The sequence below is a fragment of the Mus caroli genome, unplaced genomic scaffold, assembly GCF_978045245.1.
Source record: "Mus caroli unplaced genomic scaffold, Mus_caroli_1 scaffold_18, whole genome shotgun sequence".
Lineage (NCBI taxonomy): Eukaryota > Metazoa > Chordata > Mammalia > Rodentia > Muridae > Mus > Mus caroli.
This window is the reverse complement of record NW_028227273.1, coordinates 9,159,997-9,230,882: the sequence shown is the minus strand read 5'-3', so window position 1 is coordinate 9,230,882 and position 70,886 is coordinate 9,159,997. Positions and strand designations below refer to the sequence as shown.

The following is a 70,886-nucleotide window of genomic DNA, read 5'->3' as shown; positions in this document are numbered from 1 at the left end:
CACAGGAAGGAGAAAAGAAAGGACTTACTCCCAAAAGGTATTCTCCGGGTGGAAAGTCTCCACATGGTTAGTACAGCATGGTACATACTTGCACACACACAGACACATTCTCTCTCTCTCTCTCTCTCTCTCTCTCTCACACACACACACACACACACACACACACATTCACATACACTCACACACACACTTACATACACATTCACACATACTCACACATACTCACACACATTCACACACACACTTACACACATTCACATGCACATACACACTCACACACACACACACACTCTCACATACACACTTACACACATTCATAGCACATTCACACATATACTCACACACACACACACTCACACACACATACATATTCACACACATTCACACACACAGATTCACACACATACACAATACACATTCACACACACTCATACACACACTCTCTCTCTCACACACGCATACACGCACACACACACACACACACTGTCACAATAAATGAAACTTGACAGTGAAGTCCTGTCCTACCTTCTCAGCCTCCTGGACTCCAGGCTGAGAGCTCAGGCTCTAGGACCTACTGTCAAGTTTGACTTTGAACTGTGGCTTAGACACACATGGTTTGTGCACACAATTCCCAATCCCCATCCCCAGACACACCCGCCTCTCCTTCTGGAAGCCTGGTCCCCAGAGTGAGGGCACTGAGATAGTGGGAACTTTAAGAGGTGGGAGGGGCTAGAGGAAGATAACTAGGTCAGTTGGGTCCTGCGAGCACCTTCCTCAGAGGGGATACTGTAAGTCTCCCAAACGTGGGTTTGTATAAATGGAGCAAGCCTGGCCTGCTCTCTCTTGCCTCCTTGCTCACCCACCCCTTCTATAGCAGCTGTGTCCTTTTCACTCCTCTGACATGTGGCACAGCAGGAAACCTGGTCCAGCAGCCTGCAAACCAAGGCCCAACCAACCCTCTTCTCTTTCTAGGGTACCTGGAACAGGGGTTCTTGTTATAATAAAGTAAACAGATACCTTACTGCTTACTAGCTTCCTACCTGGGTCAAATCACTTAGCTGTTTTTTCCCCCGGTTTTCTTTTATTTCATGTATTTATCCATATGCATACATTACATACAGAGCATGCTTCCCTGGTCCGTTTGCTTTCTTTATGGTTACACTTTTTTTAAACCAGCAGCAGCACCACACCTCCAGAAAGGGCGCAAATATTAAGGTGAGATCCTGATGTCCCGTGCCACAAGCATTTAACTGGTCATCACTTGCAGATCCACTCAAGTGTTACTGTTGCCCCGTAGGCAGAGCAACCCCCACTAGTTATGCTAATTCAGGTGTTTCCCACTTCTGATATTGGTATTTGATAACCACCGCGTCTGCTCAGCACTCTGTGCCCTGTGTCTGGGACTCAGAGGTTTCCAGTGACCAGGTCTTAAGTAAATGTATAACCCCCTAGACTCATCCGCATAGAAGGAACAGTGCTGGCTTCTGGACATACCCATACCTACATACAAGATTCCTCTCTAATGTATGGCTGTGCCAACACTGATGCAAGATTAAGAGGTGATGTTGACAGAAAAAAGAGAAGGGGGAATAGCTTGGGCAAGCAAGAGGAAAAACCAAGGACACAGAGAACAGATGTGTGGTAGAGAGACAGATGGCTGAGGGTGTAACTCAGTTGGTAGAGCATTTGCCTACCATGAACAAGGTCCTGGGTTTGATCCCCAGCACCACATAAACTGGCAATGCTGGGACACACCTCTCATCCCAGCTCTTGAGAAGAGGAAGCCAGAAGATCAAAAGTTCAAGTCATCCCTAAATACACTCAGAGTTCAAGCTACACGAGACAATGTCAATAAAATCAGATGAAATATGGGGATTCTAAAAACTGAGATCAGTCAGGGGAGGACTGGAGAGTTAGCTGGGCTGGCCAAGCTCTTGCTTTGCAAGCACGAGAAGCTGAGGTCAAACTCCAGAGCCCACACAATGATATTGGCTGTAGTGGCATGCCCTACCCATGCACTGTGAAGCTGGAGGCAGGAGGAACCACAGGGCTCACTGGACAGCCAGTCTTCTGAGTTGGAGAATTCTAAGATAATGAGAGACCCTGGACCAACGGATGGCATTTCTGAGAAGGATACCTGACACAGTTCTCTGGCCTCTATGCTCTACCTGTATACACATGGGCATGAGTACAACACACCTGGACACTTGTGAAAGCGTGTGTGCATACACACATGCACACACACATATACATACATACACTTTTAAAGAATTAGTTGAGGAAGAGGTGGTAAAATCCAGGACATGGGCCTGGATGGAGGGGAGCATCTGTCTTAGGCTGCCTGGAAATTCCCTTAGTCCTAGATGAGGTATCGGCAGAGGAATCTGCTTCTCCAGGAGCTACCATCTGAACTGGGACTGCCGGGACACGGACACTACCTCCCTACTTCCCCCACTAACCTTGAGCAAGCCACTAACCTCAGTTTTCTCACCTATAAATCTGTGATTTGAGAAGCAAGAGAGAAAAAGGACCTTGCATAAAATCACTGTATTATTGGGATAAACAATGAAAGAAGTTAAGTTTGGGGCACACAGTAAATGGTCACTGACTCGTGGCGGCAATAATTGTTACTGGGAATTGCCAGACAGGCTCCTGGATGGGTCTCTTACCCATTCTCTGAGTGCTACAGGTATGCACTGAGCAAGCTTGTTGTCCACAGGAGTCTGGTCCTCTTAACACAGACAACCCCAACAGAAAAGGCCCCAGAGTTCCCCTGTCAAGGTTTGTGTGGCTCTAAACCCACTCTGTGGTGACATTGGGCTTTCTCACTGCTCAGCTAAGGGCTCCCTCTTTGAAGAAGGGGAAGTGAGAAGGCCACATACTGTCAGTCACCCAGGACACCAATGTGAAGGGCAGAGATGCTGGGGGTGAGAGATCTAGATTCATTCCTGTGTTCCTGCGATCACTCACGAAAACACTAAAGAGACTTGAAAAGAATCCTCACACACACACACACACACACACACACACACACACACTCACACATACACTCACACACACACCATGTCCCAGGTTCTTATCATTTCAATGAAGGAACCTGGGCCTGGGGCCATTGTCAAGGAACTTGGGGATCCCAAAAAAAGCTTTGAAAAAGAAAAGGTTTATTCCAGTACCCAGGGCGCTCATTCTTGTGATGGGTTCTCTAAAAGATGGTAAACTTACAAGCTATAATAGAAAATTGTTTGCAGAGCCCTCCACCCACAGAGAGAAGGGCCTGCCCCAGCAGACAAGCAACATTCACAAGAGGCAGGTGGGTGGAGAGAGAACCACATAGGCGGGGGTGTGGGGGGGTGTTGGGGACAGGGTGGCCGGATGGTCTGCAAACGGTGAGATTGGATTGACCCTTTCCCTCTCCCTGAACTTCCTCCTCCAGGGACTGGACAGGAAGACAGGATCCTGAAATACCCTGAGACTGGGGTTTCTGTCCCTCTTCAGTCCAAACAAGGAAGCCAGGAAGTGCTGCTAGGGTATGGCTTAGTTCAAAGGGTTCAAGTGCAAGAACAGAGTGGGTTCAGCTGGAGGGGGAGTCTGGGCCTTCAGAGGCCTGAGAGCCTATCCCTGGACCATGAGGTCCCCCAGAAGCCTTCACTATGACAAGGCCTTTACTGCCCCTTCCCTGCTGTCTTAGAACGAGACGAGTTTGGTTGACTCGGGTGTCAATCAAATCAGAAAAAGCAGAACCAAGGAAGGATTCAGAAGAGTGGGCGGGAATCTATTTGTTCATCCAGGAGCTCTCAATTAGCCTTGCCTCCCTGCCATCAATGGTGAGAAGCTCATGACTGGGTGGATGGTAACAAGAACACTGACCTGGTCTATGCTCACGCGACCAGAAAAACACTGCTCCAAAATGTGAAGACAAGGAATTAGAGGAACCTGAGATTTACACCACACCAAAGCCCTCCTCAGCACTGTGATGGCACACACCTCTAATGCAAGCACATGGCCAGGTAGAGCCCGGTAGATCTTTATGAGTCTGAGACCAGCCTGGTCTACACAGTAAGCTCCAAGCCAGCCAAAACAACTATGCAGAGACCCTATTTAATGAAGCTAATAATATTGAGCATCAGCAAGATTCCTTCAGGCTTCCTCCCAAGTCAGTACTGTCCCCTTCCCCAGGGTGACTTCTGTCACTCAGGACTCATGTTCCCATCAGGAGCACACCTTGGATGTTCTGTGGCGTCTGCCTCAGTGCCTCAGCAAGTCTCCCAGAGTTCTTGCGGTTGGTTCCTTTGCGCTCCGGAACGACTGTGGCAGATCTCTTTCCTTGCTCAGCTCCGGGTGGACACTAAAATCAGTTTGGCTTTGGAAGCTTTCTGAATAAAGTCACATGCCTCTCCTTGGTCATGTCACACACACACACACACACACACACACACACACATACACACACTCAATCTGAATTTTACCAGGTTGAAATATATCTTTGGGGAATAATCAAAAGGTCTAGGCCTGGAATTAATGCGGTAATCAACAGAATAAATAGACTTCCCTTCCTCTAGGGAGATGTGAAACAGAAAAAAAACAAAACAACAAAAAACCCAAACACACAAATCCTAGGACATGCTCACTTCGACGCCTCCTCCTTCCCCAGTCAGAATGTGTTCTCATACTGTTCTGTTCCTGTCCTTTGAATGATATTATGTGTTACTCATTGAGAAGTGTGCGCTCTTTGCAAAGTATAATGTTCTGTCTAAATGCAGGGTGATGGCGGCGGCGTCCTTATCGTGATTATTTCTGCAGGGGAAGAGGAGGAGGGGCGGGAGGAGCTGAAGTTCCTTCTCCAGCCCCATCCCTCCTGCGGTGTCTGCTAACTGATCTGTGGGGCGCCTCGGTTAGGTGTCGATAGTCAAGTCGTCGGACCAGAGTATTGTCTGAAGACATCAGGAATAACGCAGGCAGAATGATTCAAAAAGAAATCAATCGTCCTAAAAATAGCAAAGAGAAGCTCCCAGAATACCGCCGCCTTCGTGAGGGAGAGAGGGCTGGCTGGTGAACAGCTCGGGAGAAGTTGGGTGTCTTTAAATGTCTATGTAGAAAGGTGCGTGATCAGCTTAGAGGAGGGACACGCAAGCTGGATAGGCATCCTCGTTCTGGCCTTTCAGCACCCCTGGGCAAGGCTCACACTCTGCTAGCACCAACTGCTAGAATCTTGCAGGGAAGGCAGAAAAAAACATGGGAAGGATACCAATCTGATATAATAAGATTCATCCAGGAACCAGGCATGATAGCACCCACTTGGAATCCTAGCACCGCGGGCAATCAGATGTCTGTGAGTTCAAATCCAGCGTGATCTACATAAGGAGTTCCAGGTCAGCTAGGGATATGGAGTGAGATTCTGCCTCAAAAAGAGGTGAAGGAGGAGAAAAGGAAGACCATCCAGGAGCTGGGCATGGCAGTGCACTCCTAGTATGGTAGTGCATGCCTAGCATCCCAGCACTTGGAGAGCATGGTCCCGAGACGCAGACCGGTCTGGGCTGCAGAGTGAGACCATGTCTCCTATAAGTAAGAAAATGTGTACATACCTACCAATCAAACCAGCTGACAACTAAGACATGCTACTTTGCGGCTCTCTCTGAGTATAGCTCTTCAGAACTCTGTCCCAGCTCACTGCCACTCAGAGTGGCTGCTCCCTGCAGGGCTGCTATAGCTGTCCCAAAGGCAGAGTGTGCTGTAGAGGCTCTCAGTTGCTGCCTGTACCAGGGCCACACTAGCAGACTCCCTACCCATTCCCTGCAGAATCTGAGGTTATTTTTTACTCAGGGTGACACAGTTATACTGGCTATAATCACATAAGATTTTCTCTACTCTTACTCTTAGAGATGTCAATGTTGCCTGCTTTGCTAAAGTAGCCCGCCAGAACTGGCATGGGTAACCCAATGAGCAAGCAGGATTTAAACTTTTTTTTTTTTGGGGGTTGGTTTGCTTTTTTGAGACAGGGTTTCTCTGTGTAACAACTCTGGCTGGCTTTAAAGTCACAGAGACCCACTTACCTCGGCCTCCCAAGTGCTGAGATTAAAGGTGTAGACCCCACTGCCTGGCTATGATTTATTTTTATTGGTAAGAAGCAGGATATGTGGCTACCTAGTGGGTGAGGTTATGTGTGTGTGTGTGTGTGTGTGTGTGTATGCTCGTGTGCACGCATGCACTCTCAAGTTGTATGTCCACACTGGGACATACATGCTTGTTTGCATGCAGGTAGGACAACCTCTGGTCATTGCTCAGGTGCCTTCCACTGTTCTGGCCATGCTGCGAGTTCCAGGTTGTGTAAGAAACTCAAAAGTACAAGATGAAGAACAATTGGTGAAGATCTCTACACACACACACACACACACACTGTCTCAGACACACATAGACACACACATATAGACACACACAGACACACAAACACACACACAGACACACACATAGACACACAAACAAACACACAAAGGCATACACAAAGAGAGACATACAGACACACACATACACAAACACTTGCACTTGCACAAGTATACACACACCTCCACATACACAGCATGCACACACACATGCACGTGCCCACAAGAATACATGTACACACATGCATACATAGTGGGCACACATGCACGTACATGCACATGCATAGAAGTCCACACATGCACACATTTGCAAACACACACACATGTGCTCAAGCACACACACACAGCATGCAGCACTGTAGAAGCAACACAACTTCTCACAAAGACACAGAATCAGGTGAGTTAAAGAAGTTATTTGCCCAGCAGCCTAGCTTTCCCATTTTGCTCTGTGTGGAAGAAGATAACAGATCTGTTCTAGGGCCAGCCATTGCATCAGGGAGGTCCAGGTGGGCAGGTGGGTAGCCTGCTATACTGCCTCTGCCAAGAGGCATGGCAGCATTGGTCCTAGAAAGCCCCTGGGGTTTGCCAGGGACTCTGGAGCTGGAGCAACAGAACATCCAGCATGGCTAACGAGGTGACAGCAAGGAGGGAGGAGTCCTTGTCAACAGTTCCCCAGGTGACTCCTCATCCTCAGACAGGGGTAGCCACAAGCGTGGCCTTGCTGTTGCCAGCAGGAGTCACACTGTCCAACACCTGCATTTTGCAAGCAGCATGGGTGACAGTTCACAGGGTTGGCCCCTGTACCAGCAGGGACAAGCAAATTCAGAAGGATGTACCTGCAGAGCACGTCACTGGGCTAAAAGCACACAAAACTTCCACGCCACCATCCTTGCTAATGTTTTCAGACCAGGCGTCTGACTCAGGGGTGGCTCACGAAGGGATTTGATAGGAAGATGTGACACCTCGTTTTAAATTCCTTCTCGGCATCTCTGAAGTTGACGGAGTGTCGGGAAGGGAGGCTGATGAAGTCCGCTGTCCCCTCCGAGCGGACTAATCAGACGTGAAGTCTTGGCGAGAGATAACCAGGGTATAGGAGAGTCAAAATGACATCACATCAATTCCGTTTCAGATCCTGTCCACACTGGTGCCTATCATTGCTCCAGGTGGCTAGCACCCCTCGACACACAAGAGGTATTTTCAAACCAGGATGTCTGCCCCCCTTGACCCTGGGGCTGTCACTCTGGGGTGTGCTGAGAGCATTGTCATTGTGTGTAAGCCACACATGTTAAGGGGAGATCCCTCCAAAGGTGAAGCTGCTTTGTATTGCTCTCCTCCCAGGATTTTTAACAGCAGGTTCTTACCATGAGCAACAAAGACAGGGTCAGAGCTGTCCCACAAACACAGGACAGTGGTGGCTCTCCTCAGAAGCAAGTGGCTGGCATGCAACCCTTACCCACTGGTTTGCAGAGATAATTGAGTTTGTATAGTTAAAGGACAGGTGAAAGAAACAAATGACAACCCAGGTTTGGGGGACTATTATGAATGCCCATCGGTTTAATGATGGCTCCATCTTTAGCTGACATGAGTTCTTTCCTCTTGGAATTAAAATAACCAAGCAACTTGAAATGGACGAGTAATGAATTTTTCATGTTCTGCGGCCTGCCTCGCCTCCTGGCTCGGGACATGGCTACCGCCACACTCTGAGCTCGCCTCAATCGCTAGTCAACATGACATGCAAGAGTCATCTGGGGGACACAGATAACTCAGGGCAGCCGGGCCACGTAAATGAGATGCATAGTGTCTGGATGGAGCTGAAGATAAAAGTTCTCTAAACTTCTTGTTTAATTTATAACAATGGATTTCCCTCCTGTGCTTAAGATTTCAAAATAGTAATCATATGCTGAAGAGGACATGTCCCCACTCCAGGTACTAATATCAATATGTAAGAGAAAACCATTAACTAGACGTACCTCTCAGCAGCTCCTATTATATGTCAACAAGCTAACTGAGGTGATAAAACAAACTGTTAGTGGAAATTTAATTACTAGCCATTGAGATTTGGGCAAGAGCTGGGAATTCTAGACTCATTACTCTGGCACCGGAGGCGGCTGGAAGCAGTCATCCGCCTGGAACGAACATTTTTAATAGGTGTTTTCCTTCTCTGGGAACCATCGGCTCACTAAAGGCCACTCGGAAACTTTTCAAAATGGGTCCTTCCACGATCGCAGGGGTAGCACGCAATGCAGGCTAGAAAGACAAGAAAAGCCATGAAACCACCCAACGAAAGCCTCTCCAGGTAGACACCTAGGGCTGGTTGTGGGGCCTTTGAGGTCATTTCAGGACATGATTTCTGTGTGTTTAATTGTGTCAGGCTCCTGGCTGACGGCCACTTCTCCAGCTGTCGTGATCTCTCATTTATACTACGATACAAAACAGAGCACTGCCCTCTGTAAAACTGGCAGAGCTTGCTCCCTTACTCCAGATCTCTGGTCTAGGCCAGTCTTGATGCCCAACCCTAGGTACCCTGAGAGCCCTCTCAGCAGGCACTGTAGGCTCCCTCTCTTCCCTCAAATGCCAGTCATTCCTCCTCAGCGTGTGTGCAGGCATAGCATCCAATGAATGACCGGGTATAGGATGGATGCCAGCAGCACTCAACTCTCATCTGGGAGCTGCCATCCTCCAAGGTCTAGATAAAAGTGGTATCAAACCATACCAGTTCTACCCAGCTCAAAGCGCTCTACGGAGTATCTGACGAGTATTACTGGGCTCACCATCCCCAGGCTGTGTCAGCCTCAGGGGATTGGTGACATTTTGTATCTGTTTTCAGCATTGGCATGAAATTCAGCCACCCTCTCAGTTTTTCAAAGAAAAGTTATTCCTATGCAGTAGTGTGTGTGTGTGTGTGTGTGTGTGTGTGCACGCACATGTGTGGTATGTAATGGATATGTGTGTTCGCTGTGTTGTGTGTAAGTCAAAGAACAAACTCAGATATTGAATCTTGTTTTTCGCCTCATTTGAGACAGGGTCTTTTCTTATGGTTGTTTGCCGTTATGGAAGCCAGGCGAGCATGAACACTTGGGCTCATCCAGCCCCTCCCTCCCATCTCACTGCAAATCCCTGAGATTACATTCATGTGCTACAATGCCAGCTTTTATGTGGGTCCTTGAGATTCAAACTTGGGCCCTCGAGCTCCTTCGGGAAGAGCTTGCTTTACCCGCTGAACCATGTCCCCAGCTCTCATGTGCAGTCATTTTAAATGGGTAGACAGTTATGAAATCTGAGGGCTGTGAAGTGAAATGTGTCCACCGAGGGGACGCCTGGGCCAGCCAGCCCTGCCCTGCTCCGTTCTTTCCTCCCTGGTTCAGAGTGTAGGGTGCTCTCAGCTCCTCTCCTCCAACTGTGCTGAAGCCCTGCACCGACTCTCTGGGGGAGAAAACACTGGCAGATCTTCCCTGTTTGGCCAAGAGAGAGGGTTTTCCAGGGCATGTCCAGCTCCAGTGTTAAACTGAGGTGGTGAAATGGGCGGTGAGTCACCTGAGGGAGACTTTTCTCCACTATAGAGGAGCTAGTGTCGCCTCCTTAGCAGGGGCTTGCTTCCCCCTCACACATCTAGAAGGTTCCTTCTGGATCATTGTTCTCAAGGCAGGCTGTCCCTGAGATGCTACTGCAGCCATTTTAGGCATCTCCATGGCCAGTTAACTGACTTGGAAGCTATAGGGTAGGACTTGGGCAACGGAGCTCATAAGCTTCCCACTTAGCGCAGGCGTCAGGCAGAGAGCTAGATGACCATTGCAGAAGAGCAAGGGTTACAAGAAATCCACCAGCAGCCGTTCAGCAGCCGGGCTGTCTTAGAACCTCCAACTGAACCTACATTTTAGTGAGATGAATAATGTCAAAGCTTGTATGCATGCGCCAGTGCGCTTGTGCGTGCGTGTGCGTACGCGTGCGTGCGTGAGTGTGTGTGTGCGTGCGTGTGTGCATGTGTGTGTGTGTGTGTGTGCGCGTGTGTGTGGTGTGTTTTCTTGTTTTGAAGCAGGACCTCACATAGCCCAGGCTGGCACCAAGTTCCCCACGCAGCCAAGGGTGAGGTTTTATATTTGATTCTCCTGCTTTTGTAATCCCTGCACTGGGCATACCAGCACAGCCCACCATACCTGGCTTGTGTGGTACTGGGAGTAAACACAATGTTCCGTGCGTACGAGGCAAGCGCTCTCCCAACTGGACTCTAGCCACATGCCTAGACTCTGCTGTCTATCGGAATCTGATGGCTGGGTTTTTCCAGCCTTGTTAAAATCCCAAACGTACTTTTGTTGTTCCTGTTCTCCTTAAAGGGGACAGAAGTGGGGAGCGGGGGTGGGGAGGGGTTGGGGAGAAGAGGATTTTAATTTTCTTGGCAGCTGGTTAGAGCTAACTGACATCTTAACAGCCCAAATACAAAGGATGCACAATCCCAAGGCCCTGCCACGGGGCACTCTGAGAAGGAGAGGTGGCTGCACCAAACTGATGCCCTAGAGGAGCTTGGTCAGCTCATAGAGCTCTCTGACCTGGTCGCCCAACTGCAAAGCCTCTGCCGCAGCTAAACAAATAGCTTAACCAAGCCCTTCCTGGCCAGAATGTCTGGTCTATCTGCTCTCTTTGGGAAAGCCCAGAGATCCTAGGATGTGGGAACCTGATTTCACCTTTAAAGCAGAGCTGGGTCTAACTTCATACCTGTCTCTGATGGAGGCTTCTGCCATAGTTGCGGGAACAGGAGTTTCTAATCAAATCGTGTGAGTCTGCATAGAGACTGCAAGCTGTTTACAGACTCAGTCCTTTCCTCCCCCGATGCGTTAGGTGTTCCGAGTGACCCACCCACATGGACACGAAGAATGTGGAGCAGAGGTCCAAGGGCAGAAAGCTTCATCGGATACATATCAATTCCATAGAGACTTACTATACTCTTCTTACATAGGCCTATACGGGTGAGAAATGGTTTGAGCCTCTAAGGGATGTGCAGTGTAACGGGTGTCCAGAAAGAGCTATTGAAGGACTCTGTACAGTGGAGAGTGCTATATATAAAACTGAGACCCAATGGCTGAAGACATGGATCAGAGGTTAGAGCACCAGCTAGTCTTTAGAAGACCAGAGCTAGGTTCCCAGCACCCCCACATCAGGACACAACTGTCTGCAACTCTGTTCCAGGGAATCCCACCCCTCTTCTGACTTCCCGGGGTACCTGGCACTCAGGTGGCCATATATGCAGTCATACATGCAGACTACATACATGCAGTCATACATGCAGACTACATACATGCAGTCATACATACAGACTACATACATGCAGTCAAACATGCAGACTACATACATGCAGCCATACATACAGACTACATGCATGCAGCCATACATGCAGACTACATACATGCAGTCATACATACAGACTACATACATGCAGTCAAACATGCAGACTACATACATGCAGTCAAACGTGCAGACTACATACATGCAGTCATACATGCAGACTACATACATGCAGTCAAACATGCAGACTACATACATGCAGTCATACATACAGACTACATACATGCAGTCAAACATGCAGACTACATACATGCAGTCATACATACAGACTACATACATGCAGTCAAACGTGCAGACTACATACATGCAGTCATACATGCAGACTACATACATGCAGTCATACATACAGACTACATACATGCAGTCAAACATGCAGACTACATACATGCAGTCAAACGTGCAGACTACATACATGCAGTCATACATGCAGACTACATACCCAGACACATTATATAAACTTTTGTTTAAGCCGAGTGCTCGTAATATAATCGAGATGAGTTTTATGAAGATGACATCCTGTGGCAGCTAGGCCATTTGAACTTAACCCAGGTGACTGGATTAAAGCAGCTGGCCCATGACTATTGTGGTAACACCACCCGTAACAGGAACTGAGCCTGGGGAGATGGCTGTGTAAGCAAGTAAGGAGCTTGGGGTGCAAGCCTGAAGCCCTGGGTCTAGATCCCCATATAAACCTCGATAGGAGCACAGGAGATCTGCCATCCAGTACTCCTACAGTGGGTGGACACATACACAGGAGAGTCATTGCCAGTTCACGGGCTGGCTAGCCTGGCACACACAGATGAGCATCAAAGAGGAAGGCGAAGGCCAGTGCCTGAGGTGGTCCTCTGACTTCCTTCCCCATGTGCGCCATGATGTGTGCACACCCCTGCACTTATAACATACAAGCTTCTTTTTTTTAAATGGGAAACATTGTTTACTGTTTCTAAAAGGTCTGCTACCGTTAAATTGTGGGGCCCACCTTTTCTTCTAATACTTGGGAGGCAGAGGCAGACAAATCCCTGGGAGTCTGGAGACCGGGTCTTGAAAATTAATTAATTAGCTAGTTAACTAGTTAATTATGCAACCGATGTGTTGCTCACATAGTCAGGTGGCCTGCCTTTCCCATATCACAGGTATTCGTGGGGCGTGCCATTGAAAGTTTCCACATCAATGACCGGCACAATTGTGTCCATTTCAGGTCACTTCTGGACCAAGGAATAAAGGAAACATAGAAGTCCAGAAAGCAAGCCCCAGAAGGGTACAGTGATGTCCCAGGCTGGCATTTCCAGGCCTCACAAGAGGGCATCCTTTCCCTCGCTTTTCTTTTTCAGTCCCCAGAGACGAGAATCATGAATTAGACGCTGCTCTACCTTCCCTTACTCCTCCTCCTGCCTGGTCTTGGCCTTCAAGCAGCCTTTGGCTCTTCTGTCTCAGCTCATCAGTCACCTGCTCAGGAAGCCTGTCTAGGTTCTCGCACCTTCTCCCTGCTCCTCTCTGTCCAAGCTTTCTGAGTTATGGCCTCCATGGGGCAACCTCCTGTCTGATGTCCTCATCTTATTTCCTTGTGTACTGTCCTCTACATAAGTAGAACTTCTAGAAAAACATGGCTGCACCGCATTCACGACTCTGCTTGCTATGCTTAAAATAGCAACAGGCACATGGTAGGTGCTCAAAATAGTGACAGGCACATAGTAGGTGCTCGAAATAGTGACAGGAACATAGTAGGTGCTTAAAATAGTGACAGGCACATAGTTAGTAGGTGCTTAAAATAGTGACAGGCACATAGTAGGTGCTCATCTAAAACCAAGCTAACTAATGAACAAAGCTACCCTCTCTGATACATGGAGGAAGGAAACGACAGTAAGAGAGTTTCGAAGAGGAAAGGAGTGTGAATTCTAGTGCTCACACCGAGGCTCCAGGCCTCAGTTTCTCCTCTGTGAACTCAGAGATCTACACTCACAAAAGGACCTGAGGAGAAAGATGCCGAGGGACAAGGGAGAAATGTGGCGAGGTACTTTGACAAGTGACAATGTGAGTTAAGTGGGGGATGTTATTATCTTCAGCCATCTGCTTGACTCTAATCTTCTCCCTCGGTGAGAGGACCTATTGATTGTAGCTTGCTGGAGGGAGCTCTCACTGTCTAATTACTGCCCAGCTCAGCCTGTCACCGTGTCCTCTACAGTCAGCACGCCCTGACACTGACCCCTGATGCCACAGGCCTCTGCATGCAGCCAACCCAGCCCTCTCCACTCAGCACAGAGGGGCAGATCTCCTGGGATCCGAGAGGGCGTTCTCCTTTTGGCAGTGAGCTAAGTCCCTGCTAGGTAGATTGACTGGGTAGGAAAAGCCAGAGCTCACGTGCTTGCTGAAGCAGACAAAGGCCCAGGAAATGCCACCAACTCCGGAGCCAGGGCCTGCAGCAAGCAGAGGTTTGTCCTGTGAAGATACAGTAATTGGGCATCCTGAACCCTGGCACCTAATAGAATATTTCAAACCTCTTCTGGCCTGGATATAAGGAATGAGAACAAACAATTTCTTGTACTGGGCAACAATCATAATTACTAGCTTAGGGGCACGATTGATTTATGTTCAAATGTTGAAATGGTAGAGAGGAACTACAGCCACTTTCCACAATCCTTGGACTACACAGATATGCACATCCCTCACAGAGCCAGCCCTGGCTATTACGTTTAAAGTAGTTCCAACGGTATCTAGGCTTTAGATGTGTGTGTGTGTGTGTGTGTGTGTGTGTGTGTGTGTGTGTGTATGTGTGCACATACACACATGCGCACTTGTATGAAAGACAGAGACAGAGAGTTCTAAGCATGTATACATGGAAAGTCAAGAGGCCACCTTGTGGGTGTTGATTCTCAGGCTACTCTTTGTTTGAACCCAGGTCTCTCTTTGGCCTGGAACTTGGCAGGCTAGGCTAGTGGGCCAGTGGCCTTCCAGGGATTCACTGGTCTCCACCTATCACCTCCCCATTGTTGGGTGACAAGCTTGGTCCCCAGTGTTCTGCTTTTATGTGGGCTCTGATAATCCCAACTCATGTTCTCAGCTTTCCAAGGCAATCACATTACCCATTGTCTTAGTCAGGGTTTCTTTTGCCATGAAGAGACACCATGCCCACAGCATCTCTATAAGGGACAGCATTTAACTGGGGCTGGCTTACAGTTTCAGAGGTTCAGTCCATTAAAATCATGGCAGGAAGCTCATGTCGGGGAGCATGGCAGCATGCAGGCCCACATGGTGCTGGAGAAGGAGCTGAGAGTTCTACATCTGGATCTGCAGGCAGCAGAAGGAGACTGTGTGCCAACACAGTGACACATATCCTTCAACTAGGCCACACCTCCTCCAACTAGGCCACATCTACAAGTGCCACACCCTATGCTCAAGCATTCAAACACAATGTCTACAGGGTCCATACCTATTCAAACCACCACACGTGGGGTCCTCTCTGACCCGAACACCAATTAGGGCTGGAGATTTGGCCATGGGAAGCAGGACACTTGTCCGGTACTAGTGAGTCCCTGGGGTTGATCCAAGTATTGGGGGGGGGGGGGAAACAGTTCTCCTAAAGAATTAAAATAAATAAATAAATAAATAAATAAATAAATAAATAAACTCTGTCAGCAAAGTAAATAAATAAATAAATAAATAAATAAATAAATAACTAGGATTTAAATTAAGAAAATGAGGATATGCTAGAGAATGGGTATCAGGTGAATATCTGTGGTTTTTGTCTTGACCCCTCAGGAAATAAACAAATCAGGTGAAACTCAGACTCAGCTGCTGCCACACAGAAGGGCCTGGTATGGTCCTGTTGGATGACTGAATGAATACTGACCAGGGCTAACACGTAGCCTGAAGGTAGCTTTGCGCATTCCTCTTTACCATCAGACGCAGACTCACAGAGCGCTCTAATATTGTTAGAGTGCTTTATGTTTTCACTTAAAAGATTCTTGCTATGTAATATTGTCACATGAAGTGGGTGATTTGATGACTGGGGAGTCCGGGTTTCATAGACATGGGTTGTCTGCCCAGGAGAGTAGACTTGTGGAAAGGTAGTGAGGGAGTTGATGACAGTTCTGGTTTTTGTTTTTGTTTTGTTTTGTTTTGTTTTGTTTTGTTTTGTTTTGTTTTGTTTTGTTTTTAGAGAGTGTCTTCCTTATGTTGCCAATAGGCTGGATTTAAAACAGACTAAAACTAATCTTCATGTCTCAAGTAGTTTTACAAGCATTATCAGACTCCCTCCCTCTCTCCCTCCCTCCCTCTGTCTCTCTCAGTCTCTCACTGTCTCTGTCTCTGTGAGGGGTTGGGTTGGGGCTTTGGGGCAATGAAGTGGGTGTCATTTTTTGTTTGAGACTGGATCTCATATAACCCTAATGGTTCTCATGATGCAACCCAGAACTAACTTTGTAGCACAGCCTCACTTTGAACTTCTGGCCCTTCTGCTTCACCCCTAAAGCACTGAAAAGAGTAGGTTCGGCCACGTACCCAGCATCAGGCCCAGCTCTGAGAGAGCACTGTTAAATGTACTGATGAGTTAGAAAGAAACTGAGGAATGTTCCAAATCAAACATCTAGGGGAAGGGAAATAACGGGAGAGTCGACATTGGCTCTGGCCTTGGGAGCATTTGCCAAACCAGATAAACTTGTCTTCCCCCAAGCGTATCATTTTTATAAGAGATATATATCTTACATAAAAGAGTTTAACTAGGGTTGCCCTCCTCCCAGAAGCCAAATAAAAATAAAAACCCCAGTGACAGGTGTGGGACAATCCCCTCAATTTTATGGCCAGGGATGACCTGGAGACCCCCAGAACAATACAGGCTGTTGATCTTGGCTCTCCACCAGCACATGATGGTCAGATCTCATTTCTGAAAATACTGCACACTTCAGTCATGGGACACAGAGAGACTGAGTTGGTGCTGACCAGGAAGCATCCTCCTTGATGACTGACTAGGTTTTTTAGTTCTAGAAAGTTTGATGTGAGCTCTTGGCTGGGTGGGGACCCAGGGGGGTGAAGACACCAACACTCTTATCCAGCTGTAAATCTTGCAAATGACAATGACCAGCATGGCAAGGTACATACAATAACCGTACGGGGTAAATTATTTGTTCCGGTTGGGTCTAAGGCTCTCTCCACAGGAGGACATATATGACCAAAGCTATAAATACCATGGAGAAGCTCTGGTTGTGGAACACATAGGGCCTAGGAACTCATCGACTACTACTGATCTACCAAATGGATACAGTACCACGCTGCTCTCCGAATCCATGTCTGCATCTCTGTGGCCATAGATTAGTGGTTGACACAGAAGCTCACCACCTGCCAAAGGGCAGAAGTCGGTGTCGCTGGTCTGTCCACCCTCAAAGACGACATGCAGATCTGCCCTTCCTCCCCAAAGCTCAGCGGCCATGGCAGAAAAGGGGACAGGAAAGTTATGATAGCCAAAGGTCAGAGACAGCCCGAGTGAAATAGCATTTCCTTTCTCTTGGGGTGGGGGCAGGGGGATGGTGTTCTGAGACAGGGTCTCTCTGTGTAGCCCTAGCTATCATGGAACTCACTCTGTAGACCAGGCTGGCCTTGAACTCAGAGATCCGCCTGCCTCTGCCTCCCCAAGTGCTGGGATTAAAGGCCTAATGGCCACTTCTTCCTGGTGTGAAGTAGCATTTTCTGCTCTCTGTTCTTACTGTGATGATTTCCCAGTATTAGATAAATAAGCCAGGGGGCTGGGATGTATATCCATGGTAGAGTGTTTGTATAGCGTGGGAAAGACCTGGCTTCAATCTCCAGCACTGGAGATTAAAGGGGGGGGGGGGAGAAAAGAAGGAGGGAGGGAGGGAGGGTAAGAGGGAGGGAGAAGCCACAGAGATCTAGATTCTTCATCTCTCTGAACCTCTCTCTGAGGTTTAACATTACAGTGGCCGTGTTCACTCTCATGTGTGTATGACCTGCTATTTTAGGACATGATACTTTATTTTATTTTATTTTATTTTATTTTATTTTACTTTATTTTATATTTTTAGGGATTGGATAGGAGTGTGTTTTGAGACAGGGTGTCACATAGGCCAGACTAAACTCCCCACACAATTAAGAATGGATAGCATCAACTCTTGACTCCATGCTTACATCTCCTAAATGTTGGAATCCCAGGCAGGTGACACCTTATGCCTGGCTCAGTCCACAGGGGAGTGCCTGTGTGTAGGATGCTTGGGGAAAGCCAAGAAGCTGAAGAACAACCTCAGGTGTTGTTCCTCAAGTACCTGCTGCTTTGTTGTTGTTGTTGTTGTTGTTGTTGTTGTTGTTGTTGTTGTTTTCAACAGTAGACTCTTACTGCCCTGAAATACTTCCCCAGAGCTGGAATTACAGGCAGGTGCCACATGACCGGATGTTGTTATTGTTTCTTTGTTTTTTGAGACTAGGTTTCTCTGTGTAGCTCTGGCTATCCTGTAACTAGTTCTGTAGACCAGGCTGGCCTTGAACTCACATATCAGCCTGCCTCTGCCTCCTGAGTGCTGGAATTAAGTTTGTGCCACTACCTACACCAGAGAGAAACTTCTATTTTTTTATACTTGGCCCCACAACAAATGAACATTCTCAGAGAGTAAAGTAAAATTCCAAGACTTCTATTCGAATAAAGGTCAACAATTTAAAGCTAAGCATCTGACTTAAGAAGGTAACAAGGGGCATGGGCAGGAGCTGGGGCTGGGGCTGGGGCTGGGGCTGGGGCTGGGGCTGGGGCTGGGGCTGGGGCTGGGGCTGGGGCTGGAGAGATGGCTCTGTGGTTAAGAGCACTGACTGCTCTTCCAGAGGACCTGAGTTCAATTCCCAACAACCACATGGTGGCTCACAACTACCTGTAGTGTGATCCCATGCCCTCTCCTGGTGTGCATGATAGAGCACAAGACAGAGCAAGAGAAGGCTTGGGTTACCATTCCCACCTGCCTCTGGATGGGAACCAGACTCCTGACATGATTTACCAAGTCAACAGGGACTCTCCATTCCTCCCAGACCACTGTCTGGGGACTTCAGTCTAGATGGTAATAGGCTATGCAGTGCTTAAAACAAAGTTCTTGTACTTCCTTGGACCTTCCATTCTTGACCTACCTGATGGTGTGAGCTGGGAACGTGCTTTGCTGGGAAGGGCTGGTGAGATAAGGGATGGAATGCTGATTGGCTACCCTTCTTTGAGGACCTAGCCGAAAGCCTGCACTGTGCACTAGCGTCCTACAAACATTGCTGTCACTGCCGCTAGCCCAGAGCCAGCCATCACGGATGAGTGAACTTAAAGAGACCTACTTGAGTGTGATCTGAGATCATTGTCATCTCCAGGTATCTAAGCTACCTAGTAATGTTTTTCTTGAGTGTTAATCTATTTCTTTTCCTCAGTTACTCTGTACCCTTAAGGGTTTTGATTGGAGGTATGATTCTTTTATTTTATTCATTTTTAATTAAATTTTCATTTTACTTTATATCCTGATGGCAACTTCCCCTCTCTCCTTGAGGTATGATTCTTCACTCTGGCTTCCGTTAGAATCACCTGGGAAAAACTGAAATACCCTGTTGAGTGGGTCTTGCTGAAGTTGATGGGGTCAGGATGTCCAGTGTGAGGTCTTGGCTGCAGCACGTCCCCAGGCTCCCCAAGAGACCTTGATGCACAGTGAGGCTCTTGAACTCTGAGCCTCTCCTGGGTCTGCAAGTCTGTGTTCCCCGGATCTGAAAGACTGCACCATGGCTTCAGGATGCAGCGCCCGGAGTGTAGCACAGTGACCTTGGTCAGAGTCCTGTGACGGTCATTACCCAAGACTGCTCCAGTCACTACAAAATGCCCTGTGGTATCTGAGGCAGGATGTGAGTCTACAAAAGCTTTCTGGTATTTTAAGGGGAAAACTAGACTAAAATTAGTAAGCCCATGTATCAGACACTGAGATGCATAATTCTAATCCCCAGGATGTATTATTTTCAGTAAGCTTAGATTTTTTTTCAAAACCTACTTTCATAAGGATTCTTAAACTCTTCAACCTCCTTTCTAGATCACCTGCCAGAGGTAGAGGAGAAGAAAGGTTAATAGGAAGCGGAGGGCGTAGACCTGTTTAGAAGTAGTTCTTTGGGGTGATTCCTATCTCCATTGTCAGGATATCAGCAGTCGCCGTGCCTTGATCCAAAAGAAACCTTGAGGCTCTGCTGAATCAGCAGCAGTTCACGGATGCTGCAAGAAGCAGCGGGAGGACCACAAGATGTGTTTCTCTCTAGAAAGTCAGGAAAAACAGAGGTCAGTGAAGATCAGTGAAGACCAGTGGAGACCAGTGAAGATCAGTGGAGACCAGTGAAGACCAGTGGAGACCAGTGAACACCAGTGAACATCAGTGAACACCAGTGAACACCAGAGAAGACCAGTGAAGACCAGTGAAGACCAGTGAAGACCAGTGAAGACCAGTGAAGACCAGTGGAGACCAGTGGAGACTAGTGAAGACCAATGGAGATCAGTGAAGACCAATGAACATCAGTGAACACCAGTGAACATCAGTGAATACCAGTGAACATCAGTGAACACCAGTGAACACCAGCGAAGACCAGTGAAGTGTTGCAAGGCGAACCAATGCAAGAGCGTCCTCTCAGCCTCTGTGGGCTTGTGTTTATATTCTTTCTAAACATCACATGTCCTCACAAGCATCACCTCCAGCAAAACATCACTGCCCTTTCATCAGGCAAAGTCCAGAAAAACGCCACGTGAGTGTTCTCAGCAAAACGTTCCCTCGCATGTCTGGTTCTGCAAACATCCTCTCATAAGGCAGCTTCCAGAAAAACATCACATGACACAACGGAGTCTCAAAAAAAAAAAAAAAAACACACACAGAAATTTCTGTTTTGTTTTGTTTCCATTTTTATTTTATTTTTAACTTTTTTCAAGATTTTTTTTATGTGCATTAGTGTTTTTGCCTGCGTGTATGTCTGTGTGAGGGTGGCAGACCCTCTGGAACTGGGGTTACAGACAGTTGTGAGGTGCCATGTGAGTGCTGGGAAATAAATCTGGGTCCTCTGGAAGAGCAGCCAGTGAACTCGACCTCTGAGCCATCTCTCCAGCCCTTATTTCTATTTTTAAAAAGAAATGACAAGCCTGGGAGTGTAGTTCAGTGGTAGGACTCTGGCGCAGCATGCACAAAGCCCTGGTTAAATGCTCAGCATTACAAAAAGAGAAAAGGAATAACTATCAGAGAAGGGTAAACAGCCTGGCAAAAGCGGCAGCTAGTGAGTTGTGGGGTAGAGGCTCAGTCTCAAGATGTGCATCCATCACAGCCGCTCAAGATGTGCATCCATCACAGCCGCTTGGCCCAATGACGGCCGGGTCTCCCAGAAGGAAAAGATAAAGTTACCCAAGGCAATCCCAGGGCTGGATCACAGGCTGTGAGGCTCCCCGGAGAAGACCTCCGTCTGTTGGGAACTGACTGATGGCTTGCTAAGCTGGGGGCCCCCTGTGCGGGGAGACAGTGCTCTTGACTAACACACGTCAGGCTGCCAGCCTCAGTTGGTATTTTACAGTCCACTAATTAGGCCATTTTAACTAATTTGTTTGCATTTTGTATGAGCAAGTTGGGCTTTTGGATTGACTAATGTAATTGCAGCTGGTTTCTGCCAAATACAAATTACTCAGTCTAGTGTGGGCTAGAGAGAAAAGCAAATATTTAATAGACATCAATACCCGTGTAGTTTTTTTAGTGGCACCATTCCCCCCATGAAAGTTGAAATAATTTCTTCGCCATCTGATTGAACTTTCATGTCAGAGAATTATTTTTTAATCATTTTTTAAAAAAATAATGAGGCAAAGGCTTTAGTGTCTCTGTTGGGGTTGATCTGATCCATTTACCCCTAAGCTTGGGGACCTCACAGGACTCTTCCGTTTTCCAGGCCAGCTCCTCACCATCTATTTCTGCTTCAGCTCTTACAGTGATCACCAGGCAATCTGCACCAAGATGGTCACTTCTAGCAAGAACCTGAGGGAAGGCCACCTGGTACGGCAGCTCTCAATGCGTATTCCTGGACCTGGAACTTCAGCCATGTCTGAGGATTTGTTAGAAAGATGGCACCTTTGGGTTTCCTGAATCAGGAACTGTGGGTTGTCACCAGCAGGGTTTGTTTTTCCTAACAAGCCTTGCAGAGGATTTCCATTCATGGTAAAACTGGAGAAGCCACTGATGTGCCGCAATCATCCCATTTTACAGATGTGCGGAATGAGGGCCGGAAGGAGTTTATCCTTCAGGTCAAAGCATTCATATGTGTGAGTTCAGCATGTTTGCTGCCTCCTGGTGAGCTCACCAATCAATGGTGACTGAGTGTATGTTGGGATGAATGGATGTCTTGGAATTCTACTTTACTCTCTGAGAATATTCTTCTGTTGTGGAGACAGGTATAAAAACCCCTGGACAGGGGTTTCTGTCCAGCAGTGGTGGTACATGCCTTTAATCCCAGCACTGGGGAGGCAGAGGCAGGCAAATCTCTGTGAGTTCAAACTCTGGCCAGTCTGGTTTACAGAGCTAGTTACAGAACAGCCAGGGCTACACAGAGAAACCCTGTCTCTAAAAAAACCTAGATAGATAGATGGATAGATAGATAGATAGATAGATAGATAGATAGATAGATAGATAGATAGATAGATAGATATAAGAGAAACACTGTCTCTAAAAACCTAGATAGATAGATAGATAGATAGATAGATAGATAGATAGATAGATAGATAGATACATACATACATACATACATACATGGATGGATATAGGGGTTTCTGACTTGTGAGTAAGAACAGAATTGGGACTCAACTACCCTCAGTGCTAATGCCTGGTCCTCCCTTTCATGTTCCTAGTCCAGTTGCTTGACCAAGTCCCAACCCCACAAAGTATTTTTTCAGTTGCTCTCGGGTCCTCACACTGTCTGAGGTCAAGCTCATATTTGACCAGCAACCTTAGGTCAGGGAGGAGATGGGAAGAAGGAGGCTAAACTCTGATTTATGAGTAAAAGAGAAATTTGAGGAAAAATTGCTAGAAAGGTGGGTGTGGTGGTTTGAATAGGCTTGGCATTTTAGGAGGTGTGGCCTTGTGGGAGGAAGTGTGTCACTGTGGGGGTGGACTTTGAGACCCTCCTAGCTGCCTGTGAGACAGTGTTCTCCTAGCGGCCTTCAGATCAAGGTGTAGAACTCTCAGCTCCTCCCGTGGCATGGACACTGCCATGTTCCTACCTTAATGATAATGGACTTAAACCTGTAAGTCAGCCCCAATGACTTGTTTTCCTTTAGAAGCGTTGCCTTGGTCACGGTGTCTGTTCACAGCAGTAAAACCCTAACTAAGACTGTGGGTCAGCATGTGGGTTTGGGTGGGAAGCTGGTTGCACTGCAAATCCATGGAACCCTGCTGCCTAGACCTGAACCCTGTCGCCTTGGGTTCCTCCCTACAGTCTTGCTCACCATGATGACAATGGAAAGAGCAAGTGGCACCCACAGTTTTCAAACAAACAAGAGGCCCTCTCCAGAGATGTTCTCAGGTGTCAAATTCTGCTGAATTCTTCTATGAACTAGGCAATCACAAGTACCAACAACTCCTGTGGCTCAGCCACTGGGGAGTTTATGTTCCTCCAACCCCAGGTTCATGGCTTCATGGCACAGCTGTCTAAGTGCCTTCCTACCTGTCTGCCTGCTACAGAACCCACAGCCAGCCTTCCAGTGTTAAGCACAGTCTCCTGGGCTGCCTTGGGCCCTGCCTCCTTAGTTATCACCATACTCCGAGACCTGCCCCATTAAACTCACGTGAGAGGGACCACTTGTGCCTTGCAGAGGGTTGAAGCTGAAGACTTCATACAGTAGTGTTGGCTCATAATTCATGATTTGCGGTAGATTAAACCACAAGTACCCACTGCGGGGGAGGGGCACCTCCGTTCCTGACCCCAAGTCTTCTTTTTTAAATAAATTTATTTTATCTGCTCTGTCTGCATGTATGTGTGTGCACTGTATGTGTGCCTGGTACTCCTGGAGGTCAGGGGATCCCATGGGATTAACGCTGTCAGGTGGATGCTGAGAATTGAACCTGGGTCCTTTGGGAGGGAAGTCAGTACTTCTAACTGCTGAGCCACCTCTCCAGCCCATCTCAGACCTTCTTAGGGCAACTGCTCCTTTTGCTAAGTACGCCCTGGTGGGTTTCTTGTATTTTTAATCTCATTTTAAAAATTCTCTTCTGAGGTGTAGGAATTTGTATGTGCTATACCAGTACCCCGAGCTACATCCCCATCCTCAGATTTTAATGATAGTCTCACCACAGAGCTCAGGCTGGCCTTAAACTCACGATGCCATCCTGTGTCTGCCTCCTCGCCCACGGAGAGTCTGGCTTCTAATGATGCCGTTGGCCTGGTTTTTCTTCCTTGCAAACTACGAGCTTGGTACCACAGAGGATGTCTAATGATTTCCGTAAAACAATTAAACCTAGAATTTTCTGAATGCTAACCCTTTGCCAACCCCTGCTGGATGCTACTGATTGCCTGCGTGCATGTTCGGTACCGCCCAGACCCACCCACACTTGCGGATTTTTACACAAACAAGTTAGGCCTGTGTACATCAGTGCTTTTAAGATGCTTCCCAGGGCTTCTCCATGGAGATCTGCGCAAGCTTCCAGCCAGCCCAGCAGACAGTTCTTACCTCCTGTGTTCTGGAGTTAGAGTTCTAATGCAAAGGCCCATGTTACTAATAAATGATTGCCGCTCTCTCCAATGAGGAGCAAGGCAGAGTCCTAGGAGCAGACAATGGCAGCGGTGTCCCTGTTCCTGCGGACTTACAGGATAGCCCAGGGAAGTGGAAGCATGTTAGTAGGCTGTGCTTCAAAGGGCGAAAAGATCTGTGCAGACAGTGTGACATCAGAGCAACAGGGAGTGACTCCAGGCGCCGAGTTAGACAGGCTTCTGGCCGGAAGTTCAGAGGAAGATGCCCTTGATGAGCCAGCTATGGAGATGAGAGGTGAGGAACGAGCATCCAAGACAGACCGACCTGCTCAGAGGCCGTAAGGCAGGATGGATTCTGTGTGTTCAGAGATAGACCAAAGGCTGGACAGGCCTGCTCACCTGTCCTTGAGATCAAAACCTTACTGCAGGGGTTGGGGTGCTGCGGACTGTGATCCCACAGTGATCCCACTGTGATGTGGATAGCATCCTAAGTTCTTTGGGTTTGTTTATGGTCAGGGGAAGCTGGTGGGTGAGATTCTGTTTCGTAGAGGGTACTGTCAGGTCCAAAACGGCTATCTGTTGTGGTAGTTGGTTAGGTTGTTTTAATGAAAGCACATTGGATGTGGATAGGGATGAGCAGTGCTAGCCCCAGGAATGAGCCCGCCTACTCTCAGGATGAGCCAATCAGCACAGGTGGAGCAGTGCAGCACTTCCTCTTCCTCTGACTCAACCCTCTGTGCACAAGTGCTTGTACCTGTAACTGCGCTAGCTCTGCCTTGCTGCCTGTTAGGAAGGATAAGCTTTCTCTCCCTCTTCTCAAAGCCCATTCCAGAAAACTCGATGGTAAAGCATTCTCGCTTTCATCTTCACGGCCCCGGGTTTTATCCCCTGACTTGAAAGAATACGCAATAAAAGTCACCCCATTTGGCCTCTGAAACACACTGCCGGTTTCCTTCCCGCGGTGTTTGCTCTTGTAGTGCCTGCCCTGGTTCCACCCGCTAGCTCTCCCTCACAGTCACAACACACACATCCTCTCGAATCTAAAACAGGATTAAACTCACTCAGGACAGGGCTGCATAGTAAATATTTTAGACCTTACTCAGCCTGCCCTGGTAGCCAGAAAGCAGCCACAAGCCTCTGGAAATGGATGTCATGGCTGTACCCCAGAAAGAAGAGTTCATAGCTCCGGATGGCATTCAGAGTTGACCATGAACGAGAGATTGCATAGCCTCTTAGTCGGCTAAGCGAGATGTGTTAACAGCAACACGGTTGTAGTGGAACCTGAGATATGGCATGCACACGCACAACCGTAGAGAGGCTGAAGACAGAGCACAGAGAGCATAAAACCAAAGGGCACAGCAGAGCCTGAGTTTTGAGAACAGAGCCTCAGGAGTGAGTCAAGCTTAAAAGTATGTGAGATGCTAGTTGACTGACAACAGATTGGGAGCCAGAGATCCGTGGGAGAAGTTGGGGGTGGGGGTGGGGGGGACAAAGGAAGAAAAAACTTTTCTGGAGGAGAGAAGACAGGAAGATAACCAGAAAGGGCTTGACATCTGGGGGAACAGATTCAGGCTACACTGCTTGTCACCCCCATATGCTTGAGCTCTGGGTCATTTGTCACCCCATTATGCCTGAGCTCTGGTTGCCTTCTTGTGCCCATTGTTCCCCAGCAGCTCTCTGCATCCTTCCTCAGTCTTCCTCTGAAGATGTGCAGCGCACAGCTGGATGCTAGTCCCAGGACTGGGGGCAGAAGCATACAACAAAGAAATCCTTTATTTGTGCTCAAGGCTCTGTGGCCTATTTCCCTCTCATGGTCTGGCTACTGTTGTCCCTGCCCTGTAAACAGAATGGCAAGCTTACTGTACAACTACAGCAGAGCCAGGGCCCTGACCACAAGGAGCTTGCTTGTGGCTGCAGAGCACTGGACAAGCACCGTGTGGAGAGAGACATGATGCTGCTGGCTGTAGAGTAAAGGGATTCCTGGCAGAGTGGATGCCCAGGGAGCCCGACAAAGGGGAAAGGTGCCTAAGAGGTGGGTGAATGCCAGAGGGAAAGGTTTGGAAAGCTTTTGCCGTGAGACCAGCACATCAGAAGCTAGGGAGGCACTAGGGAGGCAGAGGCAGGTGGATTTCTGTGAGCTTGAGGCCAGCCTCACCGACAGAGCGAGTTCTAGGTCAGCCAGAGCTGCACACAGAGAAATCCTATGTCAACAACAACAACAAACCAAAACAACACAACAAAAAAAAAAAAAAAAGGAAGGAAGGAGAGAAAAAAGGGAAAGAGAAGAGAAGAAAAGAGGCTTGGGTGGGTTTAGTCCTGGAGAGATGTCTGGATGCAACAGTCCACGTCCTAGCACTGTGTGAACTACAGCTTCACAGAGGAGAGAGCACATCCCCACAGAGTCACCTCAGCACACTTCTTCCTTGCATGTGCTTTGAAACAATCAAATCAACAGAAGACCTTCTAGACTCTATGCAAAAGTCTGAAAAAGCGACCTTACATTGATTCTTAAGCGTGCAGTGTAATTACAGATGAAGGAGACTTGTCAGGCAGGAGAACTGAATGCTGGGTACCCTTACATTTTCTGTTTTCTGAAAATGCTTCGCACACTTCTGCTCCCAGCCGTTCCTCAAGCACACACACACCACACACATTTCACACTCTCACACAAACACAACAGACTCATGCCCACACCCAGGAGACATCCTCTCAGAGATTTCATCTGGGGTCCTACCCTTGACACTGCTTAACCATCTTGTTCGTCAACAGAGGGACAGAAGATCCTCCATCCATGGCGATGGTACTTGCTTGCTTAAGTTAGCTTTGCAGAAATCATGGGGACAGGGGGCGAGCAAACCAGTAATGAAACTTTTATTTGCCAGGCCCTACCTTTTTGTTTGTTTGGCCCCCAACAGTTGTTGTTATGACTAGTTTGCTTGGTTTTTGAAATAGGGGTTTCTCTCTGTGTTAAAGAAAAAGAGATTAAAAGGGTTAGAGTAGGGCGCTGCCACGCCTGGAACTTACCTTCTGACAGCGTATCTCAAACACCTTATAGGTCGTGAAATATACAACCGATGCCTTTAAAAGTTACTCCTGGATGCCAGGTGTAATGATATTACCCAACTCCCCATCCTTTAACAGCTTGATCGAAGGGGATCAGGCCAGTGACCTGAGAGGGAAACAGGGCAAGAGTGGCCAGGCCGGAAGTGATGGAGACCTCAGGCAGCGGGTGAGCACTATCAGAAACAGACCTCTCAGGAGGCAGTTTCATTGAGCATGTCATTTAACTGGGGGAACAAAGACTCTTTAGACCTTTGGGGAGTAGGTAGAGGCTTTCACGAGGCTGGGACTGAGGTCCTGGGAATACTTTATTTTCATGAAGGGGAATTCCAGATGCTTGTTAGACATCATCACCCGGCCACCAGAATGTACGGGACCACATGCCTTTAATAGCAGCACTCAGAAAACTGAGGCAGGTGAATCTCTGTGAACTCTAGGCCAGCCTGATCTACATAGTGAGTTTCAGGCCAGCCAGGCTACATGGTAGATCCTGCTTGCACTGCTCCTCCCAAAAAAGAAAGAAAGAAAATCATCCCTGAGTACAAGCCTTGCTTAGCATGTATGAAATCTGGGGTTCAATCCCTAACACTTCAAATTTTAAAAGTCTAAACTTTGTCTTGTAAATGGGTTCCAAACTAATATAGGACCACACCCTTTCAGCAATCTGATTTGATTGTCTACCTGGTCAAAACTATATGGACAACTGAATGCTTTCGTCTGTGATGTCCTGGTCTTCTAAGAGCTCTGGGTGCTGACATTTCTGGCACTCGACTCATCCTCAGGGGACTAACCGCAGCTTTCTGCACTTGTGAGACAGATTTATTCTGCCCTACCATGCCTGACCACTGAGGATATACCTGAGGTTGTTCCTTTGATTTAACTAGTAGGTGAGCCTGGGTAAATAAGTTTAGTCTCGTTCTGGAGAACTGCATTTCAGAAAGAACTGGGAAACAGTTACAACACGCAGAATCAAGGCTTTTCTTTTCTTTTCTTTTCTTTTCCCAGCTACAGCACAAAAGTGATCCAGGAAAACAATTAAAGTGCTCTTTTTGCCGTCTTGGCGCCTGTGGAGGTCTGCTGAGAACAGGACTTCTTAAAGCAAGTCTGCCCGGAAGGAAGGCTGTGGTGTGAGGCCATTTTTTTGCTGGCTACAAGCGAGGTCTCTGGAACCAAAGAGAGCACACGGCTCCTTTTTAAAATTGAAGGTGTTTATGCCCGAGATGAAGCTGAGTTCTACTTAGGCAAGAGACGTGCTTATGTGTACAAAGCAAAACACAACACAGCGACTCCTGGAGGCAAACCAAGTAAAACCAGAGTGATCTGGGGGAAAAAAACTGGGGGTCATGGAAACAGTGGTGTGGTTCAAGCCAAATTCCTAAGCAACCTTCCTGCAAAGGCCATTGGACACAGAATCGTGTGATGCTGTACCCACCCCAGATTTAAACTAATGGACAGAAAATAAATAAAAAACAAAATGAAACACTTAACACTCAGGCTCTCCATGAGCCAAGCCCTCTACTTACTAGAGGGGCTCCAAAGAGCTAAGCATAGAGGTGATAGTAACTCATGGAAAGAGGGCAGGGACAGATGCAAGGGAGAAAGGCCAGAGTGACAGTGGGGGCAGGGGACAGACGCAGCTATTCAGCTTAACAAAATCTTCCAGTCTCCAGCATCTGGCCCATGACAACCAGGACGGGTATAGTTTTTAGTAATACCACTCTTTTCCTTGTATTTCAAATACTCTCCCCTACTCTTTGACCTTTAAATGCTGACTACAGAATCAATATTAATTGATTATGGTGCATTCATTAAGATACAATATAGACATGCACAGATCAATCGATTCTCCCAACTAAAGGGATGTATGTCTTAGTCCATTCGGGCTGCTATAACAAAATCTCAGAAACTAAGGGCTAGGGTGTTCAGATGGTAGAATGCTTACCTAATGTGCCCAACACCATGGGTTCGATCCCCAGCATTGCCTAACCTGGGCGTGGTGGTATACACTTGTAATTCTTGTGATGGAGAGGTAGAAGGTGGGAGGCCTAGAAGCTCAAGGCTATCCTTGGCTACATTGCAAATCTGGAGCCAGTCTAGTCTTCAAGAGACCCTTTCTCAAAAATAGATAAATAAATAAAGTTAATTAAAATAAATAAAAATTAAAACTGTGTACCTTATAAGGAACAGAATTTTATTGTGAACAGTTCTAGAAGCCGAGAGTTTGAAGGTCACCAGCCCGGCAGAGTCCATGTTTGCGAGATCCTACTTTCTAGTTTACATTGTGGAAGGGAACAAGATATCTCTCTGAAGCTTGCTCCTAAAATTCCACCTGCAGCACTGGAGAAGAGATGGCTCAGCCGTTAAGAGCACTGACTACTCTTGCAGAGGACCTGAGTTCAGTTCCCAGCAATTGTGAGTAATGGTGGCTCACAACTACCCGTAATGGGATCCAATGCCCTCTTCTGGTGTGTCTGAAGACAGCTACAGTGTGCTCATATAAATAGAATGTGATGATGATGATGATGGTGATGATGATGATGATGGTGATGATGATGATGGTCTCACCTGAATGAGCTAGCAGCATTCCAGAGAACCCATCGTAACAGTAACACATGGGTGATGAGGTTCCTGCCTGAGAACCGAGAAGCAGGGGCAGAACATAGAAGCCATGGCCAGTAGAGTGTGGGCTGATTCACCCATGAAGAACAGCCACTGAGCTGAGTCCTTTCAAAGGGGCTAAAACCAGACCTAGCAAACCCCTATGCAAGGCTTAGAGGGAGTCTGTAGGCCACCACTGTGAGTGTGGGTGGCACTGCTCCGACCAGGTGCGGGGAGGAAAATGCAGGCTTACACATTGGTGATGTGAGTCCCTTGGCTCCAATGCCATGTCCTCCGATGAGGGATAACTAGGTGGACAGGAGACGGGACACATCTCAGTTCCTCTCGGCGGCTCCGTCATGGCCAACCCTAAGGGACCAGGACTATGATTCAGAGTCAGCTACGTTGGAGGGAAAGATGAAAAACGTTACTGGGAAAGCTGAGTGCGTAGAGACTGTAAGCCTGCATGGAGAGCTAGTTGGGGGCTGTCACTCAATTAATTAGAGTAACACATTGCTCATACCTAGCATATTCTGAGTAGGAGATGAAGTGGAATGAGAATAATAATAATAATGATAGTAATAAAAAATTAACTGATAGCGAATGTGTTCTCCTTGGTCTCTGCTTGCCCGGTTCTGACTGGTACAGCTTATAATTAGTCTACCTGCAGATGTGTGGTTCCAATGACTCGTGGATTAAGGAGAAACTCTAGAATTTCTCAGTACCTGACAAGTTGTAACGTGAAAAGCTACACTTAGTCCATTAAAGATTTTTCACAGTGACATTTGAGTGCAGCTTGAGAAATGCGCCGCCTGCCCTTCATCATTTTCAGGGCACGGGTGTTGGGAAGGGGGTTACCATGAAGAACAAAACAAAATGGATTGCATGTGCGGAGGTGAGCTCGCAAGCGCTGATAAATGTACTTCACTGAATGTCAGCAAATGTCACTGGAGAAGCCATTTGCAGCTACCATAACACTCCCCCCGAGACAACAAAGAGTAGCAAAAACAGGCAAAACGGACTGGGCGTCTTGCTTCCACATGAATAAGCAATCAGCCCTCTCAGAAGTTACACCAGAAAGTTGTTAAAGCTCAGAGAAGAAGCTTTTCAGGCACACTGTCCACATTGCTGCAGAGGGTTGGGGACCGTCTGAGGACATTGGGGCTGTGACTCCAGGTTTGACTTAATAGCCCCTCAGCCCTGAGGGTCCCTGCCTTTTGTGTGTGGACAAACTGGCTGTGTCTGAGGCAGGTGTTCTGGGTTCCTCCTGACCAGCGTGCTGCCTCTGCAGATCGCAAGAGCCCCAGCTCCTTCTCATCTAGCTCTCCTTGCCGTCTGAGGTGCGTGGTTGAAGGAGGGACCAGGTGAGACTCCATGATGCAGCGTCCATAGCGGCCACTTGTGGCCTAGCACTGGAGCCCCTCATTCAGAAAGAAGGACTTGAGTGTGTGGTCTAAGTTTCTGTTTCACTCCTGGTTATTGACCAATACTTAGAGCCTGTATGATTTGGGCTCGGAGCATCTCGAAATTCTTTCAGGATCCTACTTGGGCCCATATGTTCCTCGCTTCCCCCTCAGCCTGGCCATTCTCCTCTGATCGCTGCAAGGAAAGGAACAGAAAGGAAGAAGATGTTTTCAGGACAACTACCCAGGGAATTAGGAGCCTCATTAAAATGGAATCGCAGCCCCTCTTCATTTCCGAATCTCTATAGACTTCTTCCCCCCCCCAACACCTACACACAAAGTCATCCAATACTCACCGTTGTACCATGACTCCCAGGGGAGCCTGAATTGGCTGACCTTGTAAAATTGCTGCACGCACACACACACATACGTGCATGCTTAGTGCCCACTTTGAGGCACAAATTGAGGGCAGTTCTCCAAGCGTCAGAACAACGCTGTGAGCCGGGCGTGGTGGCGCACGCCTTTAATCCCAGCACTCGGGAGGCAGAGGCAGGCGGATTTCTGAGTTCGAGGCCAGCCTGGTCTACAAAGTGAGTTCCAGGACAGCCAGGGCTATACAGAGAAACCCTGTCTCGAAAAACCAAAAACCAAAAAAAAAAAAAAAAAAAAAAAAAAAAGAACAACGCTGTGGAGTAGAGCCCTTCCTGGATTCCACCCCTGAATGTGGTAATGGATGGACTCCATCCTCACACGGTTACACTCTAAGCTCTGACCATGTGCTATGGCACTGAACACACTGTACAATCAGGAAGAGATGGGGCTCTTGGGAAAGAGTGCTTCCCTTGAATGAACTCAGGGTGGTACCTGTAGGAGTGGCTGGGCAGGTTCCGGCTTCACACTCTCACAGAGCCTTTTATAACCCTGGGTCTCCTCCCTTTGAGTTAGGTATTTCCCATGGAAGGGCCTTTGCTTCCGTCCTAGATGCTTGAAAGACATCTGTTTATTATTGAAATTGAATTGCTCTCAAGTTGTTGACTTTCATGATTAGTTTGAGAAGAAACTTGGCTTGTTTAGGGAAAAGGGAAGGATAGGGGAGGAGGGAGAAGGAGGGAAAGGAAGGGGAAGAAAGGTCTCTGGAGGTGAAGGCAAAGGTGAAGGTGACAGACAAGTCAAAAAGATACTGCCAAGAGGAAGGACTGAGGAAGTGTCTTGCTCAGGGCAGGATCATGGTACAGTCTGGGACCTACTTTACTCAAGTAAAAGGCTTTTCCGAACAGTCAGTGCTTGCTGTGTGCCAGTGTGGTTTTTGTCTCGGGATCAGAGACTCACTATGGCATAAGAACACATTCCAGAGAGGAATCAGGAGAAGTGGGCATTGCTCATCTTCTTAGGATTTATTCTGTCTTCTGCTTTCCGTTTTCCACTTTGGGTTTTTCTTTTTTCAGACCTGGTCTCATGCAGTCCAGGCAGGCCTTGAACTTGCTATGTAGCCAAGGCTGACCTTGGACTGCTGACCTTCTAGGTGTGGAGGAGCAAGTCTATGCCACCACAGCCAGAGTGAGTTTATATCTCAGAGTTCAAAATAATAAGCATTTATTTCTAGAAGAAGAAAAAATGTTCATAATTGGTCAATATCCCCCCAAATCCTGTCGTTTCTAGAGACAAGAGCTAGAAAAGAAAGAAAGAGAGAGAGAGAGAGAAGGAAGGAAGGAAGGAAGGAAGGAAGGAAGGAAGGAAGGAAGGAAAGAAAGAAAGAAAGAAAGAAAGAAAGAAAGAAAGAAAGAAAGAAAGAAAGAAAGAAAGAAAGAAAGAAAGAAAGAAATTTCATGGTGGTGGTGGTGTGTGTGTATTTTCAAAGAACCACAACAGAGATTCATGTCTCTCCCATGAGAAGCCCCTCTGCCTCTGCACCTCTCTCTGGCTCAGCAGGCAGACCAGCTTTTCTTTACTCTGATCCAGAGGCCTTTCCCAGCAGACTGGTTCCCTTCATACAAACCTGACCCATCCCCATTAGCCACTTTGCATTCAGAGATGTAGCAAGCAAAACATGAAGTTGGCACAAAACAAGGAGGGGCGTGCGAAGTGCAAAAGTCCCAAAATCTACCGTGTCTCCTTATTCTTGCAAGGGTGGAAACAGGGCAGCCATGGTGGGAACATCCACCCATCCAGATCTCTGAACAAGAATGTGAGTGTGCATGTGATAGATACCAGCAAGCATGGTTTGTCAGCTCCAGACATCAGCAGCCATCTCATGCTGACTTCCCTGCTTGGCCTCCAGGAGGGGGCTAAAGCAGCAACATTCAAGTGGGTATTAGACTAATGACAGTCAGGCCATCCCAAGGCTAAGTGTTCAGAGGGGTCAGAGGGGTGTGTAACGTTGCTTTTATTGAAAAGTGCCATTGGCTCATTTATTCACCCTTATTTGCCCACCTTAGGTTAGATGCGATATTATAGCTTAAAAGGATACCAACTCCTCTTACATACTGTACCCCATACCATTTAGACTCATGCTAGACCTTGAGCGTCCAGTTCAAACTCTGCCTCTTCCAGGAAGCCATCTGAGATTTCTCCTATGCTGGACCCCTGTCTGTTCCCAGTGGGACACCCTCTGGCTTCCACTGTACGTGTCCTGTCCCCAGCACATGTCAGCGCCATGACATGAGAAGAGAATCTAGTGTATCTAGTCATCGCTCAGTTGGTCTCTCCTGATCAGCTCTTGAAACACGGGATTTAAGGCTACTGGAAAGTGAGTTATCTTCCAAACACTCTGAGATTTAAGCCATTTGGGTTTAAATATATGGAAAACAGTCTTCTTGGCTGCGGGTAATATTTACATTCAGTGTGTAATAGGAAAATTCAGTTGGGGAAAGGCATATGGGTAGCCATCTGGATTATTTGGGCACACCCTGAAGTAGGGGAGTGTTGGGTGGACTGGGAGGCCGGATGACCCAAACAACTGTGGCTCTGGCCTTTGCTCTCAGGGTCAGCAGCCTTCCTGTTCCTGTAGGTATCAGAGGTCATGTCCTCCAACCTCTATGTTAAGTATGCCTTAGACTTGGGAGCTGGCCTCTCCTGCAGATAAAATGGGGTAGAGATGAAAGAGTTCGATTTGGGGTCTCCCAGCATCAAAGCAGCCAGGTTTCCTCAATACAGTGAATAACTCTCACTGTTTCTGTAGGCAAAGTTGGGGCAGGAATTAGCTGCAGCGTCTTTTCTCTCTGCACAGGTGGTTCACAGGGGACAGATGCCCGCATCGACAACCACACACCACTAGTTTCTCTATTGAAAATAAAGTGTGTGTGTGTTACAGGAGGTTTCCAAATAATAATAATGGCCTTTGGTAAAGTTCCTTTCTTTCCTCCTTTCTGTTGGGAATTCCCTTCCTTCTGGTACCTGTTGTTTCCCCTTATGGGCCTTTCAGAGAAGTGTCTTAATGCAAATTGTCAGTCCTTTTTAATAGAACATGCAGGCAGAAAACTTTGTGCCCAAGAAGAATTATCATTCTGAAGAAACTATCATTTGCCTCGCTTGAAGATCGGAGGATTTGAAAAGCTTGGACAACGATTACTGTGTTTACTTAAAAACAAAACAAACAAACAAACAAAAAACCTTCACCCAATAGAATTCAAAATAGTCCTTTCTTATTATTTTGAATGTTTCATTTCAGTTTTGTAAAATGCACATATTTTCCTTGCCCAATCAGATTTAGATTTTTTTGCCTCAATTTAAAGAAAATGATCTTTAATGTTTTTAAAAATAAAGAATTGTTGGGAAGACTTTCCTATTTCAGACAGCTGTTTAAAAATACGTATATCCCCCACTTACTTCGGAGTGCAGAACAGCCATGGACGCTCAAAAGCTGGTTTTTGAAATGGCACAAATCTATATGTGAGTATTTCTAGAATTATTGTACAGCAGAAGCGGTGGGATTTCCTACCAAGGAAATCTGCGAGGGAGAACCAAAGTCTGGGGAGCACTGAAGGGGGTTTTAACATCCAAACAAAAGCAGAATAACCACCACTAGGCATTCTCTCACCCAGAGGAGAAACAATTAATAATTTGCATATGCTCATGACACAAATTAAAGACAAAAGACCCCTCAAGGGCTGTGGTTCCTGCGCGGCTCTCAGCGTGAGGCAAGGTTTCAGCTCTAAACTGCTCCAGCTTCCAAATGAATAGCATTAAGCTCCATAACCAAAAATAGGGGTTGTGGGCCCTCTGGCCTATTCCCACTGTAGAATCCTGTTCCCAGTCAGAAACATCTCCTAGTCTCCCTGTGAGCTTCTAGGCAAACATAATGTATAGTCCCAAGGGGAAAAAATAATGTATATACTTTGCCCTTTTTATTTTAATGGCCAAACATTGTAATGCTAGCTAAATACAAATTCTCATCTGTTAATAGGTTCTTTTAGTTTGTAATAAATAGGAATGCTAATGACTAAAATTTGGTATTTGGTATGCATTAGCTTTTGTGAGCTTTTCTTTACAGCCTTCATTGACATGCAATATGGCAAGCTTCCTTTGAAACATATTTATAAAATAACTACAGTATAATTAAACCAACAAAGCCATCTTTTAAGTAAGCTTAATAGCTCAGGTTTTTTTTTTTCATCTCTGAAAAAAATTTTAAAAAGAAAAATAGTTATGCCTCAATCCCACTCTACGTTTTATTCTGTGCATCTAATATTTCCTTTGCAGCTACAATCTGTGCATATCTAATTCTTTTTGACAACCGTGATTATTAATAAAGAGCTCATGAAAGATATACTTCATAGCTTCTTCAACAAGAATAGGGGTTTTTTGTTAATGGAAATTGTAACGTATCTTGACAGATACAATATATAAGATGTACCTTTTTTTTCTTAATTGTTAATTTTGCTGTGCTGAATACAGCCGATATGGCAGGTAATAATCAGAGTGGATGCTATTCTATACAACATAACCAAAAATATTTTAATGATATAAATGAAACAGATAAATAAAAGGAATTATGTTTAATTTTGCTTCCTGCACTTGCAGTTTTTGTTGTTGTTGCTGAGGCTATGGGTTTGTTTAACCGAAGAAACCACGAGTTGCAAATACACCCCTTCTCTGCCCTTGGCCGCTTCAGCATTCCGGGTGCGCAGGGCCCGGCTCAATGCAAAATCGGGATACACGGTGGTTCAAGTTCACCGACTTATGTGTAGTTTGTAAGCCCTTCCACTCTCCCCAGAATTCCAAAGATACCAAGGCTTGGTACTGGAGCCGCCAGAGCGTCCTCAGGCCTCTCTTTTCCTCCTCGGACCTCTCCTCTCTGCCCGCACTCTTCTTTCCCTTCTTAGGAAACTCTGTCCTTGTGGCCGAGAAACTGCCGAATCCTCTACGCAGCCCCCTGCGCAGAGAATAAACACAATTGACACCACTGTTATAATCTTTATTTAAAACAGTTTCCAAGGTTACAAATTGCAGTGCCTCGTATGCAACAGGTTCATCCGAAGCGGTATCATTACAGATTAACTGTAATGTGTAGGATTAAAATAAAAATGTAAGGGATTAGGTAAAATGGGCCATGCTTGAGAAATAATGCCCAAGCGCATCTCTACTGCAGACAGAGGGAACCTGTGAAGACGCGGGGCGTTGCGATGCTGCGGAACACAAAGCTGGACCCTCGTTCTGCAAGCGCTCAGGGGCGGTGGTTCAGGAAGGACCAGAGCGCCTAGAAGCTGGGAGGTGAGCCTTCTGGGGGGCCCAGGAGGAGACACTGAGCACCTGATGATAGGAAGGGCCAACGGCCAGGGGACTATACAAGTGGACACCGCGGCATGCTTGTGGTCCGGTTGGGGACGACAGACAGCGCGGCGCCAGGGACAAGGTCCCATTGCCTTGCAAAGAGACCTGCAAGCGGAGATGGGGACAGCATACCTACAGGGGGGTCACTGGGTTTGTACATGTGACTGACATGACATTCAAGGTCCATGCTTGAAGGGGTCTCAGAAGGAGTCCTTCTGTTCATCCTCTCCGTTGTCCCCACTCTTTGGCCGCGTCCGAAGCACAGGAACCGCCACTCAAGCCACGTGCGCCCGTCTGAGCCCAGACCTTGGGCCTTCACAGCCCACTGAGGTCCTAAACCATTCCCGGCCACCTCCCCTGCCCGATGATCTTTGTGTCCTCTGGCTCCAGGAAGACCCCGGAGCCCTCCTGTCCCCTCTGCTTCCTGCAGAACCTGAGCTGGCGGTGAGGCGGAGGCTAGATTGTGGCCTGAGCTGGGCCACGGCCTGGGGCGGCTGACACAGCCACGAGGGCTATTTGTGCGTCTGGGTGGAAAGCTCGGGGCTGGAAAAACAAACAGGGCCAAGGCGCAGGGACTTGGAGGTTGGCTGGGGGCTGGAAGGAAGTGTGCAATGTGGCCAGAGAGGGAAACAAAGGCCTATCCCCAGCCCGGTCACCCCGCAGTGACCCTAGACCCACCCCGCTGAGTCGCGGGGCTCCCGGGCCTCTACTCCGAGCCGGCCGCGCAGCTCCGCCAGCGCACACCAGGTGCTCCGAGCCACCGTTGTCGCCGCCGCCGCTCCATCGTCTGCTCTCCCACAGACTCCATGGAGACCCAGCGGGCAGCCTGGCCGGAAGGCGCGATGGCCAGAACAGCAGACAACGAAGCCTCATCCCGCTACGGAACGCCAATCCAGCAAGGCTTAGAGGAAACCTTGTGGCTAACCTTCATCAGAGAACCAGGCGACTCTGGGGTTCACTGCAGCCACAGCCCTGTGAGCAGTGAATGAAGAGGAGAGCGAACTAGAAAGTAGAAGGAAGAAAAAGGTGGAAGAAAGTAGAAGAAAGCTTGCAAGAGAAGGGCCCTGGCTAAGGCGGCAAGGGGAAGGGGCTGCTGCATACAGCTGTTCCTCATACATATTTCATTACACAATCAGATAATGCGTCCCACTACCTTCTCAATTATTCACAGATAAACATTTTCAAGACGTTTTGACATCTGTCTTGGTGCCTGCTATTAATTTAGTAATCACTGTAGTTAAAAATGTATGGGATTTTTTCCGTCGGAATACCTCCTCTCTGAGCGCAAGCCCAGGGTTGGGCTGAGGCAGAGAGCCGGGGTCCTGTGGGAGTGAAGACACCTTGGAAGGCGAGGCCCCATCTCTAGAGCATTGACGCTGTTGAGGAAAGTACTAAAGGGGTATCTGGTTATTTTAATTTATTCTTGAAAGTAATAACTGTCATATCACACACACACACACACACACACACACACACACACACACCGGGTACTATCCTATGACAACTCTAGACCCATAAGGCGATTAGCCCTTTGCCCTGGGCAATAGAAATGGTTTGATTCATCAAAGGTTGTTGAGAAAGTGTGGACAACTTGATAGGAGCACACCCATGCAATGCATATTTTCATAGACGTACATGAGAGATTTTCAAGGCACAAGAACAAAAGCCCAACAATTACAGTTGCTATCAAGAGGTCATAGACCTCCAAAGTTTTGCCCCTAGTTCTGTGTCCTGGGCAGAAGGCACAAGGATAAGTAAAGAAAATACATTATATCCTATGAAGTGTGTGGAGCAGTTGGGGTTATGAGAAAACAGTTGATCTTTACTTGAGAAGCGAATGCTACAAGTGTTCTAGCTAAACCCCCATGAACAATTTTTTTAAGTTAGAGTTTGAAAATTGTCCTAAGACTGGAAAATCAGAAGAAACATTTTCCAGTTCTAAAACGCTGTGGTTTGTTGTGAGAAAGGCTCTAAACTTCTTAGCGAAGTAGAGGATGTTCAAAGCCAACCAGTGTTCGGCATCTTAAGCTAGAAGGAACCAAAGTAACGCTTTGGCTCAGAGGATGATGTGTCTGCATTCACTTCCCTCTTTCAGTTACCGTCTCCTCCCGAGGAGCATCAGCAGGTGACTCCCATTGGGGGTGAGATAAAAGCGACCTGGAGAAAAACAGCTCTGAAAGAACCTGCCCTCCCAAGGAAGATTCTGATTGTGTGGGCTTGAAGTTGATTCTCACAGTTTATTGTTCAAAACACAATCGAGAACAAATTCACAAAAATGTCCAGGAACTAAATGTGTCTTGGAAAAGTGTAAGAGTTGTTCACAAAAGGGTGGGAAAAAAATCTTCCCCATGCCCACCCTCTGTCTCTTCAGTGGACAGTTACATCTGTTGCAAGGCGCCCTGCAGCAACGTCCGGGGGGATCACTTCTGCTTTACAACACAGGCTCTCTTTTGCTCCTTACAGAGTGGTTCCTGGACCTGTTAGCCCAGGAGGTAGCTCTCCTTCCCACCCCTTCCCTCCCTCCTTCCCTCCCTCCCTTCCCTTAGTCGTTTCTTTTAAAGAAATGGTACAAGACTCACACCTACTACTTTAAGAGCTCTGAGAATGAGCTCAAGAGAGCACATTGGAAAACGAGGTGAGGTTGGAGGGCAACGGGTTCTGGGGGGGGGGCTGTCTCTTCTAGAGGGAACTGGGGCAGCCATTGTCTGGGACAGTTCCCCAGTTCCCCAGAAGAGGTGACAGAGAAAACAAGTCATTACACCTTAAGCCTAGCCCCAGAACCACTGTGGGAAACCCTGGTGGTAGAATCTCTGCCAGGCCAGGACCTCAATCCCTGCCTGGAATAGAGGAAGTTGAAGACTTCTCAGTATCTCACAAAAGAAAATGAGTTAAATACATAATTTAGCTTGGTCTAGCGTATTCCTTGTGGATTTATTTAATGTATATGGGATTGGGCTATAGTTTTTAGATTTGTTTTCTTTTTCTTTTTCTTTTTTTTTCTTTCTATTTTTTTCAGATCTCAGAGGAGAAAGGGGGACAAAACAGGGCTTTCCCCTATCTGGAAGCTTCCTTAGAGCGGAATGTCCTCATTGGAGATTGAGAATCTCTTGTTATCTACTGGAGGCCTGTGCTGTCTACTCAAGCCCTCTTCCAGAGCACAACTTCCCAGGCAAAGGATGAAAAAAGACAACAAGCAACAGAAATAACCAAACCAAAAAGTCTTTGGCGTACTGGCCTCTTCTGGGTGTCTCCAACAGAGCAGGTATGGGAGCCTAAAGGCAGCCTCCGGGGCAGATCATTCCTTGGCCCTTTCTTCAGAAACTTTCCATACAGAAGAGTCAACAAAGGTTTTTCTCCAGGGTCCCTGGGCATCTTGCACTGTACTCTGTACTTGTACTGTACTCTGATTGATCCCACTCTCCTTGGCTTCCTGTACATCTCTGTGCATGTCTGGGTGTCACTCCAAGCGGACATGGTAGCTTTTGTCTGCATCTGGACAACAAGGTGTATGTGTTCATGCACTCGATCCATTCCTTCGCCACATCTTTATTCCTCCAGGACTGTGGTTAGCGTTCCTAAAATTTCCCTAAGTGTGTTCTCGCACACTGTACCTTCTGTGAACACACACAGATGAAGATGAGACCTTAGGGATCTGCGTTGGGGAGAGAAGGTGTACAATGGGAGGTTCTGAACTTTGAGTAAGCTGTAAGGTGGTTAGAGTCCTAGGCACCGTAGGCTTTTTTTTTTTTTCTCCACATCTTCCTCTACCCTAGTAAGTATTATGCTAACCTTTAACAAGAAGAAGTGACCCTCTGACCCTCTGCCACCTCACAGGGTGGATTCAGGACGGGTGCGACCCACTTCTAAAACTTTCTCCGGTAGACATTAGCTCTGAACAGCCAAAATGAGAGGCAACTGAAGTCTTACTGAGTTTAGGCGTCGGCTGGCATCCCGGCCACCATCGTCCTGTGTTGGCCTGGGGCTCAGGAGAGAGCAGAAGCTCCCGTAGTTAACCTCGGGGAACCTCTAAGCAAGCACCAGGAGCGTTAGCGGGTGAGACTCTCTTTCTTGGTGTCCCAGGCACAGCTGCACTTACAACTGCAAACTAACAGGGCCCGCCCCCTCGGCTCCTCCTTAAGCCCTTCACCCCAACTTTAAGCTCCCAGTAGGAGGGCCAGAGCTAGAGTCACTGCCCCCCCCCCCACATCGTGGGGCAAAGCCACTTTTCAGGGTCCCAAGAAGGACCTAAGGTCCTGGTAGCAGAGCAGAGTATTGAAAACAGTTATTCCTAGTTTCTAAAAAACCCTAAGCGATGTATTCCTCCGCCGCCTTCTCTCCTCTGGCCTGGGCAGCCTGTATTTTCACCTGCCCGAGAGAGAGCAGGCATTGGGGAGTGCACAGAGAAGGGTGTGCGCAAACATGTTCGCGTGCTGTTGGAAGTGGCTTCAGCGAAGCTTCTAGATGTGAGGTTTTTTTTTTTTTTCCTTTCCTTGATTGAAGATGACTTTCGACTAACTTCAGGTAGTGCATTCTTAAAGGACGAGTATTAGTCCAACTGTCGTCTATGAGTTTTTCCTGCGCGTTGGCGCTGAGTGAAGTCACCTCTCCCCATCCCTCAAGCAGCCTCCGCGGCTGAGTGAAAGGGCCAGGCCCTGAGATCTGTTTGGCTGGAGTTCTTAATGCTCGCTCCAGAGATCTGATTCAAAAGTCCAGGCTGTTTGGTAACCTTGCAGGGTCAGGAAGGAGAAGGAGATCTTGATAACCACCCCATACTCACGGCAGGGAGGAGTTCTAACCTCGACACACAGGACCTTCGGACCTAACAGCCTTGCAATCTCACTCCCAACCCAATCTGTGATCCGGATTGGCGGCGGCGGGTGGGAGGGCTGCTGAGGGAGTTAGGTTGACACAGGATGGAGGTGGAGGTGGAAAGAGCGAAGAAAAAGAAGCAAGATTGGATGAGGATGTGCAGATGGGTGAGAATGAGGTGGAGATGGAGTTGGGGTTGCATCGCAGGGCACCAACTATTCACCCTTCTATGGAGAGGTGCGTCTGGCTGCTCCGTTACCCGCCACCCCCCCCCCGCCCAATAAAGCTAATGATGTAGTAATTTAGGAGGGGTGAGGGGCTGGGCGAAAGGAAGGAGGGGAGGGGATGGGGGGGGGACGCGCGCCCCAGGAGCGAAAGCAAACTGCTAGCTGCAGAGGCGCTGCCGCAGTTCAGGCTTCCCAACAGGTTAGCTAGCCTAGGATCCACCCGGTATTTCGCAGGAAGGGGGGGGGGGCGTTGAGATAGCTAGAGGAGGGGAAGCCTTCCTGGAGGACAGAGGGAGGGAAAGAGACAGGAGCTAGAGCGCGCGCGCGCGCGGAGCCCTTTGAAAGGACTTACACTTCCTAATGAATATTTATCCGCCGCTGCTACACGCTCCCGGCTTCTCTTACCTTTCTGCAGGTAAGATCCTCCCTGTTCCCCTACCCTGGTGTGTGTGTGTGTGTGTGTGTGTGTGTGTGTGTGTGTGATCCGGGATTCCCACCCCACCCCCCGACTCGGGCGAGGGTGGTCAGTCTTTGGGCCGACGGGGTGAGGTGAGGGGTAAGGTGGCTTCTCTGTGTGCGATGGGTCCCGGCACGACCAACACAGAGCAGGGGGGGGGGCACTACCTGTGTAGGACGAGAGAGAGAGAGAGAGAGAGAGAGAGAGAGAGAGAGAGAGAATTGAGATTGTGCGCCCCCGAGCGCGCGTCTGCTCTAAGCGCGCATTAGGGACATTTTTGGACTTTTCTCTCGGACGCCCTGGATCTCTTGCCTTTGCCTTTCTTTGGTTCTCCTCCCCCCTCTTTTGGCCTCCTCTACCTCCTCCCCCATCTCACCACTACCCTCGGTTGCAGAACCACTCCCCACTCCTCTGCCCGGCTTTGTGCCACTGGCGCGTATCCCTCCAAGCAGTCTCTCGCGTCTCCCACAAAGAGGATGGAGAGCTCTTTTTCCTCTGTGACCCCTACACCAAGACCGCTGGTCCAGGGGTCCCTCGACCCCTTTCCTGCAGGTTCAAATCTTGAGGTTCTGCTGCGCGCTCTGTCTCCTTCCCCCTCTTGGGACGCAGAGGCTCAGTGCCAGAAGCTGAGAGTAATCATTGGTGATTGGAACTCCGGGGTACCGGGTGAGGCTTCACAAGGGATCTACTAACCTGGAACCCCAAGCCAGAAAGCCCCCATGGTAGGGTGCAAGTACCCTGCCACCCCGCCCCCAACACCCGAGCCACCGTTGGCGGGAGGAGCCCAGAGTACTCGGACCCGCCTAGGGGGAAAGAGGGAGGGGAAAGGGAAGGGGTCGGGGAGGAGCTGATGATTTACACGGAATTCTTTAAACAGACTTACCCAGCCACCTGTTGAGAATCAGTCTGGGGTCGGCCAGCTCCGGATCTGCTCGAGGTGGACACACAAAAGCAAAAGCCAAGCTGGGAAAGTAAATTTCTTTGGCTATGCCAGACGCGGCGGGCTAGGCTAACAACCTTGCGCTAGGGTAGCAAGGCTGTAAGATCCACGAAGGGGTTGTCGCAAGAAGACCCACTACTCCAGCGTCCGCCCCTATCCCACGCCTCCTCAGCCTAGAGGCCAGGACTCAGGGCTCGTGAACTCGGCGTTCAGGACTCTGCACCCTCAGTTCAGCTTAAGCCGGGGCAGGCCTTCTAAGCCCTGCTCAGAAGTCAAGAGCAGCAGCGCCGCCGCTCCTCGCAGCCTTTCACGCTGCAGCCGCTTCTTATTCTTGTGCCTCGGCCTTTCTGGGCGCCCCCGGACAAAGCCCCCAGAACCCGGTCGCTCCCTTCCCGCTAAATCCCCTTCGGGGTCAGTGCGCTACCAGCACAGGGCCGCACGCCTCTCCTGCTAGCCGTGTGGCTCTTAAAGAGCCCCACACCCCTCCGCCCTGCGTGCTCCTCCGACCCCCGCCACCCCTCCCCTCTCCTCCGGATCTAGCCCCCCACGCCGCCGCCTGAAGTCCCTGCTGCCCCGACCCAATGCCGGTGGACTCCCAACCCCCTCCTTTCGCCTCCTCCCCTCAGCAGCCGGTGGGCTCCGAACTGAATCCTACCCTCCGCTTCAGGTCTCCCTCTCTCCTAGAGCACCCGCCCCTGACTTTTCTGCCGCTGCTTTTGCCCTTAGAACGGATCGTGACCTGGACACTACTGTCGTCCGGCTCAGAGATGATCCTGGAGTTTATGCTTGGGCTTAGTTAAGGGGGTCGTGGAATGGAATGGGGGCTGGGCACGGGAGTGGAGCTGAATGGAAGGAGGGAAGGGAGGAGGGGCCGGTCAAATAGACTTACACTCTGCGGTTCTTCTAATCCAGGACCTACATTGGTCTTCAGCAGCAGTTGAAAGCTGGCATTGAATGGGGTCTTGAGGTTAGCAATCTCACTCTGACCAGCGTAGGAGGGTGGGCTGGTGAGCATACGGAGATGGGCTTCCAGAAAGTCCTGAGTGGAGAACCGAGAGTTCCCTGCTCCTCCAACCCAGCAAGTGCTAGGGGTATTCAAGAAGGGAGTGAAAGGGGACCTTGAGTTCCAACTGTCCAGGAGAAAGGACAATGGAGGCGAGAGGGCAGTGAGAGATGTCAACTCTTTCTGAGGAGTGAAGTGCAGTTTCTAATGGTTTCTTATATTAACTAGTTAGCCGTGTTCCTTGGCCCAAGAAGAGGAGAGAAGGAGTAGATGCTTGTCCTAGTGGGTGGCTGTCTCCACTCCCTTTTCCTAGGATTTCCCTTCTCTCGTCCAGGTTTGTTTGAGGTTCCAGTCTTGCCTAAGGAGCGTGGTCTTTCCTGGGCTAAGTTCTTCAGACCTCTCCATGGCTATAAACGCGATGGAAGAGAGACCAGGGGAGGGATTGTGTGAAACTGGAAGTCATTCTCCGAGGGGTGTGAGCAGCAGCGGCCTGGGGGAGCTGAATCTGCCCACCCTTTCTCAAATACAGGCCTAGAGTTCTAGTTGTCTGGAAAGTTGACCTTCCAGAAAGTGTGAGGCCACCTGGGGAGAAGTGCCAGGCCTCCTGGGGAGACCGGAGCAAAGGAATTTGAGGGGGGAGTGGAAAGCTGACCCTCCCCTGTGTACCAACCCTTCTGACGCTCTAACACTAGTCCAGATGCACCTTTAAGGAGCTGGGCTGGCTAATTGATTTATAGCTGGCCCTGTGAGGGAAGGTTCGTGGCACCCACGGGTGAGCTAGACCTAGTGGCTGTAAAATCCACTTCCCTACTTTCCCACTCACACAACCATGTTTAGCTTGCTTACTCCAAGTAGCTGGCTTCTTTCTCCAGGGGCTAGATCACCGTGTAGCCAGCTAGACTGGGTTTGTGCCCACCCTCCTGGGCCCGGTGGTGGGAGGTGTTCAGGTCCTAGACGGAGCCAAACCCCTCTTGTTTGAGGATGTGGGGGGTGGAAGGGCCTTTAGCGGGCGGCGGGGCTCATTAGGCAGAGCGGGGTGCCGAGAGGTGCGCGCTGCCGGCCCCAGAGGCCGCCTTTGAGCCGTCGGGGCGGCTTCATTAAGCAGCGCTAACAAGGCGTACAAATGCCGGGCCCAGCAGCTTTTTTGCAATGGTGGGGCCTTAGCAGGGCGCCAGGCTAATGAGGGTCACTCAAAGGGGCTGATCAAATATTCAAATTTCCCCTCGCGCCGGGAACTTTTATGCACCAGGAAAGTTGAGGCAACTGAGCTGTGTTTACTGTCCTGAAGGACAATTACTCGAAGCCCTGGTGCCTGGAGGCTAAAAGAGGGAGGGGATATAAGGAGGAGGGAGCAGTTGTTGTTGTTTTTGTTGTTGTTGTTGTTGTTGTTCAAAGGAAAGTAATCGGGGTCCTTGAAGGGCTTCGAGGCCTCCCCGCCTGAGTACTGCGCTCCCCTGCGCCCTCCCTGGCGGTCTGCACCAAGCTCCTTCGTTTGCAGCTTGCGGGGAGGCCCAGACCACCCGCTACCCAGCAATCTCTCTGTCTTCCAACGTCCTAGAGCCCGGAAGAGGCGTTGCCCCCAGGACAAACCTTCCTGACCGTTTGGGTCGGCTGTTCCGGGTTGAGCATGGGTGAACTGGGTGTAGCTGACCCAGGCCTTCTGGGACTAGCTTTCCTGGGCTTTCCTTGTAACCCAAAACAAGGAGGGAGTGTGCTTCCCGCAAAGTCCTCTGACTGTATGAGACCTTCTCATGGCTGGGTTGTAGCTGATATTTGTAAATCCCGCAGAGCAGGATTGAACACTCCCCAATTCAAATGCTGCATTTCTCCCCGCAGATCCGGTAGGCCAGGGTTGAAGGGTGGCGACAGATTTGTCTGTGCAGGTGACCTCTGTGGGTACTAATGCCATAGATCCACCAAGTCCCCAGTCCTTGAGTCTGAGAGGCGAGAGAGAGAGAGAGAGAGAGAGAGAGAGAGAGAGAGAGAGAGAGAGAGAGAAAGAGAAGAGAAGAGAAGAGAAGAGAAGAGAAGAGAAGAGAAGAGAAGAGAAGAGAAGAGAAGAGAAGAGAAGAGAAGAGAAGAGAAGAGAAGAGATCTAGAGGCCCTACAAGCCAATCCCCTCGGGTTTTGTGGCTCTGAGAGTACCGGAGTGCAGGCGATCCTCAGCGTCCCACCCACTCTGGAAGTGCCCTGGGCTCCATTCCCAGCCCTCGCTTTACCCACCCCAGATCAGGGAGCAAAGCAGCCTGGGTCCTTTGCACCAGTTCCTCTCACCAATGCTCAGCGAATGGGATTTTGGGGAGACTCCAGAGGTTCACAGACACCCTCTCCAAAAATGCACACACCCAAACCTTTTAGATCAAGACCCTGCGGAGCCTCGGCGGGATCCAGTCCTACAATAAGCATCAGGGACCACCCGCCCCGCCTCCCTGCTCAGCTTTCAGGACTCTCAACTTACCGGCTTCAGGAGGCAGCGTAGGGCTTCCGGCCTGGGCTGGAGAAGCGCAGGCGGCGTTGTGGCCAGGAGGTGGGCTCAGAGGGCGGCGCAGAGCCTTGCTTGCGGAGAGGCTCTCGGACAGTCGGGGCTGCTGCGGGCCCGAGCCGGGTAGGGGCGCGCTCAGAGCTGTGCGCCCTGCCTGCGCCCTCCTCCCGGCTTAGCGCTCACAAGGCGCGGCCGTCTGAGAACTGCAGAGCCCCGCGGGTCCACGGGAGTCCAGGCACTGGAGGGAGTATAGGGCTGGCCCCGAGCAGCATCTGTGATCCTTTTGCCTCAGTTCTTCCTGAGTGGCGAGGGTTTTCGATTTCAGCGCTTTCGGCACAGCCCTCGGCACCTGCCCAGCCTCCCTCCAGGCCTGGATCCCCCCCACTCGGAGGCGGGGGGTTGCGGGGATTGGGAGGGACTGGCCGGGTTCACCCGCCCGCCTGGCGCCTGGGTCCCCGGCTCCGGGGGATGCAGTTTCGGGGTCACGAGCTGCTTTCAAAAAGTTGAACACAATATTCGGAAACCCACCCGTAGGAATTCTCCCCCTCCACACGCGGCACAATACCCACTCCCCTCCCCTTTTTCATTCCTTCCTCCCCCCGCTTCCTCCTCCTGCCCCTTCTCCCTCCCACCTTTCAGTCTATAATCCTTCCCCCTACAAGAGAAAGGGGTCCGGAAGAAAAGATGAAGTGTCTGTTTTTGTGTCCCAACCTTTGGGCTCTTTCTGGGCCTGCAAAGAGCGACCGCCCAGAGCCTTGCAGTTGAGCGGAAAAGCACTCCTGGTGCAGATGAAGATGTTTGGAGAGAGACCGCCAAAAGTGGGGCTCGACGGATCTACCTTTTAGGGTGAACATTCTTCTGCCCTGGTCAGCGAGTTTAGGCCCCCTGAGCTGCCTCCTGCTAAAGAGCCAGTATAGTCCCCTAGCCCAACCCAAACATTCGGTGTCACCCTCAAATCGAGTTTGCACTCCTCGGCCCTTTAAAACCTGGCACTGTCGGATCAAGGCCTAAGGAAGATCCGAGCTTGAGATTTAGGGCCTGCGACCATTTTGGCTCCAGCCTCCAGTTGAGTTCACGTTTAAATTCTCCCACAACTTCTTTTTTTTTTCCACTCCTCCCTCATTGAGCTCTCCTGAGTGGTGTGTACCCGGCGCCGCGCCCCCAGATCTGCATCGGAATGTAGAAAAGATCTTTTAAAAAAAAGTTTTGAATTCCTCAATGATTTTTCTTCTGGAAAGGCAGCTTAGGATAATTATTTCAGCTTTATTGAGGGCAGATTAGTTGAAGTCTGGGCGCTGCGTTTCAATACGCGTTGTACATGGGCCGACAATGTGGGCATTGTTAGCTACTGTGTGTGAATCCATTCAACATATACACTTTTTAACACCAGTCCGAATCCTGTCTAAATATACACAGTGCGTAGGGAAAGATGTCTCTGACCCGGACAAATCTGCGTAAATCACACTTCCATAGTTACAGAAGCCTCACAAAGGGAGGCCGGCCTCAAGATGCAGATTACAACTTCTCACAAGCAACATACCTAAGAATAAATAAATGCCCGGGCCTGGCTTGGAGGTTGTGGTAGTCGCAGGCAGGAAAGACCCTCTGCGTTCTTTGGACAAGGGGAGTCTGTTTCAGGGTTATGATATTGCTTTATGTATGGAGAATTTTGGCTTTTATTATCTATTGTAGTTATTTACATACAAGGCTTTCAGGCCTTGGGCGCTTACTCAGGGTGGCCTCTAAAGTTTCTGTATCTTTTGGGGGATGTTGGGCATGACAGGGGTTGTACCCATGGTAGGAAAAGTGGGCATCCTCCATCCTCCCCTAGGTCCAGTGTCCCTAGGTTTCTGGCCTCCTGTTGCTAGTCTACCACTGTGGGAGACAGCTGAAGTCTGGGGGTGGGGGAACAAAGAGTGGAGTTGATTTTGAAGACAGAGAAAGTGTAATGTCTCCACTGTTATAAAATGCATAGTGATGGAAAAATTCACCAATCCTTGGCTGGGAGCAGAACTGTGCAATGGTGTGGAAAGAGTTGGGAAATGTAGTCCAAGGGCACTGGACTCACAGCCTCCTGTGTTAATGTTAGCCCTGGCTTCAACTTCCTAGGTACCATATTCTGTCTCCCAGATCTAGGCTCCCCCAGCAGCTTGCTAAGGTGACTATGCAGTGAGCCTCATCATCTCTCCTCTTTCTTCCTGACCAGTGGTCACATAGACAGAAGGAGGTGGCTGAGACACCATGTGCAAACCTTGCCGGGACACCTGGTCTCTAGCCTCATCTAAGGCTGCCTGGTGCTCCTGAGGCTGGAGTCTCTTCCTAACCCCAAACACTCCGTGTAACGAATAGCTCGCTGCATTCAACTACTCTACCCCTATTCCTTTTCGAATTTTTGATTAAAACTTCTTTGAGCAAGAGGAGGAGGAGGAGAAGGAGGAGGAGGAGGAAGAAGAGAGAGAGAGAGAGAGAGAGAGAGAGAGAGAGAGAGAGAGAGAGAGAGAGGATATTAAGAGTTGCAAAGATTTTTTTCTTTAAAATTCTGTTTCGCCCTCTTCTCCCTCACCCCCCCCCCCTCCGGCTAAGTGGTAAAACCGTCCTTACGTTCTCAGTATTGATTGGCAGGGCTGACAGTGATTGGCAGTGGTTGCCGTGGCAACGCCACAACGACACGCCACAGACCAATAGAAAAGCGAAACAAAATGTTTCAATGCTGCACTCACTGTGGATTTAGGGGAGATATTATGAGGCTGTTGTCATTAGGGCGATTGCTGTGGAATCGCTGAATCTTGACTCGGCCGTGGTTGGCTCTCGCTCTCCCCTCTCTCCCTCTCTCTGCCTCGGGTTCTCTCTCTCTCTCTCTCTCTCTCTCTCTCTCTCTCTCTCTCTCTCTCTCTCTCTCTCTGCGCGCGCACCGGGCCGCTCTCCTTCCTCCCTCTCTATGTGGCTGCGCGGGTGTGTGTGTATGTGGATGTGTGTGGGGTGTGGGTGTCCCTTACGTCCTTCCTCCTCCCCCTCCTTCTCCTTCTGCTCCCCCCTCCTTTCCATCTCCTCCTCCCCCCTCTCCTCTCCCTCCTCCTGGTCCTCATCGCCCCTCTCCTCCTCTTCCTCCCCTTTCTCTTCCTCTCCCTGAATTTTTTCCTCTCCTCTCAGGTCAGTCCATGGTATTCCGCTCCCCCCTAGACCTCTATTCCTCCCACTTCTTGTTGCCAAACTTCGCCGATTCTCACCACTGCTCCCTACTTCTGGCGAGTAGCGGCGGCGGGAGCGGTGCGGGCGGCGGCGGCGGCGGCGCGGGAGGAGGCGGCGGCGGCGGGAACCGTGCGGGAGGCGGCGGTGCTGGCGGAGCAGGCGGCGGCAGCGGCGGCGGCGGCTCCAGGGCCCCCCCGGAAGAGTTGTCCATGTTCCAGCTGCCCACCCTCAACTTCTCGCCGGAGCAGGTGGCCAGCGTCTGCGAGACGCTGGAGGAGACGGGCGACATCGAGCGGCTGGGCCGCTTCCTCTGGTCGCTGCCCGTGGCCCCCGGGGCGTGCGAGGCCATCAACAAACACGAGTCGATCCTGCGCGCGCGCGCCGTCGTCGCCTTCCACACCGGCAACTTCCGCGACCTGTACCACATCCTGGAGAACCACAAGTTCACTAAGGAGTCTCACGGCAAGCTGCAGGCCATGTGGCTCGAGGCGCACTACCAGGAGGCCGAGAAGCTGCGCGGCCGCCCGCTCGGCCCGGTGGACAAGTACCGCGTGCGCAAGAAGTTCCCTCTGCCGCGCACCATCTGGGATGGCGAGCAGAAGACCCATTGCTTCAAGGAGCGGACTCGGAGCCTGCTGCGGGAGTGGTACCTGCAGGATCCCTACCCCAACCCCAGCAAGAAACGCGAACTGGCGCAGGCCACCGGCCTCACCCCCACACAAGTAGGCAACTGGTTTAAGAACCGGCGACAGCGCGACCGCGCAGCGGCGGCCAAGAACAGGTCAGTGGCGGGGACCGCGGCCGGGCCACCACAGGCTCCGGGGCTAGAAAAAGGGAAACGGGTGAAAACGCAGGCTGTCGGGGCATGGTAGAGGCGGCTGATCCAGCTCTGGAGATATACCGGTGCTCTCTGGACAGTTAGAGAAAAGTTCCTGGTTGCCCTGGAACAGGGAACAACCGGCTGTGGGTTTATATTCTGCTTTGCTTAAGAAGGGCTTTTTTTTTTTTTTTTTTTTATCAGAGCCAGCGCTGTGTGAGCATGCCTCTGGTGTCCTCAACCCTCCGTGCCTGTCCCTAAGGGGCCTTAAACCCCTCGCGGGTCTCTTCAGCCCTGGCACCAGCTAGAAGGCTGGAAGGAAAGGAAAATACTACTTGCTGTCTGATTATTTCTGTGCACTGCAAAAGCGCGGGGGGGGGGGGCTCGGTTTAGAGGCGTCCATACGAGTCAAAGAGGGGAAAGGGGGCCAGGGTTCCTGCCACAAAGAGAAGGCCGGTGGCCACCATCCCTGGACAGGAGAGGCAGGCCTGGAGTGTTAGTGTGTTGGGGGGGGGGGCGGGATAGTGAAAGCTTCAAGTCTCCCTATCGCCTCAGTTCAGGAGCATCCACTCGTTTTGGAGCAAAATCGCAGGTGCAGTCATGGCAGGCAAGTTGGTTACAGAGTCACAAAGTTGTTTGGTTCTGGTGGATCTTTAAAGCTCGATTGTGAGAAAGTAAAGAGAAAAGGGAGAGGGCAGAGAGATGATTAGTCTAAAGGGACGGGAGAGGAAAGAAGAGGGGTTGAGCAGACGTTCTGGTACAGGCCTGGGACGCTGCAAGGAGCAGGGGCACCGACTGCTGACAGCTGCTGGTGGCTGGAGGCTTAGAGTGTGTGCGGGTTTAGGTGGCCCAGGCCTGAATCCACGTTCCTCTCATCTCTTCCTTTTGGAGGCCACATTTCGCCAGATGGGGGGAGTGACCATGACCAGTGAAAGGCTTCCATGAAGGGAGACACTAGGTTCAGACAACTGCTTCGTCACCCAGAAAAGAGACACAGCCTGTCCTTCCCTCCTGTCTTCTCTTTCTTCCCTTTTCTTTCTTCTCCCCCCTCCCCCCATCTTTTAGCTTCCAACTTCCCTCTTTTCTCTTCCCCGTGTCCTGCGCCCTCTGCGTAGAGATTCAGAAAGGAAAGCGATGGGTGCTCTGAGGAGAACCCCTACAGTTCTGGGGTGTGTGCTTGGGAAGGCCATGGCCTGAGCCTCTGTGGAATCCCTGGTTCTCCGGGTCCAGTTATGTGAGCCTAGGAGGCTGCGGAAGAAAGCGAAGCTCTTCCCCACTGTCTGCTGGTCCGGGCTCAGGGTCCTTTGCTGCCTGCTCAGGTCTCCGTTGGAGGCTGGCTTGGGAGTCTGCCCTTCATCTGAGGCCGTCCCTATCCGGAACGCATCCCTGGGCTGGGAAACCGGGAGCTCGGACTTTAGTTAGGAAGTCTCTGCGGTACTCAGGGGGCAGCTGGGTGCCAGGAAGAACACAGAGCCCCGTTGAGGGCTGTGGCTAGGGGCACGCCACGCAGGAGGCCGCTGTTGTAGGGGAGTGCGGGCCCAGTCGGGCCAGGCTCCCCGCGGTGTGAGCGAGGCGAGCAGGGTGGCGGGCCACCGAGTCAGGGAGGGCATGGCTCTCTTGTTCCCCGCAGGCTCCAGCACCAGGCCATCGGGCCAAGCGGGATGCGCTCGCTGGCCGAGCCCGGCTGCCCCACGCACGGCTCAGCAGAGTCACCGTCCACGGCGGCCAGTCCGACCACCAGTGTGTCCAGCCTGACGGAGCGCGCGGACACCGGCACTTCGATCCTCTCGGTAACCTCCAGCGACTCGGAATGTGATGTATGATAGCCAAGGCCGCCCTCCTCCTCCCCCTCCTCCCCTTCCACCTTCCCCTCCTCTTCGTAACCCTGCTCCTCACCCTCTTCTTCTACTCCATCCCTAGAACAAACCGAAATCAGGATACACAGACAGACACACACACAAGTCCATACACACTCCCACCCCCGCCAAAAATATATTAAAAAAAAAACAAGAAAAATAAATTAACCTCAAACCATCAAAAATACCCCACCACCTACCACCACGGCCACCCCAAAGGACCGCGACGCCAACAGACAGTCACAAACGCTGATGTTACGGGCAGAAAGCATAAAAGAGGTGACAATTGTATACTTTCTAGGACAAGCACGGCTTCTCCTTTTGGTTCCCACGGACCCGGCACCCCACCTGCATGACGATTTATTTGTATCTGGGAAAATATTCTCTCTAGTTTAAAATGATTTAAAGAGTCGACTATACAAAAAAACAAAAAACAAAAAACAAAAAAACAAAACACCACCACCGCCGCTGCAACAAGACGACAAAAGCAGACAAAAAGAAAAAAATCTGACCTCTCCGTTCTGAATTTGTTGTTTAAAAAAAAAAAAGGAAAGAAAGATAGGAAAAAACTCCTCGAGAGAAATAGCAAATGTTTCTTCCTTCTGTTGCTCTTTTCTCCTTTAGCTAGCTCTCTCTCTCTCTCTCTCTCTCTCTCTCTCTCTCTCTCTCTCTCTCTCTCTGTTTTTAAGTCCAAGTATTGGTCAAACAAGATGCAATCCTCTGTTTTTGTTCAGCCGACAATCATTTTCTTCGTAAGCACCTTTTCTCTCCACTCTGTCACTGCCTGTGTGGGTACTGGTTATAAATGTGGAAAAAGAATAGTTATGACTGTAACAGATTTTTATTTTTATTTCAAAATTTTATATGAATTATGTATATCTTAATGATCGGTCATTTTCCCAGTTTGTAATATATATGTAGAAATTGCTTGTATATGATCCCTGCTTTTTTCTCCTCTCCCTTCTCTCTCTCCTCCCTCCTTCCCTCCCACTCACCTCTTTCCTTTTGGGGACTTGGCGATCGAGGCTTGGCGAGGTGGCCGGGGTTAGAGAGAGAGAGAGGGGGACCCTGTCGCTAGTGAAAGCAGAGAGTGAGACCGTAGTATTCTTATGCAAAAGCTATTCACGTTTTTCCTAGCCGCTTTGGAGGCCCCATTCACTCCTGTAGGGCGCTTTTACTGTTATCTTAACTGCGTGTTTATCTATATGTAAAAACTTTCTAAAGCAAATACAGTATTCTCCATTTTCTTATCACTCCCAGAGACTGGTGTTTGTGTCCGCCCTGGCAAACAGCTCCCGGGTGCTGTAACAGCCCAGCTTCCCGCTTGCTCTCTCTAGCTCGCTGGCCGCCAGAGCCAGAGCCGGGGAGGGGGAAGGATGCCAAATCTGAGTGGAAAACTGGAAACAAACACTTGCTTGGGGAAAGGAAGCCCAAACAGGATCCCGAGGGAAAGGCAAAGAGGGCATGAGGGTAGGGGGTTACAACTAGTTTCTTCCATGACAAGATGTCAGGCCTGAATCCTCCCCGGAGTGCTGTACCCTGGATTTGCTGCATCTAGTGGCGCTTGTGAGCCCTTGGAATGTTTGGTAGCCTTCTAGTGGCCTGCTTTTTAAAAAGGAGAAACCCTAAGGCTCCCTAACCCAAGCGACCGTCCTAAGCACAGCTGAAATTCTATTTTCCTTGTTTTTTTTTTTTTTTAAATCTCTCTCTCTTTTTTGGAAGAGATGTAAGGTGGTTAACTATGGCCCAGATGGAGAAGGGTGGGGGGTGGGTGGGAGAAGAAGGCAGTTTTCTGACTTGAGGGCCTAAAATGAGGTTGCTCTCCCTTCCACCTTCATTAGCATCTTTGTCCGACCGAATCACCTGTCTTAAGATTCTGGATCTATGTGCTTGAAAAAAAAAATGTCTTTGTCATTTGGGATCACCTGGAGTCGCTTAGTTTCTGAAGGATTTTTGGTTCGTTTGCATGGTAAAGGAAAACCAGTAACAAAACAAAAAAACTACCCCTTGCTGACCACGTTCCTCTGCTGGCCCCAAGCTTTCCTGGCCGGCTGTGGCCTCACAATTCCCGAGGAGAGCTGGTTGGGAGGAAGTGGTTCTGCTGCTCTGGGCCAAGGCGGCCTGTGCGCTTGAGAAGGGGCCAAAGAGGTGATTTCAGAAAACTTGCCCTCACTTGAAAAGTCCAATTTCAAAGCTAGGGGGATTAAAAAGAAACCAGTCTGAAATTTAGCGACCGCTTCCAAACTAATTTCGACTTCCGTTTCCCTTTTGTCTTTATTCCCAACAACACGGGGGGGGGGGTATGCGGGCCTGCCCTGGGCAGAGGGTCTGACTGGCCTTGAGGTGTCCTAGGTGCACAAGAGCGCATGCGCTTACAGGAGGTGGAGGGTTCCATAGGGGGTCCCTTCTTAGAATCAGGGCATCCAGCCGACCTCCCCAGCTGGCCTGGCACACAGTGTCAGAATCTCTGTGTGTGCCCACTGCCCGTAGAAACAGCTCTGTGCAGCCCACATTTCTGACAACGCCAGGAATATGGAAAGAGGCCATCTAAAGCCACCAGGCTTGGACCTCCATTCTGTCACCTGCTCTTCACATACTTGACCCAGAACTTGGGCCTTTCAACCCAAAGAAATGGCTGCCTTGGTATAAACAATGTGGATGGTTCCAGAGCAGGGAATAAACCAAAACGGAGGGAGGTGAAGGGGGTGGAAGGAAGGGGCTATCGTTGCTGCAGTGACCTCTGGAGCATACTAGACCAGTAACATCAGGAACAGGGACCTTTTTGTGTGAGAACAAAGGGGAAAACTTGAGTCACACTTCTTTCTGTCATCATGGACTGCAGAAAAAGCAAGTTTGGGTCCACCCATTGCCTCTTCCTCCACTGAAGAAAACAGCCACTGGACTCCTCCAACAGCCTTTGCCTGAGAGGGTGGGATTCTTATTGGGGTTGTTGACAGCCTGTGGTCCCTGTCAACCACTCCTATATTTCTATATAGGTCTGCCAACAATACCAGTACTGCATTTTCTAACTTTATCTACAGGTCTCCTGTGTGTGTGTGTGTGTGTGTGCAGTTCTGAAAGTTGGGTGGTCACCATTTCATCAAGTTCTGCATACAAAAGGATGTATTGTGTGTTTGATATAAATGCACACATATGTCATTGGTATGTGCCTAGTGTGGGCTTTCATTCATGCTGCATAGCTTAGGTACAGTCTGTATGCTCGGCCTGAGAGAATCTACAGAAATTTCAGCGGCTCCAATACACCTGCAGGCTGTTGTGTGCAGGAAACATGTGCCCTGTGAGGTTCAGTCTGCTTGGGGACATCTAAGTCATCCTAATCTGTCCACAAATGTGACTACCAAGTCCCTACCCCTAGGAATCTTCCTGCCCCTCTAAGAAATTGTGTGTGTGTGTGTGTGTGTGCGTACGCGCGCGCGCGCGCGCACTCACAACAGTTGCTCCTTGGCTAAAATGGGTTGGCTGGACTTTTTGACTTTCTCCCCTCACCCAGTCCCTTGATATTGGTGTTGTCACAGGGGATTTTTCAAACAGAGAACAGAAGGAAAGGGGACCCTTTTCTGGCCAGATCTCTCTTTTACCTAGTGCCTGTCCATTTTCTTTCTAGCCCCATCTATGGCCAAAGCAGTCAAGTCACATGGGATGGCTGGGCAGAGGTGCCTGGAGAAAGAGCTGTGCTGAAACTCTGTCCAGTCTCCTGGAAACAAACCCAATTGCCCCTGCAGCTGAGAGTGTGGACCTCCGAGGGCCTCTTAGTCACAGGGCCACACTGCAACTCCTCATCATCAGAGGATTGAGACCACTTCTCTGTGGACTGGGGGCTTCTTGCCTCCCCTTCTAATGCATTTGGTTGGGAGCTTTCCCAGTGCCAGGACTTTATATACCTAAGGGTACACACCATTTGAGGAGTAACATCCAATTCTCTTCTTCTCTGCATCCCTCAGAGGCAAACAATGGTTGTCTAGAATTTGCATCAGAAACCCAAGGAGAAGAGTGGATTGTGAAGCTGTGAAAGTCTGTGTCCAAGACCCGCTCCTAGCCCCTCCCCCAGGGAGGAAAGACAGACCAACTTGCTCCTCTGACTTCTTCACCTCTTAACCCACCTCCCTTCCCAGCCCCACCCCAGAGCTCCCCGTTCAGCCCTTCTTCCTGCCCTCTGAATCCTGCCAAAATTTGCTGCCCAGTGCCCAGAAGTTGATTATCCCTGGTGAGATACACAACTGATTTCAGAGAAATGGCACAGAAGCTGTCACGGTGCCAGGCAGGGATGCTGGTCTACAGTGGGACTGGAGGCATGCATGTGAGCCTGGTTAGGGAAGTCTGGAACTGAGCTTAGTGGGACCAGTAGCCCCAATGTTGGCTCCAGAGCTGGTTCCAACACAGGGCTGGGAAGACCAGCATAGGCCTAGACAGGTCAAGTGGGAGAGACTGTGGAGGCAGGGGAGTAACTCCAGCCTCTGCCAGCCCACTGCTAGTTTGTCACGGACACCTATGTACTTCTTCAAAAGTGGAATGGAACTGCCTGGCACATTTTGAACCCAGTGCCTTGCAGGGGTCACTAACCCTGTAGCCTAGTATCAGGTCTGTGGGGCAATGGCCATGCTCTAGTTCCCCCAGGGCAAGGGGTGTCTCAGACTCTTGTACTCCTTGTCTTCCTTTGCGTGTGCTACCCTGACCTTTCTGTACTGCCCAGACCATTGTGTGGCTGTCACCTGGAGTACTGGCTGCCACCTCTGAGGCTTTTCAAAGTCCTCCCTGGACACTGGGGCTGAGTCTCCTTACCTACCAGAGCCATTGAGCTACAGGGCAGGGCCTCACGCATGTGCCCCTTGCCTCCCACTGCCGCCTCCCACTGGCGGGTCTCTTTCCGGGCCCCAGCTGAGCTGAACTGAGCCTTCCTGGTCCCAGCCAGCCGGCTGGGATGGCTGTCTGGCCTGAGGGGTGGGGGGTGTGAGAGAGTCTGGGAGGAGGTAGCAGTACTAGCCCTGTTCCAATTTCTCCGGTCAGCTGAGCACAACTTTCCATTCGAGTGTATTCATGCAGCGGCTGATTGAGCTCTGCAGTGTCAGGCAGGACTCGGCAGGAGGGGGGAGGCAGAGCCAGGCTGACAGAAGCTAGACCACATACCACACACACAGACACACAGACACACACACACTTATACAAATATACCCTAGCCACATGTTGTATGCATATCTTGCTACCAGCCATTTCTGTATAAATACAGCACACACACGCGCGCACACACACACACACACACACACACACACACACACCTGCTACCAGAACAATTTCTCAACACCCACAGATCTTTCCTACCCAACACACGGCCGGTCTTTCTCTTCTACCCCTTATAGAGTTTACACCAGTTCTCAAACACAAATGCAAGCATCTTTCCTCCCCGCGGGCACTCTCTCCAGGATGCACACACAAACCTGCCCAATCTTAAGATCTTCCTCCCACAGAGCTACCCAGACTCAGACCACAATAGAATTGCACTTGTGTTAAACACCAATAGCACCCACACACTGCTAGCTCACAATCTGCTCTATGTGAAGGGCAGTGACTCACCAAAAGTTTATACATGAGAGAGGCTACAGAAGGATGGTCCACTCATTTAAAGAACACAGCCATGGCATAGTCATGAAAACGGAGGTTATTGAAGGAAACTTCAGCACCCAATGACATAGGAGCCAACCCCAAAATGGTAACTCCACCCTGTAGTCACTTGCCCTCCTGTCTGGGCCCCCCAGAGACCACTTCTTTTAGACTTATCCACTACCAGAGGGCCTCCCTACAAATCACAGCAGACAGCTAGAGATTTAGAGAAGACAGGATGCACACTATAAACACCCTCAGCTGAACAGGACTCCTATGGCGAGGAGAGCAGAATGCCCTGTTCTGAAACTCCCCTCCACCCAGGGGCCTAGGCTGTTCTGCAAAGGAAGAAAACACAGCAGAATGGAGGGACATCGCAGAGAGAGATGACAGTGAGAATATTGACTGAAGAGAGAAGAGAGGTGAACTGAAACAAACAAACAAACAGAGGAGCCAGGCATATGGCTATAACCCAGGCAGAGGCAGGAGGGTTAACACAAGTCCAAGGCTAGCCTGGTTATAGTGACACTGTCAAAAAAACAAACAAACAAACAAAAAAAAAACAAAAACAAAAACAAAACAAACAAACAAACAAAAACAAAACCACACAACAACAACAAAAAAGTAAAGAGAAAGAAAGAAAGAAGAGTTAGGAAGGGCAGGAAAGGACCAGATTGCTTAAACTCTGGAGAAACCAGCTGGACCAAGCTGGCTGGGTGGAGGAAATGTGCCGCTGTGGTACTGCACAGCTTAGCAGACCCCGGAGTGTCTGAGGGAGCACCCGCGGCAGGGCTAGCTTGACTTGGGAACTGAACGGAGTATTTCCTGCCCTTGGCGGCAGCCTCACCACGGAGCGCCCCATATCCCCTCGCTCCTGCAAGCGGTGAGCAGACAGATGAGCAGACAGAAGCTTCCTACAGTGGGCAGTTGCAGGCCTCGCTCTTCACACAGAAGCGCATTTGACCTAACCACATTTCGCAAATAAGCCTGTACCGCCTTCGCGTTGCATTATATAAGCATGGTCTGTAAGGAAAAGGGGGTGGAGCTTAAACCCAAAGGAAGCTAATTCAGACCCTCGGGATTTTACCCAAAGTGTCAAAAACCCGGCATGACAGACGGGGCCTGTACACATGTGTTTACATCTCCTCTGGCTGTGTTCACCCCGCGACACCCAGAAGACCCCCTGACTGGTCAGAGAGGAGAGGATAGGTAGAAGGATTTATCTGAGCAGGAGAGGATAAGGCTCGCACTGGCTGAGAAACCAGCACATTGTACATAGAGCACAGGTGACTAAAGATAAAGGTGGGGCTTGGGGCGGGGATGAGTGCCCTGAGGCTTTTAAATCCCTGGATGTGAAGGGACTGTTGGTGGGGTGGGGTGGGGTGGGGTGGGGTGGGGTTGGGGTGAGGAGGTGACCAGGCATCTACAAATAAGGCAGGAGGTAAGGTCTGGATGTAAGGACTGGTGTGTGCAAGGCAATCAGTCCCCTAAGCTTCCCCCACCCCCTGCCCCCAGTCTTTGGCTCAAACTGCCTTTCTTCTTTCAGACGGCTGGGGGGCGCTGTGGTCCAGCCTAGCCTCTCTAAGCCTGACTCCTGGGAATGTGGTCATAGCAGAGCATGGCCTATCTTCTTGCTCCTTGAAGCCTGGGCTGCCTCAGGCGACAGTCCAGCCTGTGCCTGAGGGTGGCCTGGAGCCCTTCCAGACCTGAGCAGGCTTTAGTCGGTTTGATTCTGAGATGAGTATTTACCATCATAATTAATTTGTGACTATTATTCAACTGACATTCTTAGCGAGGTCTTTTAATGAGTGAGCGTGGTAATTATGAGCAGGGTTGCACGCTTAGCCTCTGCAGACACAGAGTGCCATGGCCCCTGCCTGCCCTCACCTCCTCTGCACCCTGGCCAGGTCCAGCTGAGACAGATCAAGGGGATGGAAAGCCGTGACTCCAGGCTGCAGCCACAACTACCTACCTCTTTCTGGATGTTTCTGAACCTAAGAGACTGTGATTAGAAGTGAAGACCTGGTAAAACTAAGAAAGGACAACGACTTGACCACTGTCACACAGCTGCCCTTACACACTCCATGTCCCAACCCCAGTCTTTCTTCCTAGGGTTACCAGTAGCCCAGTAAACAGATTTCTAAGATCCTTTGCTGGCACTTAAGACAAGTAAGTTTGAAAGCAAGAGCGAATAGGTCAGGGAGTGTCTTGCCCCAAGCACTTTACTCATGTTGAGGGGGGAATGTAGCCCTGCAAGAGACTGGCTACTATACACCTTCTTAGGACTTGATGTTTCAAGAGCACCCAGCAAGGGACTAAAAGCAGCCGTTCCTGCTAAGGCCCTAGCTCACTGGAGCTGGCTCCACTCGTGGAGAGGACAGACCTTGGCTTGATGTGTTGGAGTACCCCAGTGGGCTGAACTCAATAGTGTATAAAGTGGATATATGTGTGATCCTGATTCGTGTTGCATGAGTCAGGTAAATATGCATTTTACTCGGGGGACACACCCACATACAGGTGTGCCTAGGATTTCATTCAACAGCACGTAGGCTGGGCATCCGGCTCAGTCTACAAATATCACCTACGTTCTGTAAGAACAGAGAGAGGAGGGCCAAGTGAGATTCAGGCTGACCTTCAAGGTAGAAGGGACAGTTGAGAAAACAGGTGCACACAGGATGCACGGGGATGGAGAGGGGAAAGGACAACATTGATCCAGACGAACGGACTGGATTCAGTGGAGGGATTCCAGGCAGGCAGTGTGAGGCCTCGGGTGTGGATGGAGCCGTGGCTCCAGGAGGAGCAGCGTGGCAGGACTGGTTCCTGGTGACTGTAGGGAGTTGCCCAGGGGGTGTGGAGAAGCTGACAGTTGAGTCAGTGGGAAGGTCACATGAGGTTAGGTACAAGGTTCCAGCAAGCTATATAGTCTTGACCCCATATCCACTGAGCAGCCAAAACAGCCTTAGTGAAAGCTCAAAGGACCATCCTCAGAGGTTATCATTGATTTGTGGGCTTATGGCTTATAATGCAATGGTCCTGGATCTCCACTCCCTGTGACTTCAAGAAATATGGAGAGTGTCAGCTCCCCCTGCCCCCATACGTCGGCCTGAGGGGAGTGTTGACAAGCCACCTCCTACCCAGAGTGAGACTCCTCACTGGGTCTATTTCCATGACCACTCATTCTGCCTTAATTCTACTGTGCAGGGACACCCTGGAGGAGGTGCTTGGATGGGCACTCCGGAGGGGCGTCCTCAGTCACTGAGGTGGCTGACTAGGCTAGTGCAGTAAGTAATTAAGAGTATGGCTCCTGCCAAGGGCTGGAGGGTCAGAGGTGGGTCGGAGGTGGGGCAGGAAACTCAGGACTTACCAGACTCCCAGCAACCTAGGAAAATCTGGGTCTGAGCTCGGCCCAGCTTCTGTGCACCCATCTTTCTGCAAACTGTTTCTCAGCCTGGCTGACTGCCTCCAGGGATAGAGAAAGCCCAGGGCCCAGTCTTTCCGGTTTGTAGCCACAAGAATTTCAGAAAGACTTTCGAGAAGGCAGCAACCCTTCGCTGGAAGTGTGGCTTTAGAGAACATGTTATGAAGTAAGGGTGGTTTTGAATCCCAGAGTGGACAGAAGTTGAACCCAAGTTTCTGGGCTTTTTACCCTGAGGTTTCCACTGCACTCTGGGGTCTCCTGGCCCGACACTCAGTTGGCACCTTCCGAAACTAACTCCTTGTAATTCTCCAGCGTCCATGTCCTGAGAGAGAGGGGCAGAGGCAGAGAGAGAGAGAGAGAGAGAGAGAGAGAGAGAGAGAGAGAGAGATCAAAGGAACAATTATTTAGACTGCTCAGCTTCCAGTGTCATTCTCAGGAATGGAAAGAAGCAACTGGGAAAGGGTGAAGGCAGGCCTGGATGCTGCCAGAGCAATACCTGACACCAAAAAAGGACCAGAGGAGACAGGAGACTGGATGGGTTTCCTGGAGATGGGAAGGCAGGGAGAGCCCAGAGGGGTGCAGGTCAGGAGAGATAGACTCTGTCTATCTCTCCATATAGTATTTGAATTTTTATTATCTGGAGACCCCCAAAAAACTAGTTTTCCCTATATCTCAAGGAACATCCAAAACGTTCCCGTTCTCCGGGGCTGGATGGATGCCTGAACATTAGCGGGTTTTTGCTGCCACCTCGCGGCCGTGGCGAGCGATGTCTGAGCTGGTTGCCGAGGTGAGGGGGGATGCAAGTTACTCCTCACCCAGATTCTTGTAAACTGTTTTATTTTCCATATATATCTATACACACACACACATATATATATATACTATGGTTAAAACAACTCTGCGAAACACTAAGCTTTGCTTTAATAAGACTTTCTGCCCTGGCGTGTGCAACTTGGGTCCCCCTTTCTAGCGCTTACCTCTGCCTGTAAGCGGCACTCTGATGCTTCTTTCTCCCACACTGCTGCTCTCTTCCTCAGTGATTGTCTGGAGGGAAGCCATCACTGCTTGCTGAATGCTGGACTCTATGGTACACGCAACGGGTCAGCTGATGGCATCCCAGATCTTTGCCCAAAAGCAACAACAGAATTATCATTTAAAGTACTGAAGCCTGGAACTGACCCTGTGCTACAGCTCTCCATACCCAAATATCGCCGGGAGAGAGCCAGAGTCCCAGGAGTACTAACACGCCTGTGAGCACAGGTAAGACCACCACTTCTGCTCAAATTCCTGGCTCAAGAGGGACCAGTCTAGAGCCATCAGGACACAGGAAGCAAGGAACAGCTGGGGACAGGATTCTCCCAGTTCCTGTCTGCACCCTGTGCCACAGCCCTCCATACACAAATTCCTCCCAGAAAGAGTTGGTCTCCTGGGAGCACTGACACAAAGGCTTGCAGGAAGGACAAGCCACAGTCAGAGACAGCAAGACCAGCTAACATCAGAGATAACCAGATAGCAAGAGGCAAGGACAAGATCATAAGCAACAGAAACCAAGGCTACTTGGCATCATCAGAACCCAGTTCTCCCACCACAGTGAGCTGGATACCCCCAACACACCAGAAAAGCAAGAATCTGATTTAAAATCACATCTCATCATGATAATAGAGAACATTAAGAAGGGCATAAATAACTCAATTAAAGAAATACAGAACACAGGTAAACAGGTAGAAGCCCTTAAAGAGGAAACACAAAAATCCCTGAAAGAATTACTGGAAAACACAACCAAACAGTTGAAGGAATTGAACAAAGCCATCCGGGATCTAAAAATGGAAGGAGAAACAATAAATAAATCACAAAGGGAGATAGAAAACCTAGGAAAGAAATCAAGAACCATAGATGCAAGCCAACAGAATACAAGGGATGGAAGAGAGAATCTCAGGTGCAGAAGATTTCATGGAAAACATGGGCACAACAATCAAAGATAATGCAAAATGCAAAAAGATCCTAACTCAAAACATCCAGGAAATCCAGGACACAATGAGAAGACCAAACCTAAGGATAATACATATAGATGAGAATGAAGATTATCAACTTAAAGGGCCAGTAAATATCTTCAACAAAATTATAGAAGAAAACTTCCCTAACCTAAAGAAAGAGATGCCCATGAACATACAAGAAGCCTACAAAACTCCAAAATAGACTGGACCAGAAACGAAATTCCTCCCGACACATAATAATCAGAACAACAAGTGCACTAAACAAATAATATTAAAAGCAGTAAGGGAGAAAGGTCAAGCAACATATAAAGGCAGACCTATCAGAATTGCACCAGACTTCTCATCAGAGACTTTGATAGCTAGAAGATCCTAGGCAGATGTCATACAGACCCTAAGAGAACACAGATGCCAGCCCAGGCTACTATACCCAGCAAAACTCTCAATCACCATAGATGGAGAAACCAAAGTATTCCATGACAAAACCAAATTTACACAATATCTTTCCACAAATCCAACCCTACAAAGGATAATAGATGGAAAATACCAACACAAGGAGGGAAACTACAACATAGATGAAGCAAGAAAGTAACTTTCCAACAAACCCAAAAGAAGATAGCCACACAAACATAAAAAAAATGTCAGGAAGCACCATTCACTATTCCTTAATATATCTTAATGTCAATGGATTCAATTCCCCAACAAGAAGACATAAACTAACAGACTGGCTATGTAAACAGGATCCAGAATTTTGCTGAAAAGATCTTTACCAATCCTTCATCTGATAGAAGGCTAATATCCAATACATACAAAGAACTCAAAAAGTTAGACTCCAGAAAAACAAATAAGCCTATTAAAAAATGGGGAGCAGAGCTAAACAGAGAATTCTCATCTGAGGAAACTTGAATGGCCGAGGAGCACCTAAAGAAATGTTCAACATCCTTAGTCATCAGGGAAATGCAAATCAAAACGTCCCTGAGATTCCACCTCACACCAGTCAGTATGGCTAAGATCAAAAACTCAGGTGCCAGCAGATGCTGGCAAGGATGTGGAGAAAGAGGAACGCTCCTCCATTGTTGGTGGGATTGTAAGCTGGTACAACCACTCTGGAAATCAGTCTGGCAGTTCCTCAGAAAATTGGACATAGTACTACCTGAGGACCCAGCAATCCCACTTCTGGGCATATACCCAGAAGATGCTCCAACGTATAACAAGAACACATGCTCCATTATGTTCATAGCAGCCTTACTTATAATAGTCAGAAGCTGGAAACAACCCCAGATGTCCCGCAACAGAGGAATAGGTACAGAAAATGTAGTCATTTACACAATGGAGTACTACTCAGCTATTAAAAACAGCAACTTCATGATATTCATAGGCAAATGGATGGAACTTGAAGCCGGGCGTGGTGGCACACGCCTTTGATCCCAGCACTTGGGAGGCAGAGGCAGGCAGATTTCTGAGTTCGAGGCCAGCCTGGTCTACAGAGTGAGTTCCAGGACAGCCAGGACTACACAGAGAAACCCTGTCTCAAAACAAACAAACAAACAAGCAAAAACATAAAAAATGGATGAAACTTGAAAATATCATCCTGAGTGAGGTAACCCAGTCACAAAAGAACACTGATAAATGGATATTAGCCTAAAAGTTTGGAATACCCAAGATTCAATTCACAGACCATATGAAGACCAAGAAGAAGGAAGACCAAAGTGTGGATACTTCAGTGCTTCTTAGAAGGGGGAACAAAATACGCAAAGGAGGAAATATGGAGACAAAGTGTGGAGCAGAGACTGTAGGAAAGGCCATCCAGAGACTGCCCCACCTGGGGATCCATCCCATACACAGACACCAAACCCGGAAGCTATTGTAGCTGCCTGGAAGTGCTTGCAGACAGGAGCCTGATATGGCTGTCTCCTCAGGTGCTCTGCCAGAGCCTGACAAATACAGAGGGGGATGCTCACAGCCAAGCGTTGGACTGAGCTCGGGGTCCCCGATGGAGAAGTTGGAGAAGGAACTAAAGGGGCAGAGGGGATTTGCAACCCCATGGGGGGAGCAACAATGTCAACTGGCCAGACCCCTTGAAGCTCCCAGGAACTGGACCACCAACCAAAGAGTACACATGGAGGGATACTCTCGCAGCATATGTGACAGAGGATGGCCTTGTTGGACATCAGTGGGAGGAGCATCTCTTGGGTCTGAGGGTGTTCAATGCCCCAGTGTAAGGGAATGCCAGGGTGGGAAGGCAGGAGTGGGTGGGTGGATAGCAGAGCACCCTTATAGAGGCAGGGGGAGGAGGGATGGAATAGGGGCTTTCTGAAGGGGAAACCTGGAAAGGGGAAAACATTTGAAATGTAAATCAAGAAAATATCCAATAAAAAGAAAAAGAAAAGAAAAAAAGAAAGTACTGATCCAAACTATGAAGAAAGAGGGATCCCCAAAGAAGGCGTTCCAAGTAGATCCTGACTGGGAGTTTTCAAGGCTAGAGAGAAGACACAGACAACACAGAGTCTGGGAACAGATTGGTCAGAAGTAAAGAACATTGTGTATTGTGTGAGAACCTTGTTTCTTAAACGTGCTGCATGGTCTGATGGTGAAGCCATTGCTCCACTCTGATTACGCAGCCAGCTTTTGGCTAATGAACTGAGTGGGTTCATTAAGTGTTAGAGATAAAAGGACCTTAGGAAGCCCTCCGGTCTCCATCTAACAGGTGAGGAAACTGCCCCTGCCAATGGTGAAGTCGCTGTCCTTAAGTACACAGCTGGCTTGGTGGCCCTTAACTACAGAGTACATAACAACGCATGTGTAAGGACTCCTAAGTGGTTTGCGGTAGGAGGGTGGTGGAGGGCAGGGCTCTTCTTCTCTTTTCCCTTCTTTCTTCCTCTTCCTCCTCCTCCTCCGCCTCTTCTTTTCCCTCCTCCCCTTCTGCTTGTTGTTCTTGTTCTCTGTGCTGCCTTGCTGGGTCTTCTCTTATGCCACACACATTCAGATCCCCAGTCTCTACCCTCCACATCTAAAATTCAAAAGGCTTTGGCTTTTATTGTGTGTTGGGTATGGCTGCTGCCAAAATGACTTGGCAGCCAAGCTGACCTAAACTGTATGAAGCTATTTAGAGTCTACTTAACCACTTGGCATGGGCATTAGATGTTTCCCTGCAGAAAGATCAATGCACTGATGACAGGGACTACTCCAGACCCACCAATGTGATCTACAATGTATGAGCTACTTCCTCTTCTCTTCCCTCACGTTCCTCTTGAGATCAAACCCAGAGTCTCACACATGCTAAGCACTGTAAAATAGAGCTTTATCTCCACCCCGGTGGGACCTTTCTAAAACCTCCACACTTTCAGATTTCCAGAGCTTTGAGGTAAGGGACTGTGCTCTGTTGAACTGAGCTTATGTTGTCCATCGATGGAGAGGTTGGCGGTGGGACTGGAAATGGGAGGAACTGGGGTTTAAATGATGATGCTAAACCATGAAGGGTGAAGTCTACAGGGAAGAGAAGTCAGGTTGGCTGTGGGACAGGGTGTCAGAGCCTGTGGAAAGCTGGTTGCACTGTAGAAGATCCGAAGAGTTAGGAGTTTGATTTCTATACAAGCTAGGGAAGGTAGATAAGTCCTGGCTTCCAACATCAATTCAACCTTCCGGGATCTCTTCTGCTTCCATGGGCTGTGGAGGAGTTGTCCAAGCCGACGCCTGTCTCTAAAAGGCCCTTTCTCCTCACTAACTCACCCCAGCTCAGAGTCACTTTCTCTTGTTTGTTTTTGTCTTATTTTGAGACCAGGTCTCATTGTGTCTGGCTGGCCTAGAACTCTAGAAAAGCCCAGGCTAGTCCCAAACTCATAGAGATCTGCCTGCTTCTGCCTCCCAAGTACTGGGATTAAAGGTGTGTGGCACCATAAGTGGGGTCCAGAATCACTGTCTACTAAGTATTTTATGGCGAGTTAGGGTGTCTAAGTTACTATTGTCACCACTAGTGGAGTGCCATTTCAGGTGGAGTGCCATCTCCCAATTTGCCTCCCCAGAAATAAGGGCTCCTTCCCTCAACTCTTGTGGTCAGCTGTGCCTCTCTGTGCCTTCACAACTCCTCTCTGATCAGCCCAGACAGATTGACAGGCACTCTGGATGTGTCTTGGTAAGTGAGTCTCCAAATGGTCCTCCGATCCTGTGAACACAGGTTTCGCCCTTCCTGCCTTTCTCTTACTAGGATGTCCAGTCTCTCGAGACAAAGAAGATGCGTGGAGGATCCATGCCAGGGTGGATGAAAAGTCCGGAATCAAAGGCGAAGAAGGAGTCTGTTCTGTTTCATTATTTGGCCACAGACTTTAGGTCTGAAGGTAACACTGCTAACAGCTAAGGCCTTGGGGAGCCACCCTAGGTGAGCTTTGCCCGCTCTCTTCCCAACAAAAGAAATAGAAACTTTCCTTTACACTCAGGCAAACTCCCCAATGCTTCTCCCTCATAGCAGGGGGATTAGCAGGATGGGGGTGGGGGAAACACACTCCTGTTTTTCCTCTTGCTTTTGTGTTGGAGTTGTAGCAAGGCACCCAGTAGCAACATTAACCATTTTAGCAGCGTTAGGTGTTCAGTCAGTGAGAGTGAGGTCGTGTATCTGTCAACACTATCTAGTTAGTCTCAACATCCCAAACAACTTCAGTGGTCACTTTCTGTGGGCCCCCCTTCTCCTGCCCAGATCCTGACAACCATCCATCTATGTCTGCCATCACGGTGAACATCTTGTTTAATTAGATCATGCTATATTCTGCCTTTTGGATCTGGCTCTTTTTTTTTTTTTAAATAAGGCCCATTCATTCCTGGCACATATAATTCCATTTTACAGCTAAATACTATCCCATTACATAAATGTATCTAGTCTAGCTCACAACACTACAATGAAAAATACCTGAACAGGTTACTTATCAAGTCAAATAACCTCCATGGTTCTGGAGGTTCCGACCCCTCCAGAGTCTCATTATTCTTGGTGAGTTCCGTTGCTTTGGTAGGATGAGAATCATGGTAAGAATTTCTGTGAGAATAAGTATGTGCATAACAAGCTAAGATGCGGAGAAGGAGATGGAGGGGCAAATATGTAGGGTCCCATAATCCTCTTCAAGGATGTGCCTCTAACCCTAAAAACCTCTCCCTAGGCCTAGCTCCTAAAGAGACACAGCATTTCCCAATATCACCTCCCTGCAGCCAACCTTTTAATACTCAGACTCATGGGAATGTATTTTAAGATCACACTAAGGGTTAAACCACACTTGTTTAAGATTTATTTACATTTGTTTTATGTGTAAGGCTCTTTTCCTTCAAGGATGTCTGTGTACGGAGTACATGCAGTGCCCTCTGAGGCCAGAGGAGGTACTGGGTCCTCTGGAACTGGAGTTACCGACTGTTTTAAGTTGTCCTGTAAGCTCTGGAAACCAATCCCTGAACCTCTGCCAGAGCAGAAAGTATTCTCCATGGCTGAGCCATCTCTCCCCCTCATTAACTCACTTCTCAATGAAATAATATCATCATCATCATCATCATCATCATCAGCCTCAATCATCTCCTCAGAGTTGGCTGGAGGGAGAGAAGAGCATGCCAGCCCACACATGTTGCAGGGCCATTGGCAGTTGGGGTTTTCTGGTAGCTTTCCTGACATACCCCTGTTATGCCCAACCAATAGTCATATAGCATATTTGATCTGAGATGGAAAAAGCAAGCCAGGGGATCCTGGAAGCCAGAGGCAATGGCAGAGACCTACCTGGAGGCACAGGGGGATTCCTGGAGTGGCCTGGGAGAATGACTTTGGATGACTCAGGGGAGAGTGTCCTCTTCTCTCTGTGTCCCAACCCTTGCCCTCTGCCAGGGGTTGATGTCCCCTTCCCCCATTTTTTTTTCAGAGCTCAGGAATGAATGCATGGTGGTTATCCATGGAAAGAAGGGGTTTTGTGCAACAAAGTTTCAAAGTTGGTGAAACAAAGTGGGAAGTCAGTGGTTCCGGAAACTTAGGGAGAGGCAGCTTCCACCCGTCCTGGCTGCTTCTTCCTGTTCTGGACCTTCTTCCTTGCTGGCAAAAATTCACCCCTTCTCCGGATCACCTGACTCCACGCATTATCCAGGTTTGCTGTGTGGGCGTACCCAAGGGGCCCTTGACACAGAGTCACGCAGCGCTAGAATAAGGGCTCAGCAGAGAATGGCCTCTCTGCCTTCTTTTAGAAAGGGGGCCAGCTGGACCTCTGTGTATGTGTGTGTGAGGGGAGCAGGGAGGGAGGGGGAGGAGTATGGGGAGGGGGAGGGGAGGGGGAGGAGTATGGGGAGGGGGAGGGGAGGGGGAGGGGGAGAGGGAGAGGGAGAGGGAAGTCTTTTATAAATGAGTAGCTAGGGGTTCTGAGCTTGGGGAAGGGGCTTAGGAAGGCCTGCTTTGAGGATTACTCGGTGGAACTCCTTTTTATGAGGGTCTATCACAGACTAGGATGGTAAAGGAATATCCCCCGGTCCCTCCAGTAAGGTTGTCCATCAGGAGCCATCTACAGCTGTTCAACTCTTCCTTCTGGTTAAAGCCCTCCCCCATTCCTCTAAAGTGAGAACTTTAGCTGTGTTGTCTTTGCTGTTTATTGAAAGTATAGGAACACTAGAAACGTGTGTGCCAGGAGTCTGGAAGAGCATGGCCCTGGGACATCAGGGCCCCTGAGTCACTTCCAAAGTGCTTAGAGACAGGGTGGGGAGGGTAACCTAAGCTACCTGAGTCATTCTGACTACCCATAGCAGAGGAAGCAGGTAACCTGTAGGTGGGCACAGAGAAACCAGTATTTTTCAAACAAACAAGCAAAACAAACAGAAGCAAGTTCCC

At 49.2% G+C, this 70,886-nt stretch overlaps 1 protein-coding gene and 1 long non-coding RNA gene across 9 annotated transcripts; one reads left to right on the top strand and one right to left on the bottom strand.

Moving 5' to 3' along the window:
* Positions 1-29,814: 29,814 nt before the first annotated feature.
* Positions 29,815-47,702, bottom strand: LOC110283969 (uncharacterized). 4 transcript variants are annotated; one of them, XR_015045847.1, is made up of 4 exons: positions 47,141-47,702; positions 44,569-44,764; positions 43,623-43,667; positions 29,815-31,673 (listed from the first exon to the last, which is right to left on the bottom strand). It is a non-coding gene; the product is annotated as an uncharacterized LOC110283969 (long non-coding RNA). The 4 variants fall into 4 exon arrangements; XR_015045846.1 differs by lacking the exon at positions 29,815-31,673 and adding an exon at positions 36,746-36,848; XR_015045845.1 differs by lacking the exon at positions 29,815-31,673 and adding an exon at positions 40,953-41,972.
* Positions 37,090-53,601, top strand: Six3 (SIX homeobox 3). 5 transcript variants are annotated; one of them, XM_085832714.1, is made up of 5 exons: positions 37,090-37,186; positions 40,263-40,508; positions 50,315-51,134; positions 52,801-52,960; positions 53,328-53,601. In XM_085832714.1, the coding sequence occupies exons 3-5, from the start codon at positions 50,323-50,325 to the stop codon at positions 53,415-53,417; spliced, it is 1,062 nt and encodes a 353-aa protein (XP_085688840.1). In that variant the 5' UTR covers positions 37,090-37,186; positions 40,263-40,508; positions 50,315-50,322; the 3' UTR covers positions 53,418-53,601. The 5 variants fall into 5 exon arrangements, with proteins under 5 accessions (XP_085688840.1, XP_085688841.1, XP_085688839.1 ...); XM_085832715.1 differs by lacking the exon at positions 37,090-37,186 and adding an exon at positions 39,829-39,881; XM_085832712.1 differs by lacking the exons at positions 37,090-37,186; positions 40,263-40,508 and adding an exon at positions 42,191-42,292.
* Positions 53,602-70,886: the final 17,285 nt, after the last annotated feature.

Coding starts and splice junctions, on each gene's coding strand:
- Six3 (XM_085832712.1), top strand. CDS start 42,205: ATGAGGATGTGCAGATGGGTGAGAATGAGGTGGAGATGGAGTTGGGGT. Junction 51,135..52,800: donor GCAGCGGCGGCCAAGAACAG/GTCAGTGGCGGG, acceptor TGTTCCCCGCAG/GCTCCAGCACCAGGCCATCG. Junction 52,961..53,327: donor CCGGCACTTCGATCCTCTCG/GTAACCTCCAGC, acceptor TATACTTTCTAG/GACAAGCACGGCTTCTCCTT.